Source organism: Crocuta crocuta, unplaced genomic scaffold (assembly GCF_008692635.1).
Source record: "Crocuta crocuta isolate KB4526 unplaced genomic scaffold, BGI_CrCroc_1.0 scaffold687, whole genome shotgun sequence".
Classification (NCBI taxonomy): Eukaryota; Metazoa; Chordata; class Mammalia; order Carnivora; family Hyaenidae; genus Crocuta; species Crocuta crocuta.
Window position 1 is genome coordinate 1,174,507 of NW_027530182.1, and position 72,089 is coordinate 1,246,595.

At 42.0% G+C, this 72,089-nt stretch overlaps 1 pseudogene; it reads right to left on the minus strand.

Moving 5' to 3' along the window:
- Positions 1 to 10,215: 10,215 nt before the first annotated feature.
- Positions 10,216 to 27,788, minus strand: LOC144232275 (ras-related C3 botulinum toxin substrate 1 pseudogene; annotated as a pseudogene).
- Between the last annotated feature and the right edge of the window lie 44,301 nt (positions 27,789 to 72,089).

Consider the following 72,089-nt stretch of genomic DNA (forward strand, 5'->3'; position numbering starts at 1 on the left):
AGCACAGAGCCCAATGCAGGGCTCAAACCCATGAACCGTGAGATCATGACCTGAGCCAAAGTCGGACAGTTAACTGACTGAGCCACCAAGGTGCCCCCCAATATCCCCTTTTAAGACAGATTCTACGTGCATTTACTCAGTTCTTCTCAGTGGTAACATTTTGCAAAACTAGAGTATAAAACCACATCCAGGATATTGGCATTGGTAGAATTCACTAACCTTGTTCATTTGGTCTTGGTTTTGTTTGTACTCACGTATGTTGGCTTATTTTGTTATCTACAGTATTGTTGTAGGTTTGTGGGTCCACCACCACAGTCCGTTGAGCAGTTAGCCCCAACACCACAGAGATACCTCATATTGTCCCTTGATAACTACACACATCTCCCTGTGATGGCCCATTACCCCCAACCCTCATCCCTAATGCCAGACAACCAATAATCTGTCATCCATTTCTAAAATATCATCATTTCAAAAATGTTATATGAGTGGGATTATATGGTATGCCATTTTGGAGGGTTGGTTTTTTACATTAAGCGTCATTTCCTCATGATTCATCCAACTTCTTGCATGTACCAGTCGATTGTTCTATTGTTGCTAAGTAGTATTCCAGGGAATATATGCTCTAGCATTCATCTGTTGAAGAACATCCAGTTTGGGCTATTGCGAAGAAAGCTGTGATGACCATTCATGTACAGGTCTTTGTGTGAACATGAGTTACCATAAAGGCCCAAGAGTGCAACTGTTGGGTCATAGGGATATTGGATATTTTGTTTTATAAGAAAACAGCAGCTGTGCCATTTTCCATTACCATAAAATGTATGAGTGATCTAGTCTTTTCACACCCTCACCAGCATTTGAGACGTCTCCATTTTTTGTCAGTCACTAAAGAGAAAACCACAGGTCCAAAATGTTGTCACTTAGGTTAAGGCCCCACCTAAGTCAATAAACCAAGACTTAATATCTACCCTAACAACAGCTGCAACCTCCCAGGAATGTAAACTTTAACCAGTCAACATGGGAACTTCCTGGTCAGCGCTATTTACTGTTAGACCTCTTAGAAGGGTGACCTTGCTAAAACAATAGATTCTTTTCTCCACTCCGTCTCTTCCCTTAAAAATCTTTTCCTTTCTGTAGCCCTTTGGATCTCCCTTTTATCTGCTAGAGGAGATGTTGCCTGGTTCATATATCGATTAATATAGCTAATTAGATCCTTAAATTTTATTCGGTTGAATTTTTGCTATTTAATCATAAATCACGGTAGTTTTTACTTGCATTCTCCTAATGCTTGTGATGTTGAACATCTTTGCATGGGTCTGTTTGTCCTCTGTATATCCTATTTGGTGAAATGTCTGTTCATGCCTTTGCCCATTTCCTGACTGGGTTGTTTGTATCTTTACTCTTGGGTTCTGGGAGTATCTTAAATACCATCTTTTGTTGGATATGAGTTTTGCAAATAGCTTTTCCTATTCTATAGCCTGTGTTTTCAGCCTCTTCACATGGACATTCACAGAACAGAATTTTTCATTTTGATGAGTTCATATTGATCAGTTTTTCCTTTCATGAATCATCTAAGAAAGTTTTGTCTAGTCCTAGATCCTGAACTTTTTTCCTAATTTTTGTTCAGAGTTTTACAGTTTCACATTTAAGTTCGTGACTCATTTTAAACTAATTTTTGTATTAGATCAAATTTTGTTTCAGTAAAGTTTCATTTTTTGACCATGGATGTCCCATAGTTCCAAACCCGCTTGTTGAAAAGTCTATCCTTCCTCCATTGAATTGCTTCTGTACCTTTTCACATACCAGTTGAATATATTTGTGTGGGTCTATTTCTGGGTTCTCTGCCTTCTTCCCTCTGTACCAGTCAATATCACGTTGTCTTAGTTACTGCAGATATATAGTAAGCCTGAAGAAGAGTGATTCCTCCTCAATAATCCTTTTTGTCAAGAATGTTTTAGCTATTTGGAGGTCTATTCCTTTCGACAAATTTTGGAATAACCTCATCTCTATCTCCAAAAAGTTTGACAGGATTTTGATAGGAATTGCATTAAACTTATAGATAATTTGAGGAGAATCAACACCTTTACCATTTTGACACTTCCAACCCAGACACAGTACATCTTTGTTTTTCTAGGTGTTCTTTGACTTTTTTTATTAAAAAATATTTATTAATATTTTTGTCATTTTCAGCATAACAGATCTTGTACACATTTTGATAAGTGTATTCCTAAGTAATTTGTTTTCTTCAAAGCAGTTGTAAATGGTTTTGTATTTTTAATTTTGGTTTCTGCATTTTCATCGTTAACATGAGAAATACTTCCGAGAGTCCTATGACCTTACTGAACTCCCTGTGATCTTCCCCATTACTTCCCCCTTGTCATCCACACTCATCAACAAACACAAAAATACACAGACTTTTCAGCTTCAATGGAGCAATTGCATTATTTATGCCAATCTCAGAAATTAAAAAAAGTGATTTCTGCTTCTCAACAAGATAGCGTAACAAGGCTCAGATTTATCTATCTTCCTGAAGTAACTACAAAACAATGTATGTAGTAATTGTGTGTGGAAGCAATATTTCTCGAACATTGTATATCAGGCAGCACAGGATAGCAGTGCCTGAGAGATAGGAAACAAACCCAAAAAGCCTTATTGCTACCCGTGTTTCTGCAGCTTAGGGTGGCAGACATTAGATGAACCCCAACAATCCCCCTGAATGGAGGAGACGAATGAAACCCCGGGCAGACCGAGAGAGCAGGAGCTCACAGGGCAGAGACCTGGAGAGGGGAGAGTGGTAGACAGAGAGAAATCTGGAAACGTGCAGGAGATTCCCCCTTAAGTCCTCAGCTAATTAACCATCAGCACATCAGCGATTAGAAGGAATGATCCTGGAAGATCACGCAGAGCCAAAAATGGTTAGTAATCCACCAGAAGGAGTGAGAAATAGCATAATTTATAGGACACCAAGTAGAACACTCAGAGGGAATCACCTCAGTAGTGAGCCAAAATCAGCCCTTGACCAAATGCCGCTCTGGTCCTCCTTAACCAAACTTAAAAGCAAGACCTAGAAGTAAACCAATGTTTCCAAGTAACTTAACTGTGTCCCAGAACAAAGCTCAACAGTATTTATAAAAATACTAAAATATACAGCACTCAACAAGATTAAAGATACAAAATCTGACATTCGACTGAAGATTATCAGGCATGATTATCAGTAGGAAAAAAATGACTGTATGAGGAGGATAAAAATCAATAGAAACAGATTCAGAACTGTCATATATGGAAGAATGAATAGACAAGAACATTAAAACAATAATTATGATATTCTATATATCCAAGAAAGTAAAGATCAATCATATTAAACAGACACATTAGCTGGGTAGCTCAGTCGGTTAGGCGTACAACTTTGACTCAGGTTCATGGGTTCAAGCCCCACATCAGGCTCTGTGCAGACAGCTTAGAGCCTGGAGCCTGCTTTGGATTCTGTGTCTCCCTCCCTCTCTGCCCCTTCCCCCGCTCACTCTCTGTTTCTCTCTCTCTTTCTTAAAAAAAAATAAACATTAAAAAATTTTTAAACAAAAAGAAAGAAAGAAACAAACAAACAAACACATTAAAGGGGAACCTGGGTGGCTCAGTTGGTTAAGCATCAGACTTTGGCTCAGGTCATGATCTCACCGCCCATTAGTTTGAGCCTCACTTCAGGTTCTCTACTGTCAGTGCAGAGGCCACTTTGGACCCTCTGTCCCCTTCTTTCTCGGTCCCTTCCTTGCCTGCACACACTCTCTCTCTAAAAAATAAACATTAAAAAAAAACACAGTAAAGACATAACAAAAGACCCAATAGGAACTTCTAAAGGTGAAAAATGTAATGATTGAGATGAAAACTACTCTAAATAGTAGTAACAGTAGATTAGATACTGCAGAATATATTTGTGAACTTGAAGATACAGCAACAGAAATAATCCAGAATAAACACAAAAATAAAAAGACAAAAAGTAAATAAATAGATCATTAGTGAGCTGTGGGACAACTTCAAGTACCCTAAAATATGTATAATGGGAGTCACTAAAGGAGAGGAAATGGAGGGGAGAATAGAAAAAATACTTGGAAAAAATGACCAAAATGTTTCCAAATTTAGCGAAAATTATAAACCCACAGATCCAAGAAGTTTACCCATCCCCCATTGCAAAAATAAGAAACCTTTCATGGTTTGAGTAAATAACACAGATATCCTCTACTTCCAGAAACTTAATGGATTAATTATATACCACTAATTATCAAGTCATCCCAAAATTCAGTGGCATAAAACAATCATCATAATTTATTTTCTCTCACACTTCTATGAGTCAGGAACTCAGCAGGTGCTCACGAGGCCACTGTGGTCCAGTCTCCCATGAGGTTATTATCAGATGAGAGCCGGGCAGAATTATCTGAAGGCTTGACAGGGTTCACTCATATGGCTAGTAAGTCCATGCTGGCTATTGTTCGGGAGCCTCAGCTCCTCCGTTCCTCAGCTCCTGCCCTCTCCTCAAGGCTCTTTGAGTGTCCTTGTCACATGGTGGCTGGCTTTCAGTTGAGCAAGTGGTCCAAGAGATTCAGGCAGATGACACAACACCTGTTACTACCCAGCCTCAGAAGTCACATCCATACTTTTGCATTTAGTCTGTTAGTCACATAGGGCCAGCGCTGATTCAGCGTGAGAGGGGCAACGTAAGATGTGAACCAGAAAGCAGGGATCATTGGGAGCCATTTTGGAGCTGGCTTCTGGATTCAGTGCTTAAAAAAATTAAAATTACCAGAAAAGAAATGATGAAGAAAGAATCATATAATGCAAGCATTCACTAAAACTTCCCTTTAAATAATAAATCCTTGACACTTTAAGGACATGATTCAACATGTAAAAAATTGACTAAGGTGGAAAACATCTGTTGCATAAAGCAAAGCTCACCTGTAACTAACCATGGTGAAATATATCCTCTCCATGAATAACCTCAAGTCCTAGGATACATTTACCTTTGGGTTGCCATTTTCTGAATGGTTTCACCATGCATCTTCATCCAGGATGCTATGGAAACAGAATGTCACAAATTATGGATTATATTTCAGGGTACTTGCTCGTTTCTTTACATGTAGTCAGACTGGTGTTTAATTATAGGAAGGAACTCTATCACAGGCAGCTGCTATGGTCTGAATGTTTATGTCTCCTCAAAATCCGTATGAGGAAATCCTAACACCTGGTATTAGGGAGAGGTTGCCTTCGAGAGGAGGAGCACTCAGGAACAATCTTAGTGCATTTACAAAAGAGACCCCACGGAGCTCACTCACATACCATATGAGTATATAACAGAAATCAACAACCCAAAGATAGCCCTCACCCAACCATGCTGGCTTCCTGATCTCAGACTTCCAGCCTCCAGAACTATAAGGAATGAATTTCTGCTGTTCATAGCCACCAGTCTGGGGCATTTTGTTGTAGCAGCCCCAACCAACCAACACAGAAGCCTTCGACTATCTTCAATTTCAATACACTCATACTGCAAAAGCATATGCCTGGAGTTAGGCTTGCTACTTCAGATGGCCAATGATAATTTCAAGTTCTCACATGATGATGTCATCTACAAGCCACTGTCACTGTGGAATGTAAGTCTTAGGCAAGGTGTAGGGGAAAGTTGTTTGCTTCAGCCGTGGTATCACCATTCAGGTCAGCAGAGACATCCTTCCTCTGGGTCTTAACACGGTCACACTGGTGTCCCTACCTTAGCTAAAGGGACAACGGACCCACAGTGCCTGACATCTGGAGGCCTGGAGCTTTCTCTTCGCCTCACCCCCCCACCCCACCATCTTGGGGAGTCCATCTAGCATTCTTTGACTGAGCCCAGCACCCCCTTTTACCTTCCTGCTTCCCTTAACCTCACCCCAGAGCAAGGTGCCTTTGAAGCCTCTCTCTCGTGCCCAGTCACCTGTTTGCAAGGAAAAAAGGCCCTGCATAAACCTGATATATTCTAGGTCTCTAAGAATGGAATGCTCTTTATCACATCTGAGTCTCTTACTTGACTTTCAGGTACTCAACCTACAAATACATTTCCAAGAGTATGCTATATACAAAAGTAGAGACTGCCTGTACTAGAAATAACAAAAACTGACCAAGGGTAACATAATAGGGGACACACTGTGTTTTTTCTCCTCAAGCAGAACTCTCCCTAAAGATATGAGAAACAAATTGACCGGGCTTTAGGGAAAAAAAAAATCCCTGAATATTATTTACAACATTTAGTGCCCCTTTATTTAAAAAAATTTTTTTAAATGTTTTATTTATTTCTGAGAGAGAGAGAGCGTGAGGAGGGGAGGGTCAGAGAGAGAGGGAGACACAGAACTTAAACAGGCTCCAGTCTCTGAGCTGTCAGCACAGAACCCGAAAAGGGGCTTGAACCCAGGAACCCTGAGATCATGACCTGAGCTGAAGTCAGATGCTTAACCGACTGAGCCACCCAGTGTCCCTTTAATTTACATCTCTGATTAAGGCTTGGAACAACCATGGACACTAGAAGACACTAGAAGAGTCTTTTCAGTTAAGTGTTTTGATTACCCCTCTGATCTACACACTCACAAAATACCAGCACAACCGCAAACTCTTAGCCAGGGAACTTGGAAAGCTATACACCCATACTTATGACTCACACATACTTACACACTCATTCATTTTGCGGTTCCTAGCTTTTTACACAGCTTTGTCGAGTGGAATTTGGAATAGTTAGGGAAAGGCATCGCTCTGAGGAATCTCTTGAAAAGAAGGAAAAGCACAGCCATCACCCTGGAGAACAAGGCATTTGTCTGCAAACTTGGATTTAGTCTCCCCTCTAAATTTTTTTTATAGTTTATTTATTTTTGAGACAGAGAGAGACAGAGCATGAGCAGGGGAGGGGCAGAGAGAGAAGGAGACACAGACTCTGAAACAGGCTCCAGTCTCTGAGCTAGCTGTCAGCACAGAACCCGATACAGGGCTCGAACCCACAAACCATGAGATCATGACCTGAGCTGAAGTTGGATGCTTAACTGACTGAACCACCCAGGCACCCCTAGTCATCCCCTCTAAACAGAGTTCGTGGCTCATTATAAAAGGCAAGGCAGTATGTTTTGTCTGCATCAAATGAAATCGAGCCTGCTTTGAGATCCCTAGGGAAAGAAGTGATTGGTTTTCCATACATGGTCAGGGCCAGGTGTGGTGGCCAGCATGGTGGCAGGTCAGTGGCAGGCAAAAGAAAGTGAAGCCCAGTCCCTTGACCTCAAGGGTCTTGAACACTAATGGGAATCCAAGAGGCAAGAGGGGGAGGGGAAAAGCCTGGAGGACCCTCCCCTAAAAGTGTGCTTGGGCGTGGCTATAGACTATACAGGTAATCTGAAAAGTAGCTGGAGTTGGAGCAATACAAAGTATTATTAAAGCACACCATTTTAATTTTTTTAAACGTTTTCTTCATTTTTTGAGAGAGAGAGTGTGAGAAGAGGAGGGGCAGAGAGAGAGAGAGCGAGATGGAGGATCTGAAGTGGACTCTGTGTTGACAACTGAACTCACAAACCATGACATCATGACCTGAGCTGAAGTTGGATGCTCAACCAATTGAGCCACTCAGACACCCCTAAAAGATGCCATTTTGAAAGTAAGGACAATTAGGCCAAGGTGGAAGTTTGTCACAAGTCGCAACAGGTTCCCTGATGGAGCGGTGAAATTCTTCCCAGTAGCTGGCTTGATGTAACTTACAATTTGCTCAATTGTTTTTTTGCCACAGGGCAGGCACCTAGGTCTGGCATCCAGTAGAGAGCTGTGAGCTCCCGAGATTCTGGGCAGACTTGGGTGTGGGGGGAGGTAGGGCATAGGGTTTGTCAACAATATACATTTACAGAAGGAATGTATGACTGACAGCTTTCATCACACCCTCTAGAGGCACACACTATGTCAGAGGGCAACAGTGTCCTGAATACTTTACTCTCTTTTCCCAAAAGAAAACAAAGATGGGGCTGCCTCCTGGGGTCTCCTCTTCCCCAGCTCCTGCCTGTTATGCCCTTAAAATTGCTCTGGAAGTACAAGATGTTCTCATGAATATATGAGAGGTGGCCATGGTCAGGAAGTCAGCAACTGAAGCTTCAACACTTCCCTTTCTATCATCAAAGGTACAATTCTCTATCCAGCCTTCAAGGGCCTCCGTAATCTCACCTTGCTTCCTGACACTCCTACCTCTCAGGTGCATCTCCTCAAAGGCACCAAGTCCAACCTGGGAGCTCCCACCCAAATTGTCCCTTCTCCTGGAAATCTTTCCCCTTGTTATTCCACACTCCCTTCAGCTGCCTTTAATCAATAACATAGATACTTGTGTTCTAGAGAACACGTCAATCAGCCATCCAGTGTTTCTCCAAACCCATTTTATTTTATTTTTTTATGTTTTTTTATTTTTGAGAGGGAGAGAGACAGCATGAGCAGGGGAGGGTCAGAGAGAGAGGGAGTCACAGAATCAGAAGACAGGCTCCAGGCTCTGAGCTAGCTGTCAGCACAGAGCCCGACACAGGGCTTGAACCCATGAACCGTGAGATCATGACCTGAGCCGAAGTTGGAGCCACCCAGGCTCCCCTCTTCAAACCCATTTTAAGAACTGATGTTTGGGGAGAGCTATGGTTGATCCATTCATCCATGCATCCATTTAGCTGTGGTTCATAGGGCTTCACCTGGGCCAGGCACTGCGTGACACGTGGCCTCCCTTAATGCAGCTCCCCCTCACTGTAACCCTTCAAGGTGCCCCAATCCTTATGTTTTCCCTTTTACTGTTACATGTTATAAATGGACTCAAGTGCTTTGTAGAAAAAGGAGAATAAAAAATAATTTAAAGTTAAACAGAAGTCCTGTTTTCTTCGTGATGTTAAAAATAATTATTGGACCATGAGGGAATCTCTTAGATCACCTAGTTCATGGCTCTCAGCGCCCATGTTCTGATTTATCAGTTCTTTCTTTATTAAGCTCCACAGGTGATTCAGATACCCGGCCACAGCTGTGGTGCAGTAACCCATTCCAATTATGCATTTTCTGAGCAACTGGAAAGAAAGAGATGGCGCTAACATTTACTGAATTCCTACCATGCAGTTACTTGCTTACCTACCTTATGTAATAACAGGTAAGCTGAAAGCAAGGGTGTCAGAGAATTTACTCAAAGTGACATAGCTAGGTCATGGCAGACCTAACATTAGAAACGGTGTGCCCTTTTTTTCTGGACAGAGAGAGAGCAAGTGGGGGAGGGGCGAAGGGAGAGGGAGAGAGAGAACCCCAAGCAAGCTCCATACCCAGCGTGGAGCCCAACCCCCCGCTCAATCCCATGTCTGTGGGATCATGACCTGAGCTGAAATCAAGAGTTGGATGCTTAACCGACTGAGCCACCCACACAACCCTAGAAAATGGGTGTCTTAAGTCTTAGCCCCAAATTCTTCCCTCTACCTAACTAAAAATAAATAATTTAATTAGCATAAGCCTTTAATATAGATAATTTCATTTTTGCAAAAAAAGAAACCATTAAATAGGTACTATTGTTATTATCATTTTATACAAATGTAGAAATTGAAATAAGCATACAGATATAATTAACCTAAAGTCAGTTTGCTAACACATGGTGAAGACAGGACTTGAATTAAGATTTTTTTTTTTTCATTTCAGGGCTAAATTCTAAAAGAATGTGAAAGTTTGAGCTCTTACATCTTATTTTTCATTTTTTTATTTTTCTTAAGTTTATTTATTTTGAGAGAGAGAGCAAGAGCAAGCGGGGGAGAGGCAGAGAGAGAAAGGGAGAGAGAAAATCCCAGTCTCCATGCTGTCAGCTCAGAGCCCAATGCGGGGCTTGATGTGAGATCATAACCTGAGCCAAGATCAAGATTAGCGTGCTTAAGCTACTGAACTACCCAAGCACCCCTGAACTCTTACATTTTAAACAAGCAAAACCTTAAAATTATCCACTGGTTCAGACGATTTTACAGAAAACCGAATCCGTAACAAAATCTTGGCATGGAGTGTGAAGATACCACTGGTTTGGAGCAAATTGTACAAAGGTATCAAGGGGCATAGGACAAAAAAAAAGGAGAGGCTGGGACATTTACAAGAGCCGGCATTTTCTCTTCCTCTTCTTGACAGGAGGTGGGAGAGAGCCACTGACGAAGAAGAAGAGCTTTATCAAACACATCTAGAGGCTCAGTGTGTGAGAGCCAAGTGCTCCGTGTACTTGACAGCACAGATGTCTTCAGACTTGGCCAAACCTCAAAGATAGGTATCGGCCATCAGCCTCTGTGCCTTCAGTTCCTCAACTTTATCTTCACCACCCCGGAGATCATGGCTAGTTCCAACTGTGATGATGAGAGCAGTGAGACATGGTGGCATGTTCAGGATACCTCTGTACACAGACGTTTTATGAAGATGCAGGACTCACCAGAGAAAAGCAAACTAAGAATACATCTGCTTGAGTATAGGATGGGGGGATAATCTGTCATCTTCTTGCCCAGCTGTATCCACAAGCCCAGATTCGCCAGTTTTTCATCTACCACAACATTGGCAGAAAAGTTGCCAAAGTGAGTGAGGCTGTATTCTCCAGAAAATGCATTAGTTGTGTCACTGATCGGTAGGCAAGTTTTAGCTATTGCTCCGATCACCACACGCTTAACGGCCTGCACATAGGCTACAGCACGGGGGCTCAGGGTGCAGGGTGCTGTCCAAGCTGCCTTGCCCTCCACGGGCTGAAAGCCAAAGTCCAGCAGTGACCACCGCCCAAACAAAAAGACTTGTTATTCCTACTTCCTGTGCCCCGCACTCAGTGGCTTCCTTCACTGACTACAGTGTGCAGAACTCATGCTCTTTCCTTTACCTGCCTTTGATACTCCGTTATGTGCTGTGTCTACTCTAACTTCACCCTGTAGATTCATAGCATTTCTTTTTTTAATATTGTTTATTGTCAAGTTGCTTTCCATGTAACACCCAGTGCTCATCCCAACAAGTGCCCTCCTCCATGCCCATCACCCATGTTTCCCTCTCCCCCCCCCCCCCCCGTCAGTTTATTCTCAGTATTTAAGACTCTCTATGGTTTGCTTCCCTCCCTCTCCTTAACTATTTTTTCCCCTTCCCCTCCTCTGTGGACCTCTGTTAAGTTTCTCCTGTTCCACATATGAGTGAAAACATATGGTGTCTGTCCTTCTCTGCCTCACTTATTTCACTTAGCATAACACCCTCGAGTTCCGTCCACATTGCTACAAATGGGCAGATTTCATTCGTTCTCATTGCCATGTAGTATTCCATTGCATAGATAAATNAGAGAGAAAAGAGAAAGAAGAAGAAAAAAACAACAAAAAAGGGAGGAGGGCAGCTCTCAAACAGGGATGGGCGTGGCGTGATCCAATGCCTCAGGCGGGAGCTCTGCCTGGCGGTTGTGGGGAGGAGAGTGACGGTGCTCCAGGCCCTTCTTGAACCAAGAGCTGCACCTCGCTCTTTTGAGGGTGTAAACTCCCCGTACCGGGGGCGCAGCCGAAGTTGGTTGCACTCTTCAACCCAGGCCAGTTCCAATCTCCAAATCCCAGTCCGCGCGCCCCGCTGAAGTTGCCTTATACACAGCGTCCCAGGCAACCCCCTCGGGCGATTCCAGGCCCCCTGCGGAGCTCTGGGGGCGGAGTCAGAATCGCTGCTTCCGTCTCTGGGTCGGGCTGGCGCGCATGGGCGGGGGCTTGCCCGCCGGGTGCTCTGAGCTGGAGTCCGCTGGAGTGAGGAAAACCAGGTCCCTCCATGGCTCATCACCCGAAACACAAACTCACAGGCAAATTTCCCAGTTTTTAGCTCTTTGCCTTCCCTCTNAAGCAGTTTGTGTGCTCAGTCCACCCCCCGGGACAAGTTGGCGTGAGGGGACCTGGTGTGCACGTATTTGGTGTGCACGGTCTTTCTATGCCCCGGGTGGAGGTTTTTCCCCCGAGCGGAGGTTTTTCTGTTTCGGACTCTCTCCTTTTCCCCTCTCACTCCCCGTGGAGGGTAGAGGGGGATCGTCTCCCACCCTGGAGTCTCCGATCCCGGCCCGATTTTATCTTCCCCGGTTCGCACTCACGTTAGAAGGCTCTCTCAGTGGATTCGGCGTCCTTTGTCTCCCAATCTCTCGGGTTTTGTAAGGTTTCCGATGGCTTCAGATCTTTTCCGTGTGATGTATGGGCGCGAGTGCAAGTACGGAGCTTCCTACTTCTCCGCCATCTTGTCGGAATCCTCAATGTCTTCGCTTTTAAAATGGGAATCATAATATCTATTCCTCTGACTTTTTGTGAGACAAAGCATCATTTGTAGATCCATTCATTTACTCGGTGCTAATTACTAAAAGTTAGTTCAAAGTCTCTCTTCTAATGGGATCAGTACCCTCCTCTTCATCTCTGCTGCAGCCTAAATTCCAAAGTGCAAAACTCTCAAGACCGTACTTGTGGACAATGCAGCCAGGGCAGGCTTATGTATGCGACCTTGAACCTCAGTTACCTTGTCGGCGGTCACACTAATATAATGCCCTCTAAAAAGCCCGCGATAACCATGTTCACAGCCATTAAACTTCAGGGATGCGATGCAAGCTCAAATCACATCTTCTTGATCCATTCATCAGTTGATGGGCATTTAGGCTCTTTCCATGATTTGGCTTTTGTTGAAAGTGCTCCTAGCATTATTCTTTAATCCCCACTTGGGATACAAGGCAGAGAGAAAAGCACATGAGTTCTGAAAGGAGACAGTCTTGGGGTTTAATCTCTCTTGCCACTTGCTCATTTGGGCAACTCAAGCAATAACAATAATTGCTCACATATATTGAGTGCTTAGTATGTTCCAGTGACGCTGAGAGCTTAAAATGTACTCATTCACTTAACCTTCAAGAAAGGAGGTAAATACAATTGATATTCCCCTTTGGTGGATGAAGGAATTGTGAGGATCTCTTTCCATATATGTAAAGTGATGACAGCCTCGTCCAATTGGTCAGGTTGTCATGAGGCTTCCGAGAGATGTTCTGTAGGAAGTGTCTAGCATCATGCCTGGAACATAGGAATGCTTTTCACCATTTGTCCTCTCCCCTTCCCCTCTCTCCCTGGAGCACAAAGACCACATCTCTAGTGCTTCTGCTCTCCCCGAGTCTGAGGCAGTGGTGAGCAAGTAGCAGGAACGTGTAAGTATTATCAAAGGTCAATTTGACAGATTGAAACTCTTCTCAAATTTGACCTTCGTGGGGCTCCTGGGTGGCTAAGTCGGTTAGGCATCTGACTTCGGCTCAGGTCATGATCTCATGGTTTGTGGGTTCAAGCCCCGCATCGGGCTCTGTGCTGACAGGTAGCTCAGAGCCTGGAGCTGCTTCAGATTTTGTGTCTCCCCCTCTCTCTGACCCTCCCCTTCTCATGCTGTCTCTCTCTCTCTCTCAGAAATAAAGAAAACATTAAAAAAAAATTTTTTTTTAATTTGGCCTTCACTTTAAGGTATGTGTGGGTGGCTCAGACAGTTGAGCATCCAACTCTTGATTTCAGCTCAGGTCATGATCTCACGGCTCGTGGGATCAAGCCCGGCATTGAGCTCCAGGCTGAATGTGAAGCCTGCTTGGGATTCTCTCTCTCTCTCTCTCTCTCTCTCTGCTCCTCACCTGCTTGTGAACGCTCTCTCTTTCTCTCTCTCTTTCAAAATAAATAAATGGTTTTTTTAAAATTTGACTTTAACTCCTCTTTCATCAAAGATACCAAGCATACAGTGGCACCTGGGTGGCTCAGTCAATTGAGCATCTAACTCTTGATTTCAGCTCATGTCATGATTCCAGGGTCATAAGACAGAGCCCGCATCAGGCTCCATGCTGAAGGGTGGAGCCTGCTTAAGATTTTCTCTCTCTCCTGCTTATACTCTCTCTCTAAAATACATTTGAAAAGAAAGACACCAAACATATAGATGCTAACCTTTGTCATTTTCTCTGAATGCCACTACTCAGGCAAAAGTAGCCAGTGAAGTAGATAACCTTTGCTGGAAATAAGAACCAGTTGGTATATTCTACCTTTGTGTTCTGGATGCAATTACTAAAAATGGTAACTAAGAGCTGGATGGTGACAAGGTGTGAACAGGCTATAACTCAGTGCTTTGTTACCCTGGCCACAAAAAGAATCACTCGGGAACGTTTTTGAAAATATTGATGCCTGAAAAAGTACACATGTATTTATTCATGCCTGAATCCACTCCAGAGATCCTGATTTATTTGGTCTAATGCGGGGCCCAGGCATTTAACATGCTCAAACTCTACAGATGACTAATGTATAGCCAGGGTTACAAATAACTGATTTACCTATATACATGAATGGGAAATCCATTTTAGCCTGTCAAAGTATTATATGGTGTGGGAAATCTGTCTCCCTGCATATGATATCATTTAGACGGAACCAAATACAGCATCGTGAAATAACCATAGAAGGAAGTTGGGGAAAACATAATATGGAATAGACCTGCAAATGCATGGTTGTCACAGGAAATAAAGCGTAGTCTTGCACTAAGTATACACACACTTCAAAAGCTATTGTAAGACAGTATCTACTCAATACACCTTGATCAAGAACGTACTATGTGCCAGGAAGTGGGTTCACTATTAGCAGTATGAAGGTGGGTAATATGTGGTTCTTGGCCTCATGAACTCAGTCTGTCAAAGAAGAGAGAATGTAGAAAGTGTTTTTGTGGAATATGTACCCCATGTGACTGGGACAAAGAGGACAAAGCATCTTATGCCAAAGAGAGTCAGGAGAGACAAGGAGAGTTGTCAGCTGTGTTCGTTCATAAAGGATTGAGTAGGAGGAATTCACCAGGCCTTCTTCGATGGAAATGGCATTCCATTGAGGGACTGGCATGTGCAAAGGCAGTGACCTAGGAACTGCTGCAGTAAGATGTGTGTATAAGCGGTACTATCAGTCTGAGTTCTCCTACAGCAAGCATGAAAGACTGATGAAAGATCTGGGTCTTTCCATGGCATTTTGGAGTTTGGATGACAGCCAGCACCATCTAAGAGAACTTTGTGATGGCAGATATTAAGGGGATGGTCAAGCATGAGAGTGGATGAGAATTCCAAGGGCAGACTCAAATCCAAAGGGAAGGTCTTGGACCTGTATCAAAGGGTTGAGAAATCATTGTTTTAACTTAAATAAGTATTTCAATTCTGCCTCTTTTTTTTTAATGATTCTCAATTCTGACAACCTTTATGTGTTCATAGACCAATGTGCAGAGAGTGCAGAGAGCTTCCTGTAAATACCACACCCAAGGACGTAGAGAGATCATTTACGCTGCTGTACCTACTGGTAATATGGTTTACTCTTACTTAAAAGGAAAGCTGAACCTCTCCACCATTAAAAATCTCATTTCTGGGGTGCCTCGGTGGCTTAGTTATTAAGCATCCCACTCTTGACTTCAGTTCAGGACATGATCTCACAGTGTGTGGGATTGAGCCCCACATCGGACTCTGCACTGTCAGCCAGGAGCCTGCTTGAGATTCTCTCCATCTCTCTGCCCGCCCCCACTCTAAATAAATAAATAAATAAATAAATAAATAAATAAATAAATAAATAAATACATTAAAAAAAATCTTATGTATGATCCACCCTTCTCAGCCTGCTCTTTACCCCTTGGACTATCTTGGTTTCAAACCTCCCAGCCACCAACCCCCATCCTCGTTTGCAGTTTTCATCATTGTGTTGAGCCTCGGCCTCAGCGCTCAGTCCTGTTTTGCTAGCTGCAAACTCTTGACAGAATCTCTCTCCACCTCACTGTGTCACCACAGGAAAACAGGGGGAGGTCCCCTCCCAAGGTGCCACCCTCACATGGTGACCCCAGCGGGCTGGCTCCAATTCCTGAAGTAGGTCAGGGAGAAGGGGGAAGGAAGAAAGGGCACCGAGTCTGGTGCCCCGGTTTCTGTCTTGGATGATTAGGTGGGTGGAGGTGGCAAGAGATGATGACTCCCCAGTGGGGAAACACAGGAGCACAGATCTGGGGAGGAAGTTCATGAGTCAAGTCTGAGGTTTGTTCATTTTGAAGAGTTTTATGTTTCCTTCCTGAAATCTGTCCAAAAATCAGATATAAGAATCTGATACATAGCCACCCAGTCTTCCTCTAGGAACTCTTCCTCCATGTCCCTTCTTCCCTATTGACTGTTCCTCTCAATTACTTCTGATTTACACTTGTCATCACACTTGCCAAACCTGTGTGAGCTGCTGAGTGTGGAGTTTGCCTCTGTCTTTGAACCCCACCATCAGCCAGGGCATGAAACCTATAGCGTGTATTACTAAATGAAGTGTGATAGATATAAATGAAAATTCACTGAACTGGTTACCATTAAGAGATCAGAAGTGCAGAGATTATGTTTGAACGAGGAGAAAAAGGGACACTTTTTCTATAGAAGGAAGAAAGGAAAGGTAATCTATAGAGTTGTCCCCAAAATGCTGACATTGTTTCACAGCCTTTAACAAATAAAGTTAAGGTTCATGATTCACTTTTATTAAGAAAAGTCCTAAATTGGCTGGTCACACATTTGTGAAACTGAGTCAGAATCAAATTCCTTCTGACCTGCTTTAAATGTATAAGCATGATGAATACAGTGCTTACTCCATTATTAGTACTCAGCAGGCATTTAATCTTGCATTTAGGAAGCTCCCAATTAACAATCGCTGAGTGAATGAAGAAAAAAAACTTTAGCTTGCCCTGGGGATATTGGCACTAAAGGCAGACAGTTAAAAGATAAACATATTCCAGTTAAATAAGTTTACTTTAACCAACTCCACATGCTTTCTTCTCTCGTGAAATTCCTAAAAGCTGAGTGAGAACCAGTGTTTTATAACTTACTAAAAGTGATAAGGAGTACATTTACATTTTAACGAGATTTAAGTTTAAAATTAAAATTTTAACAAGATAAAACTCACTAGTTAGTAGATCACTTCTTATTTACATAAACAGATAAAGAACATGCTGCAATAGGGCCTTCTATTCTGGGAAATATCTGTAATAACATTTTGAATCTCTTTTTGCTTGGACAAATTAGGGGTATAATGTATTATTATTTACAGAGGGATTTTTAAACGAACCTTTCCATATTTTTGCTTTATTTTGTTCTTACGTTACTCTTTATTGGCTTCCAGCTCTCCCTGTCATGGGTCGCATATAGCCAGATAGGGCAGGGACTTAATTTACAAGATAATGAATCCATATTCAACAGAAAAGTCAACCCACCTGTTCTGAGATGCCCTGAGAACATATTGCTGTGATGGAAACAGGTAAACCCAGATATATACAAACACCACTGTTCTCAGCTCAGTGATTAAGAGTCTCTTTACAGCTCCTTCACTGGGCATGGGGCTCTTTTCATGCCTGCAAATCACTGTCAAGTGGATTAAACGTTGCTCTTCTCTCATTAGGTTTTTAAAATTGAAAGGACTCCTTTTCTTATGACAAAGCAATGTTTTCCATTATAGAGAAATCTGGAAATGCTGATAAGTAGAACAAGAAGAGAAAAATGCCCCTGATGCCATTGGACTTCTTGCTTATTGGTCGACCACTGAGACAGGGATAGAGATAGACTGCTGACCGACACAGACAAGAAATGTTTGTCCAAAAACACTGGGGATAAAGACCCAGCAGTGAGTGTGCCCGGAGTCTAGTCCTGGTCTACATGTCATGGAAGCTATGAGTCCCAAGACCAGTTTCACTGCAAACTAGTGGCTAAGAGACATCCAAATGAGTGGCTGTATCTTCTAGAACTTTGCAATGTGTGGCATACAGTAGACACCCAATAAATGTTCAATGAAGAGTAGCCAAATTGTTTTAGGAGACCGTGCACCAATTCTCATAATGTTATCACAGGTCCACATACACTTTTAGTAATAATTCTTCTTCGCCGTAATTCTCTTCAGATTTTGCTTTTATTTCATAACCTCAGGATTATTCATTTTGGATAAAGCCAAAAGTCACTCATAGCTGTTAGAATTTCCTGGGAGGGTCCAAAAAGTTTCAGAGATGCCACACACCAAAAACGTGGGTCGATTAGACAAGATGGTCTGGTCTAATTAATCTCTTGTGCTTCCAGGATGAATTCCTTTTTTAAAAAAATTTTTAATGTTTATTTTTGAGAGAGAAAGAGAGACAGAGAGACAGAGAGACAGAGCATTAATAAGGGAGGGGGAGAGAGAGAGGGAGACACAGTATCCAAAGCAGGCTCTTGGCTCTGAGCCCTCGGCACAGAACCCAATGCAGGGCTCGAACCCACGAGCCATGAGATTATGACCTGAGCCAAAGTCGGACACTTAAAAGACTGAGCTACCCAGGCACCCCTAGGATGAATTCTTGATTGTCACAGAAGCTCTTCAACATGGATTCTGCCCAGGATTTTGACAACTTGGAGGTTTGGAACAATTCTGTCACAGACTTTACTACTTTTTTTTTTCCAGGTCACGGCAGAAAACCCAAGCCTACTTACTGCCTACTGTTTAAAAAAGCAATTTCTAAAAAATCGCTTTTTTTTCCAATTTCCTTTCAAATAAGAGAAGTATATTCTTGGCTGCTCTGTTTATCACTCAACTGAGTGGGAAAATCGTCACAGAAATATTTTCCCTAGGTTTTTTTCCCAAAAAGAAAAGTTTCTTTAAATTTAGCTCTTAAGGTTCATTTTACCATATAATTATGTAGTGTTCACTCCTGCGGGAGAAGAAGAAATAACTTTTCCTTCTATTGGAGTTAGTAAATCAGGCCCTGCAAATTAGACTGAAAAAAAAAATAGATTGACAGGAGAAAAAGATTGATTATGTATGCATATGGGTAGGGGTCTTACAGAAATGGAATGAAAACCCCAAAGAGGTAGTCAACACTGGACACTTATATACCATTTTAACAAAGGGCAATAAATTTTTGAAGAGGAGAGAAGGCCAAAAAAAAAAATTAGCTTCTATGGGCAGTAAATTGTGGAAAGGTAAATATATGGGAAAATTAATGGAAGATAAGTGTTATTTTCTTAAGATTTGTTTGTGCAGCCCATCTTGGTGCCCACTTTCCAACTCCTTATGGCTGTAAAACTTCCCCAGGAGAGGGGATTTGTGGCAGTCCTTATTTCTCAGAAGTTTCTGCTCTGAGACACAGGAAGCTCTGAGAAGACTTTTCTTTCTGCATCTATTGACTCTCAGCTGCCTTTGGCTCAAAATGAATATGCAAAGGTGGCATATTTGAGAGTGACTACTCTGATCCCTTTCACTCTCATAATTAATCATCTTTTTGAACACATGGAGCCTTAGAGAGCAGCTTTCTACAATGTCATAGACCTCTTTCTATCACCCTTTTTAAAAGCTCCCTATTTTCTTTCAGTTATTTCTGTTGGCTACAAACCTCTGCTTTTCAAGGTCTTTTTTTAAGTGTCAAGTGTCTTGAGGTTAATGTCACACAGAACTGTATATTCCTTCATTCAAGTATCAGTTCCTCACGGAACTCAATTACTCCTATCAATGATGAGTGTCCATTCACCGCAGAAGCTAGAGCAAAGCGGAGCAACCAGGGCGTGTCACACTCCCACCGTGACCACACCCCCCTGCTCTTTATAAACCTTGTAGGAAGCTTATTTCTTCAGCAGTATGACTTGAACTGGGAAACGCCATGCTATGCCAACAATTCTCAATAGCCTTTTTTTCCTCCCCAAATACCTTCATTTAGTTTCATTTCTACTACATCGTATTATGGCACAAAGATAACTATGAAGGACAAAAGGAGTCTAGCCTGGGTTGACTTTGCATGTAGCAAATCAGTTTGTAAGTACATTTCAGTGGCAGCAACAGCTCCTGATCATGAACATTTGTCCATGGACATTGCTCAAAATAAGAAGTAGCTTTACAGCTGCTCTTTAAGATGGCAGTATGAAAGGTGTCCTCAGAGAGTGGCAAAGAGGACAAGTCTCATAAACCAAAAGGCTTATACAAAAATCTCCTAAATTAAAAAGAAACCCGGGGCACCTGGGTGGTTCAGTCGGTTAAGATTCCTACTTCGGCTCAGGTCATGATCTCATAGTTCATCAAATGGAGCCCCACATTGGGTTCTCTGCTGTCACCTCAGAGCCTGCCTTGGATCTTCTGTCCCACCCCCACCCCGCCCACCCCTCTCCTGCTCACACTNAATAAACATTAAAAAGAAAAGTCATGATCGTGGTTACCTTTATAGGAGTAGGAAGGCTACATAATGAGATTTGGATGCATTATTAACTTTTATTTCTTAAGCTCCATATGGAGAAAGAAGAGGAAGGGGGAAGGATTTTAGGGGTACAGGGAACAAAAAGGCCAATATTGATTCAATGTCAGAGACTCTGATTCAATTGGTCTGGGTTGGAACTAGCTTTAGTTATTTTTTTTTCCATTAAATGTTTATTTTTGAGAGAGAGCGAGAGACAGAGTGAGAGCAAGGAAGGAACAGAGAGAGAGGGAGATACATAATCCAAAGCAGGCTCCAGGTTCTGAGCTGTCAGCACAGAGCCCAATACAGGGCTTGAACTCACTAACCTGGGAGTTCATGACCTGAGCCGAAGTCAGAGGCTTAACCGACTGAGCCACCCAGGCACCCTTAACTTTGGCTATTTTGGGTAACTATCCAAGAGCAGCTAGAGTTGAAATGGCTTACTTACTGAACAGAATAGCTGTTAACTTTAATTATGAAGGGAAAAAAATGGCCAATGGCACCACCATTTAAGTAATTTTGAGGACACCTGGATGGCTCAGTCAGTTAAGCGTCCTACTTCAGCTCAGATCATGATCTCTCAGTTTGTGAGTTCGAGCCCCGTGTCAGGCTCTGTGCTGACAGCTCAGAGCTTGAAGCCTCCTTCAAATTCTGTATCTCCCCCTCTCTCTGCCCCTCCCATGCTCATGCTCTGTCTCTCTATGTCTCTCAACAATAAATAAAAACAAAAAAAAATTAAAAGTCATTTTAACCATCTGTCATTCTTGCAAAAGCAAAAACAATCCATGTATGCATTTCTTTTTCCAAGTGTTTTAATTTTTTTTAAATAGTTTATTTATTTTGAGGCAGAGAGAAACAGAGCATGAGTGGGGGAGGGGCAGGGAGGGAGGGAGACACAGAATCCGAAACAGGCTCCCGGCTCTGGGCTGTCAGCACAGAGCCTGATGCGGGGCTCGAACCCACGACCCGTGAGATCTGACCTGAGCCGAAGTCGGACGCTCAACCGACTGAGCCACCCAGGCACCCCCCAAGTGTTTTAAATAAAGGGGCCTTAGTGGTCTGCATCAGGGGGCAAAATCAGTCTAAATTGGATACGTTATAGATTCACCAATGTGATTTAATACAACCAAAGTGAACAGAGCCCATTTGACAAAAAAGACTTCAACTCATGGCACATTAATCAGTGGGAACAACAGTTGTTCCAGCAGTTCTCATGCTTGGGAGGCTCCGGATTGGTAAAGGAGGAGGAACGATCATTTCCAGGGGTGGTGGACTAGAAGGAAGACATTCTACAGAGTTTTTAAAAATGTACTTACCTTGGGGCGCCTGAGTAGCTCAGTTGGCTAAGCATCCAACTTCGGCTCAGGTCATGATCTCATCTCTTGAGTTTGAGCCCCGCATCGGGCTCTGTGCTGACAGCTCAGAGCCTGGAGCCTGCTTCAGATTCTGTGTCTCCCTCTTTCTCTGCCCCTCCTCCAATCTTTCCCTGTCTCTCAGAAATAAATAAACATTTTTAAAAAATGTACTTACCTTTTATGAGGTTTCCAAACATACAGAAACCTCATATGTTTGTTCCTGTATACAGGAATGAGTATACAGACTGTTTCCTGGTTTTTGTGATTACAAGCAACCCGTTAATGCACATTTATGCACATGTCTCCTTGAGCACAGTTTCTTTCTATGATACGTACATAGAAATCGTTTTTTTGTGTGTGTATTGAAGGATATGAACACTTTCGACTTCACTAGACGTTGCCAAATTACTCTCCAAAATGGCATACAACTTTACACGTGCACAAGCACTGTATGAGAGTACTTAATGCTTCAATGCAAGTTACCAACCTTTAAAATTTTTTGTCTAATTTTGCATCTTTGAAAGTGTTGCCCATGAGGGGCACCTGGGTGGCTTAATTGGTTAAGCATCTGACTCTTGGTTTCAGCTCAGGTCATGATCAGATCGAGCCCCATGTCAGCTCAGAGCCTGCTTCAGATTCTGCCTCTCTGTCTCTCTGTCTCTCTCTCTCTGTCTCTCTATCTCTCTCTCTCAAAATAATAAACTTAAGGGACGCCTGGGTGGCTCAGTTGGTTGAACGTCTGACTTCAGCTCAGATCACGATCTCACAATTTGTGAGTTCCAGCCTCGCATCAAGCTCTGTGCTGACAGCTCAGAGCCTGAAGCCTGCTTCGGATCCTGTCTCCCTCTCTCTCTGCCTCTCGTAATCCCCCACTCACACTCTGTCTCTCTCTGTCTCTCAAAAATAACTGAACATTTAAAAAAATAAAAATAAATAAATACATAAATAAATTTAAAAATGCTATCTACGAAACACTATCAGATTTTTGGTTTTTTTGTTTTGTTTTGTTTAGCACTTCCTATTTACAAGTGGAGCTGGTCCTCTCTGCATACATTGATTTGCTTCTCTTGCTTTCTCTTTCAGAGATCACCTATTTATGTGCCCGGTTTTATAAAGTATATCTTTTCCTTTCTAAATTGATCTGTAGAAGTTCAATACGTATTCTGGATACTACCTATCACTTTCTCAAGTGTGTGAGTTTTCATGTCTTTGTCCTATTTGTGACTTATCTTTTCATTCATGTCTGAGGTCATTTTTGTCTGGGAATTTTCATTTTAATATTCATAATGGTCAAAACTGATGGTTACCAGAAGGGAGGTGGGTGGGAAGATGGTGAAATAGGTGATGGGATTAAGGAGGGCACTTGTGATGAGCACTGGGTGTGGTATGGAAGTGTTGAATCACTGTATTATACACCTGGAATGAATATTATACTGTATGTTAACTAATAGAATCTAAATAGAAACTTTAAACAATATTCAAAATGTTCAGTCTTTTCTTATATGTTTTATGCTTATTGTGTCTCATCTAAGAAATCCTTTCCTACCTTGAGGGACATAAATATATCCTCCTATATTAACTTCTAAATTTCCTGAAGTTTTTCACTTAACAATGAAATCTTAAATCCATCTACAATTTACCTGCTTGTGGTGTGAAGTGAGGATCTAATTTTCTCCCAAGCACATAAGGAATTATTCCAGCCCCTTTTACGGGACAGCTCAATGATTTATGACACTAACTCTGTTGCATGCAAACGGATCTATTTCTAGCCTTGCATTCCATTCTATTGGTCAAATTGTCCAGGTTGGTGCCAATATCATACTTTCTTAATATTATAGCTTCAAAATAAGATTTCATACCGGGGCACATGGGTGGCACAGTCGGTTAAGCATCCGACTCTTGATCTCGGCTCAGGTCATCATCTTACTGTTCATGAGCTCAAGTCCCATAGTGGTCCGTGCGCTGATGACACAGAGACTGCTTGGGATTCTTTGTCTCCTTCTCGCTGTCCCTCCCCCACTTATGCTCACTCGCTCTCTCTCTCTCAAAATAAGTAAGTAAACTAAAAATATACATTGATTCATACATACATACATAAAATTTCAAACCTCATTGGAACAAGTTCTCTCTTCTTCTTTAAAGAACATTAAAACATTGTTTCGATAAGGGAAGCAATTGCTATAATCAGTTTACAGCCTGGAGTTTTATAGTACATTAGGTGTTACAAATTGTTTCTACAGAATGCCAAAAGATTGGATATTTATTGTCATTGAAAGAACTGAAGGAAGAAGTCTTTACAGATGGTTTGCTAAGCTATCCTTTCCTTCATTAAATCCAGTGACAGGAAATTTACTTGTTCTATTTCTCTGAACTATAGACATTTCTAAATTTCTATTTTTGCATAGATGATACAGTCACATGGTTGAAAAGCTAGAAAGTAAGAAAATAAGGTGTATAGTCTCCCTCGCATAACCCCATCTGCCCAGCACCCTCCCCTCCATAAGTCATCACTTTTCTTAATTTCTTCGGTATCTTTCCAGAAATTCTTTCTGCCTGTTCAACAAATATAAATATGGATCTTATTTTTCACTTCTTTTTTTTTTTACTCAGAAAAATGTCCTCCACCTTTTCTTTCATGTATAATATACTGTAAGGCCCTTTGTACATCAATGCATAGACAATGTACTAATTACTTTCACATGTCATTTTATTTTACGTATGTGTGTGTGTATGTATGTATGTATGTGTTTAGCTTCCCTGCAACTGATAGACCTTTGGTTATTTTCAGAAAAACATTTCTTTTGGGGGGGTATTTATTTAGAGAGAGAGAGAATGGAGGAGGGAGCAGAGAGAGAGGGAGAGAGAGAATCTCAAGCAGGCTCCGCACTGTCATCACAGAACCCTATGTGGGGCTCAAACCCAGGACCACGAGATCATGACCTGAGCCGAAGTCAGATGCTTAACCGACTGAGCCAGCCAGAAGCCCCAACCTTTGGTTGTTTTCAACCCTTTGCTTTAGAAAGATTGCTGCAGTAATGATCCTTGTACAGACATCTTTTTCCTGTGGGTAAGAATATCTGTAGCATACGTTTCTAGAAGTAAAAATGCTGGGTCAAAGGCTGTAGGTATGAGTCATCTTGGTAGATGTTACTAAATCCTACCAGAGGCATTGAACCGGTTTATACTCCCATGAGAAATATATCAGAATGCCATTTCCACACAGCTGCACCCACAGAATATGTTATCAGACTTTGGGGGTTCTGCCAGGCTTCCAGATGTTCACATTCTTTTCTCCTTCTGTTGGATTACTAGTCTTTGTTTTCTCAGCTTCTAGAAGCTCTTTTTACTAAGAAGACTAATCCCTTGTCTATAATAGGGGTTGCAAATGTTATGCCCCAGTTGTCTGTCTTTTCATTTTATGCAGTTGGTTTGCTTTTGCTTTAATTTTCACGCAAACTTTGCTTTTATGTAATCAATTTATCCAACTTTTCTTTTATGGCTTCCGGATTTCAAGTCAGAGGTCGAAGGCCCTTTCTCACACCAACATTTTAAAGAATTCCCTTCTGTTTTCTTCTAGAACATTTTATGGTTTTATTTCTCACATTTAAATATTGTAGCCATTAACTATTATATCCAGGTATTTATCCTGAGATAAGGTGTGAGGTATGGTGCTAACTCCATATTTTTCAGATGCCGGTATTATGAGGCTTTATAATGCTTAATATCCCATATTGCTATCTTTTATCATTGCTTTTATTTTCAGGTTTTTCTTTTTTTTAATGTTTTATTTATTTTTGAGAGAGAGATAGAGACAGCATGAGCAGGGGAGGGTCAGAGAGAGAGGAAGACACAGAATCTGAAGCGGGCTCCAGGCTCTGAGCTAGCTGTCAGCACAGAGCCAGATGTGGGGCTAGAACCCACGAACCACGAGATCATGACCTGAGCTGAAGTCGGGCGCTTAACTGACCGAGCCACCCAGGCGCCCCTCAGGGTTTCCTTAATTTTTTTTTTTTGAGAGAGCAAGAGTGCATGCACAAGCGGGGGAGGGGCAGAGGGAAAGAGAGAGGGAAAGAGAGAATCTTAAGTAGATTGCACACTCAGCATAGAGCTCCATCTCACAATTGTGAGATCATGACCTGAGCTAAAATCGAGAGTCTGATGCTCAACCAACTAGGCCACAGAGGTGCCCCTTACTATTTTTTAATATACAATTTAGGATCAAATCTTCAAAACTAGGGGCACCTGGGTGGCTCGGTCAGTTAAGCATCCAACTTCAGCTCAGGTCACGATCTCACAGTCAGTGAATTTGAGCCCCTCATCAGGCTCTGTGCTGACAGCTCAGAGCCTGGAGCTTGCTTCGATTCTGTGTCTCCCTCTGTCTCTGCTCCTCCCCCACTCATGTTCTGTCTCTCTCTGTCTCTTAAAAATGAATAATTGTTAAAAAATTGTTTTTTTAATTTTCAAAACTAAAACATTTTCAACAAAATAAACTTATTGAGTTGCTCTCCCCCCTTTCTCTCAAAATAAATAAATAAACGTTAAAGAAAAACCAAACCAAAACAAAAAAACAGGGCATCTGGGTGGCTCAGTTGGTTAAGCATCCAACTTTGGCTCAGGTCATGATCTCATGGTTCGTGAGTTTTCCACCCTGAGCCACACGGAGCTCTGCTTTGGATCCTCTGTCCCCCCTCTCTCTGCCCCTCTGCAGCTCGTGCTCTTTCTCTCTCTCTCATAAATAAACAAACATTAAAAAAATAAATTAACTTATTGAAATGTTTGTTGGAACTGAATTAAATTTATAAACTACTTTAGGGACAATTATATTTGTGGTCCAAGTCTTCTTTTACATCTTTAATAATTTTTTCAAGTTTTCTGCCTATGGGTCTTGGACGTTTTGTTTTCTTTATTTTTGAGAGAGAGAGACAGAGACAGAGTAAGAGTGGGGGAGGGCAGAGAGAGAGAGGGAGACAGAATCCATGAAACAGTCTCCAGGCTCTGAGCTTCAGCACAGAGCCCAATGCAGGTCTCGAAACCATGAACCAAGAGATCATGAGCTGAGCAGAAGTCGGACACTTAATCGACTGAGCCACCCAGGCTCCCCAGAGTCTTGGGCATTTTTTATTTAGTTTATTCCTAGGTATTTTAATTTTGTTTTTGTTGCTATTATAAATGGGCTTTTTCTTCCTTTTGTCTGGCCGTGATGTGTATATATATGTAAAGCTACTAAGCTTGTACCTAACTTATTTATTTTATTGAGTAGTTTCTTGTTCAATTATCTTGGGTTTCTCAAGTTTACAATCATAACATCTACAAACAGTGATAGTTTTACTTTCTTCTTTCCAATTTTTATACTTCTAATTTCTTTCTGTTGTCTAAGTGCCTCAGCTAAATTCTTTGGCACCCTGTTACATACTAGTGGTGGTAACTGACATCTTTATCTTATTCCTGACTTTATTGGAAATGTTTCTAAGTTCTGCCATTAAGCATGAGGTTGACGGGGCACCCGGGTGGCTCAGTCAGTTAAGAGTCCAACTTCGGCTCAGGTCATGATCTCACGGTTTGTGGGTTCGAGCCCCGTGTCGGGCTCTGTGCTGACAGATAGCTCAGAGCCTGGAGCCTGTCTTTGGATTCTGTGTCTCCCTCTCTCTCTGACCCTCCCCTGCTCATGCTGTCTCTATCTCTCTCTCTCAAAAATAAATAAAACATTAAAAAAAAAAGAAAAAAAAGCATGAGGTTGGGTTTTAAACTGAGATCAATCTATTTTGCCATGTTAAGGAAATATCTATCTATGTTTATTTTATTCAGTATTTTTATCAAGCAGACTTTTTTAATTTGGTCAAATGTATTTATTTTCAGCATCTCTGGAGATAATTATACAATTTCCTCCTCAAATTAGTATGATGAAATCTATTAAAATATTACCAATATTGAAATCTCTCAAATAAACTCCTGCCCGTATTTCATTTCCTCCTGCTTTCTGGCCACAGCCTCCTTTTTCTCACCATCTCCTTCATAAGTTCTTCTATTTCTGCTTTTAGAGAAGCAATTTGTTTTATTTTTAAAAAATTCATAGCAAAATGTTTGGTGATTATTTTCATCATAATTTTTTGTTGTCTCTCCTCTGGTTAGTTTTGCTGCTGTTTCTCACCTTTCATAATTGCAGTGTCTTGGTTTTGGTGTCATGGCAGCTCCCTTTTTGTTACTCATTACGGAATGAGTTGTATTTCCCTGGCCCAGCTATTCGTAGTAATTGCTTTCAGAGAGTCTGTTTTGCTAGCATTTTCTGAGATGAGGTACTACTAAGCCATTGTATTATTTTCCATGTATCTTTGTTGCATGCCATGAAAACTTGCACCGTCTCCATTTTCCCCCCCCCACTGCTACACATTTCATATTTATAAAGGCTGGGGGCGTCTGGGTGGCTCCGTCAGTTGAGCGTCCGACTTCGGCTCAAGTCATGATCTCACGGTTCGTCAGTTCGGGTCCCACCTCAGTCTCTGTGTTGACAGCTCGGAGCCTGGAGCCTGCTTCCGATTCTGTGTCTCCCTCTCTCTCTTTGCCCCTACCCCGCTCGTGCTCTGTCTCTGTCTCTCAAAAATAAATAAACGTTAAAAAAAAAAAAAAAAGGCTGAACTACCTGGATTAGCTATGTTACCATGAATGAAGCTGTTTTCTTTTTTCTTTTTTTGCATTATGAAGATACCCATATAATTATCATCAGGTTTTTAATGATGGGTGGGGGAACAGTAGACAAATCTTGTTTTCTTTTTCAAAGTGGAAATAATTTTTTCCTCTAATTATAAAGCTAAATATTTTAATTTTTAAAGTGCAGACAATATGGAAACTTGGCTCTGTAATTCTACAATAAATAATTTATTCCTGTTCACATTTTGTTCTTCTAGGCTTTCAAGCTTTTTTCTAAATATACTCACAAAGTATACATGCTCTCATGCATTTTTTTAAAATGAAATCCTAGCATGTATTCTGTTTTGTAGTCTTTTCTCACAGTCCTTTTTCTGTGTTAATAAATATAGACCTATAGCTTCTCAGTGGATCTAACATCATTTATATTACCAACCTTCTGTTGATTTAGGTGATCTCCTGTTTTTCACTACTGTAAAAATATTTCCATGAATGTTTTGCTCTTGTCTGGTTGTTTTCTCTTGTTCTTCTTGAAGTGTATTTGACATACAATATCCTATTAGTTTCAGGTGTTCAGCATAGACACTCGATCTTCTTATATGTTGTAAAATGAGCCCCACAACAAGGCTACTCACCGTGCATCACCAAAGTGATTACACTAGTACTGACTAGCAACAGTATTAACTATATTTCCTATGCCGCACCCCCATGACTCTACCCCGTGACTTATTTATGTTGTAACTGGAAGTTTGTACTTCTTAATCCCCTCCATTTATTTCACCCCTAACTCTCTTCCCTCTGGTAATCAACAGTTTGTTTCCTGCATCTCTGAATCTGTTTGGGGCTTTTTGTTTGTTTATTCATTTGTTTTATATTTTAGATTTCACATATAAGTGAAATTACACAGCATTTGTCTTTGTCTGACTTACTTCACTTAGCATAATATGCTCTAGGTCCATCTATGTTGTGGCAAATGACAAGATTTCATTGTTTTTATGGCTGAGTAATAGCCCATTATATTTCACACATCTTCTTTATTCATTCATTCATTCATTCATTCATTCATTCATCCATCTGTTAATGGCACTTAGACTGCTCCCATATCTTGGCTACTGTAAATAATGCTGCAGTGAACATAAGGGTGAATATATCTCTTCGAATTGATCTTTGTTTTTGTTTTCTTTGGATAAATACCCAGAAATGGAGTTGCTGAATCATATGGTAGTTCTATTTTTATTTTTTTCAGGAACCTTCGTACTTTTTCCATGGCAACTGTACATTCCCACCAACAGCACGTGAGGGTTCCCTTTTCCCCCATCCTTGCCAACACTCATTATTTTTTGTCTTTTTGAAAATAGCCAATCTAGTTCTTTTCTTTTTAATTTTTTAATGTTTGTTTATTTTTGAAAGAGAGAGACAGAGCATGAGCAGGGGAGGGGCAGAGAGAGAGAGACAGAGACAGAGACAGAAATGGAAACTGGAGGCTCCAGGCTCTGAGGTGTCAACTCAGAGCCTTATGTGGGGCTCGAACCTATGAACCGTGAGATCATGGCCTGAGGAGAAGTCTGGCGCTTAACCTACTAAGCCACCCAGACTCCCCAATCTAGTTATTTTCTTAAAGTATATTAATAGTTAAGTAGAAAATCACTAGGTATCACAAGGGTATAGCTATTTTAAAAACAAACATAACTTCAATTAAGCTTTACTATAACCTAACATTCATGTATTTTTTCTACTATATTAAATAGTTATAAAATGTTCCTATTCTAAAATAATTTATAAACAAATCTCAAATAAATGAGAATCTCTATTTCACAGAAAGTTTTTGTCGACCCCCCAAAATTTTTGTTTTACATTACAGTTCATCTACCACTTCTGCCTTCCCAGAAAAAGCAATGATGCATTAGAATTAATTTCTTTACCATGTCTTTCAACAGAACAAGAGATTATGAGAGTGATCATATAAAGATTGGTTTTTCTTCAGTTTATTTATTAATTTTGAGAGAGAAAGAGAGAGAGAGAAAGCATGAATGGGGGAGGGGCAGAGAAAGAGGGGGAGAGAGAATCCCAAGCAGACTCCATGCTATCAGTGCAGAGCCCAATGTGGGGCTCCGTCTCACAACCATGAGATCTTGACCTAAACCAGTATCAAGAATCCAACACTTAACCGACTAAACCACCCAGATGCCCCAGACTGGTTGTTTTTAAAGTCAGATTCATCAAGGTGTAATTTGTGTATAGAAAAGTACTCTTATGAACGTACAGATTTATGAGTTTTGACAAATGCATATAGTCATCTAACCACAGTCAAGGTACACACCATTTCTATTAGCCCAACAAATGTGCTCATGCTTCTTTATTGTCGGTCCCAACCCTAACTCAGGCTTTAGCACCCCCTGACCTACTTTCTATTCATACAGCTTTGCCTTTCCCAAAATTTCAATTAAATAGATTCATATAGACTTTTGAAACTGGCTTCTCTCACTCAGTTTTAGCCAGCTTTGAAACTGGCTTCTTTTGCTCTAATGAGAAAAAGAGATAAGGGTTGATGTTGCAGTCCAAGATCTTCAGGCCATGCTGGTAGGCAGGAGACACAGGGAGGGTTTCTGTGTTTCAGTCTTAGGGGAGAACTACTTCTTCCGGAAACTCAGCCTTTGTTCTTAAGACCTTCAACTGATCAGACAAGGCCCACCACATTAAGGAGGATAATATGCTCTGCTCAAAATCTAATGATTAAAGGGGCACCTGTGTAGCTCAGATGGTTGAGCATCCAACTTCAGCTCAGGCTATAATCTCACAGTTTGTGAGTTCGAGCCCTGCATTGGGCTGGCTGCTGTCAGCACAAGGCCTGCTTTAGATCCTCTGTCCTCCTCTCTCTCTGCCCCTCCCCCCTCAAAAATAAATAAACATTAAAAATACATAATGATTATTAATCACATCTAAAAATATATATTTGCAATAATATCTAGACTGGTGTTTGACCAAACACCTGGGCACCTTAACCTAGCCAAGGTCATGTGAGATTAATTATTGCATATGGTAAGTGTATGTTTAGCTACCAAACTGCTTTCCAAAGTGGCTGTACCCTTTTGTATTCCCACCAACAATGTATGAGTGTTCATGTGAGTGATTTTTAAAGACCTTCATTTATTCAATATTTATTATATACATACTATTTGCCACAAGCCCTGGGATGTAAAGAAAATAAATCAATACTACCTTCAGGAATTTGTAAACACCCAAAAGACTATATTTTTTTTAAATGTTTATTTATTTTTGAAAGAGAGTGAGTGAGAGAGAGAGAGACAGCATGAACAGGGAGGGGCAGAGAGAGAGAGGGAGACAGAATTGGAAGCAGGCCCCAGGCTCTGAGCTGTCAGCGCAGAGCTTGAACCCACAACGGCGAGATCATGACCTGAGCCAAAGTCAGACACTTAACCGACTAAGCCCCCAGGTGTCCCTAGAAAGTGCATCTATTCTAACACAAGTTTAAAAGGGTGACTATGCTATTCAATGTTACAGAGCAAATAAACCTACTTTACTAGGCAATTTATCAGATCTTTCAAAATGTGGCTGGCATTTAAAAATTGAACCATAATTCCTTCCTTGGTCCCTGCCATCTTGGTGGCTGTTCTTGGTTGGCACCATCCGGCACTTAAGGCAGGAAGGTAGTGGGTGCAGAGAAGAGGAAAAAGCCACTGGAATCGATCAATTCTAGGTTCCAACTCACAATGAAAAGGGGAAAGTTCGTGCTGGGGCACAGGAGACTCTGAAAATGATCAGACATGGCAAAGCAAAACTGGTCATTCTCCCCACCAACTGGCCAGCCTTGAGGAAATCTGAAGTAGAGTATGGCACCCTGTTGGCCAAAACTTGTGTCCATCACTGTAGCAGCAATAATATCAAATTAGACACAGCATGGGGAAACACTACAGAGCAGGCACACCAGCTCTCACTGATCCAGGGGATTCCGGTATCATTAGAAGTATCCCGGGGCGCCTGTGTGGCTTAGTCGGTTAAGCGTTCGACTTTCGCTTAGGTCATGATCTCGCAGTTCGTGGGTTCGAGCCCCGCGTCGGGCTCTGTGCTGACTGCCAGCTCAGAGCCTGGAGCCTGTTTCAGAGTCTGTGACTCCCTCTCTCTCTGACCCTCCCCTGCTCACGCTGTCTCTCTCTCTCTCTCTTTCCTAGAAATAAATAAAACATTTTGTAAAAAATTAAAAAAAAAAAAAAAAGAAACATCCCAGAACTGGGGTACCTGGGTGGCTCAGTCGGGTAAGCTTCCGACTCTTGATTTTACCTCAGGTCATGATCTCGATGCTTGTGAGATCAAGCCCCACGTGGGGCTCTGTGCTGACAGCAGTGCTTGCTTGGGAGTCTCTCTCTCTGCCCCTCCCCCACTTGTGCTCACTCTCTCTCTCAAAATAAATAAACTTAAAAAAAGAAGAAGAAGAAGCAGGTGTGCCTGGGGGGCTGAGTCAGTTAAGCATCTGACTTCAGCTCAGGTCATGATCTCATGGTTTGTGGGTATAAGCCCCGAGTTGGGCTCTGAGCTGACAGTATGGAGCCTGCCTGAGAGTCTCTCTCTCTCTCTCCCCCTCTCTCTGCCTGTCAACCCCTCATGTGCCCGTGAACGTTCTCTCTATCTCTCAAAAATAAATAAATAAACTTTATAAATAAGTTTAAATAAATAAATAAAACCTATTTTAAAAAAAAGAAAGGAGGAGGAGGAGGAGGAGAAGAAGAAGAAGAAGAAGAAGAAGAAGAAGAAGAAGAAGAAGAAGAAGAAGGAAAAACAGCACACCAGAACAGACTGGTGAAAAGTAAATCATGCAAAATATTTCTTTAATAAAACTGACCAGAGCTTCTTAAAAAAAAAAAAATTAACCAGATTATACCTGCCCTCAGCAGAGACCAATATCTTAAGTAGAAGGATAAAACCAGAAAACGTAGTGTTGGTAGAAGAGCAACCGCTTCCCACCATGACCACCATCGACCATCATTTTTACTTTCCTGTAGATGTCAGCTGTTACTGACGAAGGGTGGGGGAGTGTCAGTCAGCTATGACTCATCAGGGAACAGAGGGAGGAACAACTGTCAATGAAATGCCTGGTCAGCCATCTCATTACCACGGTGATGCCGTCCCTCCTTCCCTGCAGGGAGCTCTGCCTGCTTCATCTGCCTCCAAAATCAAGTAACGATCACCAATAAACACCTCAGTGACTAACTCATGCAAGGGGACTAGAGCCACAGGGATCATGGGCAGTGGCCTCAATGAGAAATAAGCAGAATTACCCCAATGTTTATGCTGTTCATTTTTAGCAGCATGGTGCCCTTTAGCAGCATGGGAAATCGATGACTCAGAAATCAGGAAGCTCGGAGATGAGCAGGGGTTAGTACCAAACGGGTCCTTCTTCTCCAAAGCCTCCTTGCTTGTCTCTCTCCCTCTCTCTTTCTGGAGTCCACCTCTCTCTCTCTTCTCTCACTTTTGTTCTCTGTCCACCTGCTGGGGCCCCTGGCACCCCCTCCTCACCCACCCCGTCACTGGGGGAGGACACTACAGTGTCTGTAGAGGAGACCCGCTGTGTCTTCATGGTTTATCATTTCTTCTTGTCTTCATCCCATTCCCTGCTCCCACACGTCTGTTCATTTTTCTTTCTCTTGCTTTCTCTTTGCTGCCCTTCTCCCCCGCCTAAGCCTCAGTACCCTCACAAAGGCAGACATGCACCTTTCACCCCGAGGGAGACACTCAGGGCTGTGGCGGATGGCCAGCCACCCAACTCCATGCCTAATAACACAGGCCGCAAGATGAAATCCTGGTGAACAGATCTCCATAGTGAAGAGATGTACCTTCTTCGCAGACGTAAGCCGTGTGGTACAGAGCGTTCCTCGTCTGTGGCTGCTAAGAAGACACGTTAACTTCAGTACTCTTTTCTGGCTAGCTCCTTCCCACACCCAATCCCCCTTTTTCTTTACCAACCACACCCAGGTTTAGTATGTGCAATGATGTGTCAAGGTACAGATAACTATGTTTCCTACCTCTTCACCAAGGAAGGCCAGTGAGATGTGATGGTTGTGGGTTGAGGCTTCAGGAAAAGCCCATTACAGCGGGCTGGTCAACTAAGACATGACCTATGCTTTTGCCTTTTTTCCTTTACTGTGGGTTGAATGTGCCTCCCCTATATGTTGAAGTCCTAATTCCTAAAATTGCCTGTATTTGGGCATAGGGCCTTCAAGTGGTAATTAAGTTAAAATGAGGGTTATCAGGGTGGCCCCTAATCCAGCATGGCTGGTGTTTTTAGAAGAAGAGGAGAGGAAGACACAACGTGGGATGGAGAGAGAAGACCATGTGAGGACACTGGAAGAAGCTAATCAACTATAACCCAAGGAAAGAAGCCTCAGAAGAAACTAACCCTGCCTGTACCCTGCTGACTTCTGGCTCCCGGAACTGTGATAAAATAAATTTTGGGATTAAAAAAAATTTTTTTTAATGTTTATTTTTGAGAGAGAGACAGAGAGGGAGACACAGAATCTGAAGCAGGCCCCAGGCTCTGAGCTGTCAGCACAGAGACTGACGCGGGGCTCGAACCCATGAACCATGAGATCATGACCTGAGCCGAAGTCGGGCACTTAACCGACTGAGCTACCCAGGGGCCCCTAAATTTCTGTTGTTTAAGCCACCAAGTCTGTGGTACTTTGTTAAGGTAGCCCTAGCAAAGTAACCCACCTTTCCCTCCCACCTCCAATGGATGTGATGGGATCAGCCACAAAAGCCAATCCTGAAACCTTGCGCTCCTATAAGGACGTGCGGAGGAGAGTGCAGCCAGGAAAATGATGGCACCATGCAGCTCTCCAACCTGTGTTGTTTAAGGCTCTATTGTTGCAGGTCCCTGTATCAGTGGCCAAATGCCGTTCCTAAGACTATGCCTGGTTAGCAGCTGCGTGCTTTTTCCTCAGACAGAATCTCTACGCTTCCTCGCAAAATCCTCCAACCACCTCTTCTGTGATTTTCTGGGACTCCTCAAAAGGAATCCTCACATGCAGGAACCTACTGACTCTGGCTTCTTCCTCTTATCTGTCTTCCCCTGTGGACAGCGCCTCATGTTGGGTCACCCAGAGGGCCCGCCCCCATTTGCTGCTGACAATGAAGATGGCATCTTTGGGAGCTCTCCAAAGCCAACCCCAATGTGCTATCTCCCAGATCTAATCCTGGGTGACCTCCGCCCCCACCCTGTGCCATCCTCCACCATCAGGTCCAGAAGCACCAGAGCCTCGTGACCCTGGGGTCCCTAACAGATCAGCTCCTCCAGACTCCAGCTTAACCCACTGCAGGGAGTCAGGCACCTCTTATGTCCCTCCCTTCAATCACTGCAAAATGCCTCTCTTCAATTACAAAGAAAAGTCATCTTTTCGTTGATTTTTCTCTTTCCCAAAATGTTTGCACCAGGAGAAGCATTTATGGAAGTCGGTTACACTTAAATCAAAAGTATCCAAAAATCCAAAAACTCCTGTGAAATTCCTAATTCTGGGACCCGGATTATAGGATTCAGGAGAATACCCGATTGTAATAAGAGCAGATGACATTGACGTTGTGCTGCTGGTTAATGTAGTAACTCAAGTGGAAAGATTATATCTGTGAGACCTGAAAGGATTTTGGAGCAATCTCAAAGTCCACATTGTCCTCTGTTACTAAGAAATGATTAGATCTGAGTGAGGGCAGAAAGCATTAAAAAATTTCCCAACCTGCTTACCTTTCTCCCCTGAGTTGTGGGCAATCACTTCACAATCTAATTATTTTGCAGCAGGATTGTTTACATCTGAAAACACCCTGTTTTCCAGGCTAAAGAGAAACATACACTGAGGTTCACAGTGGATCTCTCATGGAGGAAGGATTATGAATCATTATTTCTTCTTTATACTTTGCTGTAACTTCCAAAGTTTCCATAATGAAACTGTGCATGTGCTATAAAAAGAAAAAGATGCTGTTTTGTTTCTTAATTATTTTTTAATGTTTATTTATTTTTGAGAGAGAGAGACCGAATGTGAGTGGGGGAGGGGGGACAGAGACAGAGGGAGACACAGAGTCTGAAGAAGACTCCAGGCTCTGAGCGGTCGGCACAGAGCCTGATGGGGGGCTTGAACTCAAAAACTGTGAGATCATGACCTGAGCTGAAGTTGGACTCATAACCAACTGAGCCACCCAAGTACCCCAAAAGGTGCTGTTTTTTATAATTAATTTATTTTTAAAATTTATTTATTGTTTAATTTACATACAAGTTAGTTAGCATATAGTGCAACAATGATTTCAGAAGTAGATTCCTTAATGCCCCTTACCCATTTTACCCATCCCCCCTCCCACAACCCCTCCAGCAACCCTCCGTTTGTTCTCTATATGTAGCAGTCTCTTATATTTTGTTCCCTCCCTGTTTTTATATTCTTTTTGCTTCCCTTCCCTTATGTTCCTCTGTTTGGTATCTTAACTTCCTCGTATCAGTGAAGAAATATGATATATGTCTTTCTCTGACTGACTAATTTCGCTTAGCATAATACCCTCCAGTTCCATCCGCATAGTTGCAAAGGGCAAGATTTCATTCTTTTGGATTTCAGAGTAATACTCCATTGTATGTATATACCACATCTTCTTTATCCATTTATCCATCGATGGACACTTGGGCTCTTTCCATACTTTGGCTACTGTTGACAGCACTACTATAAACATTGGGGTGCATATGCCCCTTCGAAATAGCACACCTGTATCCCCTGGGTAAACACCTAGTAATACAATTGCTGGGTCATAGGGAAGTTCTATTTTTAATTTTTTGAGGAAACTGTATGTTGGTTTCCAGAGTAGCTACACCAGTTTGCATTCCCACCAGCCGTGCAAAAGAGCTCCTCTTTCTCCGCATCCTCGCCAACATCTATTGTTGCCTGAGTTGTTAATGTTAGCTGTTCTGATGGGTGTGAGGTGGTATCTCATTGTGGTTTTGATTTGTATTTCCCTGGTGATGAGTGATGAGCATTTTTTTCATGTGTTGTTTAGCTATCTGGATGTCTTCTTTGGAAAAGTGTCTATTCATGTCTTTTACCCATTCCTTCACTGGATTATTTGTTTTTTGGGGTGCTAAGTTTGATAAGTTCTTTATAGATTTTGGATGCTAACCCTTTATCTGATATGTCATTTGCAAATATCTTCTCCCATTTCATTGGTTGCCTTTTAGTTTTGCTGATTGTTTCCTTCGCCGTGCAGAAGATTTTATCTTGATGAGGTCCCGATGGTTCATTTTTGCCTTTGCTGCCCTTGTCTCTGGAGACATGTTGAGCAAGAAGTTGCTGCAGCCAAGGTCAAAGAGGTTTTTGCCTGCTTTCTCCTCAAGGATTTTGATGGCTTGCTGTCTTACGTTTAGGTCTTTCATCCATTTTGAGTTTATTTTTGTGTGTGGTGTAAGAAAGTGGCCCAGGTTCATTTTTCTGCATGTCGCTGTCCAGTTTTCCCAGCACCACTTGCTGAAGAGACTGTCTTTATCCCATTGGATATTCTTTCCTGCTTTGTCAAAGATTAGTTGGCCATACATTTGTGGGTCCATTTCAGGGTTCTCTACTCTGTTCCATTAATCAGAATGTCTGTTTTTGTGCCAGTACCATACTCCCTTGATGATTACAGTTTTATAATATAGCCTGAAGTCCAGGAGTGCGATGCCTCCAGCTTTGATTTTCTTTTTCAAGATGGCTTTGGCTATTTGGGGTCTTTTCTGGTTCCATACAAATTTTAGGATTATTTGTTCTAGCTCTGTGAAGAATGCTGCTGTTATTTTGATAGGGATTGCAAAAGATGCTGTTTTTTAAAAAGAGAGGAGGTGTGCCTGGGTGGTTCTCACTCTCTCTCTCTGCCCCTCCCCTGCTTGTGCACATGTTCTCTCTCTTTTTCTCAAAATAAATAAACTTTAAATAAACAAACAAACAACAAAAGAGGAAAATCTGGTTTCCTTTCAGATTTATAAAAACCCAATTCAAACTATTAGACATTTCTATTGTTTCCTTTCTGGATGGAAAAATGGGTATGCCAGCAGCTTGCATTTATCAGCACCACTAACATGATTATTCAATTCTAAACTCCTCAGCACCAAAGAGTTGCTTTCCCCCATTTGGTGCCCTTGTTAAATTGAATGTTTTAGACATTGTAAATATAATCTAAATAATCTAAGTCAGACAAAACGTTTTAAAAACAAAACGTTTAGGGGCACCTGGGTGGCTCTGTTGGTTAAACGTGCGTCTCTTGGTTTAGGCTCAGGTCATGATCTTGTGGCTTTGTGGGTTTGAGCCCTGCATGGGGCTCTGTGCTGACAATGCAAAGCCTACTTTGGATTCTCTCTCTCCCTCTGTCTCTGCCCCTTCCCCACTTGCACTGTCTCTGTAACTAAAAACAAACAAACAAACAAAAAAGTCTAGTGGCACCTCAGTGGTTTGGTCAGCTGAGCGTCCAACTTTTGATTGTGGCTCAGGTCATGATCCCAAGCAAGCCCCATATGGGGCTCCATGCTGAGCATGTAGCCTGCTTGAGGTTCTCTCTCTCTCCCTCTGCCCCCTCCTCCACTCTCACATACTCTCTCTCTTTCTAAAATAATAAATAAAAGTCTAAGACCAGAAGAAACAGCTGGCAGCTACAGTAAGAAGGTCAGTCACTCTGGGAAGTAGCTCTTATGCAGTATCCTGGAGAAACTGAACATACATCAATATGAAACAGAACGTACTTTTGTAAGACCAGCCCGGCAGGCATTTTTTCGTTTTTGTTTTACAGATTTTTTAAAAAGTAATCTCTACATCTAATGTGGAGCTCAAACCTATAACCCCACCAAGGTCAAGAATCACACAGTCCACCAACTGAGCCAGCCAGGTACCCCAAAGATTTTATTTTTAAGTCATCTCTACACCAAACATGGGGCTCGAACTTACAACCCCAAGATCAAGAGTCTCAAATTCCACTAAGTGAGCCAGCCAGGTGGCCCTACAAGAGAATTTTTTAATTCAAGAGAAGAAATGTGCTGAAAGCTAGCTATCACCACACGATCGGCATTCTTAACTACCGGCAGGAAGTCCCTCTTTATTTGGGATCCTTTTAAAGAAATGTCTAGCTCTCCTCCCTTCCACTTTCTCCTCTCTACAGCGGGACAGTAACACCAAGAGAGGTTTTAGAAGAATGGAATGAAATATACAATCCATGCATTCAATTAGCAATAATTGCATTTCAAAGTGAATATTTGAGGAGCTGATTAAATAGGGCATCTCCCCACCCTTTCGCTTCTCATCTTTTCCTTCTACTGTCAGACCTGAGAACTTCAATCCCTTTAATTTCTCCATCAATATGTGCAGATAGGGGTATGAGGGTAGGAAAATCGGTCAATTTTGCCTCTACTTTGGCAATAGCAGATTGAGGAGGACTAGTGAACAAGTGAGGACTTTTATCCATGAGCTCCCAGCTTCATTTCTCCCCGCTCTCCCAGTTTTTTCAAGCCTCTGAGATTCTTATTACTCCGTGTACAGAACCCCAGGATATTGGCTGGGGAAAAAACAAAAACAAACAAACAAAAAACCCAAGGTCTTGGTAAAGAGGCAGTTCCACAGCTGGGAGCCTGGCATCTACGGGGTGTGGAGGGGTGGGATGGGGGGAAGCTGAGTTAAAAGCCTCGGGGCTACATTGGGCTCCTTCAGGTCAGTAGCCTCTGCCTCTAGTCCAAGCCTAAACCTGATGGTAGAGATGATGGCCAGCAGTTACTGAGTGATTACCTAAAGTACCTACATCCCCTTTACTTCTAACTTCCTATCTAAGTGATTTGGCTGAATCGTTGGAAAGAAATTGCCATTTCTGTAAACCAAAAGTGGCTGAAACGCGGTAATTTCATACGGCTCAGCCTGATATTTGTCATTATTAGTACATCTATTTTATAGATGGGGAAACTTTTCCCCAAAAAAGCCCTGAATCTTGCCACTCTCGCCTCCTGAACCACTTGAAGGAAACGGTCCAGCCCGGGAATCATTTTATGAAGGGAGGCTCTGTACGGGAGTACCCGTTCCCACCACTTTACCCCCAAACCCCTTTCCCCTGGTCCTGCCCCCCCGCCCCCCTGCACACTGCTGGTCTCACAGCTGAGTCAAACCCTGGAAAGAACACCCTTGAATTAGCCATTTTCTGACTGAACAAAGAACTACTTCAAGGCATTCTTGTTTGCCTCTTTAGGTGTTTTTGCTGACGCCACAACAATTAATGGTTAAAAAAAATTATTTTACTAATTTTAAAACTTTAAAAAAAAAGTTGACTAATGCCATACTGCCCCCACTTAGAATAAAAGTTATTGGATGGATATACTGCATGTGTTCATATATCTAGATTTGTCTGATTCAAAAATTTATTCTCGGGGCGCCTGGGTGGCTTAGTCGGTTAAGCGTCCGACTTTCGCTTAGGTCATGATCTCGCAGTTCGTGGGTTCGAGCCCCGCGTCGGGCTCTGTGCTGACTGCCAGCTCAGAGCCTGGAGCCTGTTTCAGTCTGTGACTCCCTCTCTCTCTGACCCTCCCTTGCTCACGCTGTCTTTCTCTCTCCTAGAAATTAAAAAAATATATATTCTCTCTCTCTCTCTCTCTCTCTCTCTCTTTCTCTGGGGTTCTCATGGTGATGAGAATGAACAAAATGTGATGAACAAAATGTGATTGTTCTGCTACTTGTCAAGATGATAGTAAGTTTGGAAATCCATTGTTCTCACCTCTGAACTTCTTTATTTATTAGACATCTACTCATTGCTGCAACATCTGTTGAGCACTCTGATGGTTAACTTTGTTTCAACTTGGCAAGGCTATGGCGCCCAATGGTCAGAGGTTTATCTAGATGTTGCTGTGAAGATGCTTGTGATAGGAGTAACATTTATAGTCAGTTGGCTTTATGGAAAGCAGATTACTGTGACAAAGCCTCATTTTGAGAGGCTTAAGAGCAAAGACTGAAGGGTGCCTGGCTCAGTCGCTTGAGCTACCCACTTTGGCTCAGGTCATGATCTCGTGGTTTGTGGGTTCGAGCCCCGAGTCTGCCTCTGTGCCGATAGCTCAGAGCCTGGAGCCTGCTTCAGATTCTGTGTTTCCAGCTCTCTTTGCCCCTCCCCTGCTGGCGCTCTCTCTCTCTCTCTCTGAAAAATAAATTTAAAATCAAAAGAAATTTTCTTAAAGAGCAAAGACTGAAATTCACCAAAGAAGCCATTCTGCCTCAAGACTGCAGCCTAGCAATCCTGCCTGAGTTTCCAGCCTGCTGGCCAGCCCTGCGGATTTCAGACTCAGGACTGCATTGTCACTGAGTGATACTGTCACTGCAATGTCACTGTTGCCTGAATTTCCAGCCTACAAATTCCAGAACTGCCAGTCTTCACAATCACCAGAGTGATGATTTCTTAAACTAAATCTATCATCTATCAGTTTAGCTATCTATTTAGCTATCTTATTGGTCTGTTTCTCTGGAGAACCCTGACTAATACAATCTCTACTGTGCCCCAGACATGGTGGTAATGAGGAGCCAGACAAACCTATCACTGAGACAGCCTCCCTTCACTGCAGAAGAAACATGCTAAGAGAAGAATTATGATATAAGGTAAGGGTTATTAGAATGAGAATAAATTGCTGTGGAAATCAAAAGGGGGATGACTCATTTTGCCTTGGGGTGATTGAAGAAGTTGCGCTATAGAGGTGATCTGATCTGGAGCTCAAAGGGTGAGAAGGCATTCCAAGGGCACAGAGGGGGAGAAGAGGTATACTTCAGGGAAAGGCACTATAGGAACCACTCACCAATCCCAGGGACCTGTGACATCAATATTGTGCCCAAACATTGCAGGCACACGCAGGTGCACATTATGAAGTATTGTGAGACCAAGATGGAGAAGATTAGGACCAAGGTGTGGAGGTTGTATTAAAACTCAGATATCAAGTGTTAAACACTTCTTAGCCAAGGTTGGTGGTGAAGTTTATTTTTTCAATTATTTTTTAAAGTCTTTTTTTAAAGTTTTTTAAAAATTTATTTTGAGAGACAGAGAGAGACAGAGAGAGACAGAGAAGAGGCAGAGAGAATCCCAAACAGTGCACATTGTCAGCGCAAAGCCTGATGCAGGGCTCAAACTCATGAACCATGAGGTCATAGAGTCAGATGCTTAACTGACTGAGCTACCCAGGCTCCCCGGTGGTGAAATTTAGAATGAAGTGCTAACTGAGACTTTGAGGTAAAAAGCAAAATAAATACCATTTCAGCACAAGACAAAACTCTTCATTTTGAAGATAAAAGAGAATAAGCCAAGAGAATGCAGCTTTTCATTCAACAAACACTTAGTGAGTGCTTACTCTTAGCCAGAAATGTTCTGCATGGAAATGTTCCATGTATATGATATAGGTCTTAGGCTATATAGTCTGGGGGGCGGGGGAGAAGGGAGAAAGGAATTACATGTTCCTCAGCCCACCTAGAATTGAATCAAATGGAGGTCATGTTCACAATGTCAACCATCTCCTTGCAAAGTCTCCCAATTACTTCAGGAACCCTATGGCATCAATCATTTCCTCCATTCTGCCTTGGCTCACATCAAACCCACCTGCTGTTGAAGCCTCTGCTGTCAGAGAGTCGGCCTCAGGTCACGTCCACTGCTTTCCCATCATCCCCCTGAGGGAAAACTCCTCCAAACTCTACTCTCCAAATGGTGGCCTCACAAATGCATACTTAGGTTAAAAAAAATAGATAGATATGGATATACTTAGGTTAAAATATTAATATATATGTAAAATATATAATCAAACTATTTGTATTAGCTTTTTAAGGTGGCAGTTTCTTATGGTATTTAATACCCCACACATCAAGTCATTAAGAATTAGAATGATGATTAGTAAGTACTGGCAAAAATGTGAGGAATGAGTACACTGTTAGTGTGATGGGGTTTAGGACATGCTACCCCAAAATATGGCACCTTGGCACATTGAATGTCTTAAACAGAAGGAATTTGAGACAACAGCAAATGCAGAGAGGTGTCACCCACATACCCTTCTCCCCTGAAACAGGTCAATGAAATTCCCATGTGAAAGCTACCTTCTCTGTACCAGGAGAAGGAAGATGTTCTTATCACCACAGACAGGAAATTTGGGGCTGAGAAATATGTACACACCAACCTTGTTAAATTAACCCTTATCTTCCAGTTATTTCTTCATGTCTTACTCCTTCTAGCCCCACTCCTTTGTATTTTTTTTTTAATGTTTAATTATTTTGAGAGAGAAAGACAGAGAGAGCACAGAGGAGGGGCAGAGAGAGGGAAAGAGAGAATCCCAAGCAGGCTCCACTGCTGTCAGCAGAGCCCAATGCGGGACTTGAACTCATGATCCGTGAGATCATGCCCTGAGCTGAAATCGAGATAGGATACTTAACCTACTGGGCCACCCAGTCACCTTCTAACCCCTCTCTCTTGTCCATTCCTCACAAATTAATTGTTTATGTGTCTAAAAGGTAGAAAAACTTCCTGCTATAGTCACTGCTTTGGGTCTTTGTTCTCCTGTGAAGACTCCCATGTACATGTAAAACTCCAAGCAAATATGTGTGCTTTCCTCCTGTTAATCTGTTTTTGTCAATTTATTTTTAAGAACCAGCCAGAAGTCCTAAGAGGGTGAAGGAAAACTTTTTCCTCCCCGACACTGGCAACTCTTGTGACCATTCTGGGAGTGGCATCCCAACAACACAGATTTTTAACACTTTTTTCAAAATATCTATTTATTTTCGAGAGAGAGAGAGTGAGAATGAGTGGGGGAGGGGTAGAAAGAGAGGAAGACATAGTATCAGAAGCAGGCTCCAGGCTCCACACTATCAGCACAGAGCCTGATGGGGGGCTCAAACTCACAAACTGCAAGATCATGACCTGACCTGAAGTCAGATGCTCAACCAACTTAACCACCCAGGAACCATCAATAACACAGATTTTTAAAACTTAGTATTGATATTTTAAAAAATTAGAAAAGAGGGGCACCTAGGTGACTAGGTTGGTTGAGCATCCGACTTCAGCTAAGGTCATGACCTCACAGTTCGTGAGTTGGAGCCCAAGCTTCCTGCTGTCAGCACAGAGCCTGCTTCGGATCCTCTGTCCCCCTCTCTCTCTGCTCCTCCCCTGCTCACATGCTCTCTCTCTTCCTCTCAAAAACGAACAAGCATTTATTTAAAAAAAAAAAAGTTAGAAAGGAGAAAGGTTTCTGACAAAAGACCATTTATGTGAATTTAAAAACATGCACACAGGGGCGCCTGGATGGCTTAGTCCACTAAACATCCAACTTTTGGCTCAGGTCATGACCTCGTGGTCTGAGGTCAAGCCCCACAGAATCTGAGGCAGGCTCCAGGCTCCAAGCTGTCAGCACAGAGCCAGACACGGGGCTCGAACTCACAAACTGTGAGATCATGACCTGAGCCGAAGGCAGAGGCCTGACCAACTCAGCCACCCAGGTGCCCCCAACTCTTGTTGATTTAAACATAAAATGGGGGAAAAAAAATGTAAGGCTCTTGCTTGGGTAGCTCACGAATCACCTGGAGGACCCAGAATCTATGCAATAAGAATCACAACCACGAATTACACCACAGAATTGGTCGGGGGAGGCGACAGCAGTTGCAGTCTCTGAGGACTAGGCTGCTTGGATCGCCTGAACAAGGAGAAACTGAAAGCTGCGGCCATGTTTCTCCAGTATCAGAGGGAAGTATGCTCACCCAGTTTCTTTGTACCGAAGCATGGATTCAGCTCCAGATTCATTGTCGGGGGCAGACGCACCAGAACGACCAAGTCTGGGTCAAGGGCAGTGCCCTATCTGCAGAGGAGGCTGGCAATGACTCTGTTTTTAGCTCCCCAAGTGCGATGAAGTATCTGCCTCCCCGGAGACTCGTGGAGATGAGAGAGATCATTCAGTGGAAGAATAGAGGCCTATCGTGGGCAGTCAAAAGGATGGTAACAGCTTACTAATGACGGCGTAGCCAACAGTGGTAATTTCTGCACTAAGTTCAAATCAGAGTCCATTGAGTTTTTCAACTAGAAAGCCACTGGTAACATTTTCCAGAATAGTTTCACTGGAACACGGGGGGCAGAGATAGATGGCAGTAAAGATGAAGACATGATCAGTGTAGACTCCTGAGGAGTTAAACTGTGAATGGAAGGGCTTTGGCTTTCTGTTTTACGATAAAAGAGAATTGAGCACATTTTAGGCTAAGAAGAAGCTAGCAGAAAAGGGTTACCATGGTGCAAAAGAAAACAGATGATTTTAAAAAGGCACAACCTAATCAGAGCCCAGGTGAAAAGATTAACCTCAAAATGCTGTAGGTAGTGACACTGCTTTTCTGAGAGAGAAGGGGAAAAAAAGTGTGGCTGCATATAGAACGTTTATGTTGGGAAGTGCAGGTGATGTCTATTGGACGGCTTTTATTTTATCTGTGAAGCAGATAAGCCAGAATAACCGAAGGAAGCAGAGCTTGAGGTGCTAGCCCTAAAAATAAAACTGCCAGTTATTTTACCAGCAAAACAAGTTTATTTGGAATAGCAGATCGTTGCAATCTGGGACAAGCAAGCTATGGCAAAACCGTAGACAAGTCCAGAGGACAAAGGTAATGAATGAACGGGTCTTTCACAGAGGAAAGGGAGGAGCAGGGAGGGCTGTTTTAGACAAAACGTCCATTGAAATAAACTGGGAGTTCCAAGTATAGGGGCTTTTCCTTGGCTGAGTTGTGAGTCTGCCATTGGGTGGGCTGTTGCGGGAGTGGGAGGAAAACTTTCTTCCTCCTGCCGGGATAGTAAAGTAGTAGGTAAGGTAGAATCAATCAACTCCCAAGCTCGCCCTCTTCCCAGTGGGTCTGCAATTAACCAAGGGCGGCCGGGCGTCAGAGCTCCCCCTGCTGGCTCCTAGCTCTGTTTTTAAAAAGGTTTCCTTTTCTTAGGGGTCAATTAGAGGCCTCGCGGAGAAGGGTGACTTTCTCTAACTGCCCAACAGAAGAGGAGTTGACCATCACCAGGTAAAAAAACTAACAAACAAAACATACCTATATTACGAGATGGGTACAGTTATATTTGAAGATTTTACATTTAAAGTGGTTCCGATCCTCTTACTGATTGTTTTTTCTTCTGCTGCCCCTGTGCAGAAGCAGAGAGCTGAATGCCGGTTTGGCTCCTGGGGAGCGCAGGGCAGGTACAGACAATAGCAGACCCCAGCCTGGAGGTGACAGGTGAGAGTCATTGGAGATTATCCATCAGGCCACAGATTAGATAAGAAAGGAAATGTGGCCAGGACGGGGAGATAGAGAGATTACGATATTTCAGCGTTCCTCTGACGTTGAGGGTTAAAGGTTGTAGAAGCAAAAGAGCAAGGGTGCCTAGGTGGCTCAGTCAGTTAAGCGTGCAACTCCTGATTTTTCGGCTCAGGTCATGATCTCCGTGTTCCTGAGTTAGAGCCCAGCATCAGGCTCCGCGCTGACAGTGTGGAGCCTGCTTGGGATTCTCTCTCGTTCCCTCTTTCTCTGCCCCTCCCATGCTCTCTCTCTTTCTCTCTCTCTCTCAAAATAAATAAGTATACTTAAAAAAAAAAAAGAAGTAAAAGCAAGAGCTAGAAGAATGAGTTTGTAGTCTGAGTGTGGGCTTCTAGAGTTTTAGGTTTTAGAGAAGGAGTTAGGTCCAAGACGTGACCATTAAAAAAAAAAAATTAACCTTTTGATAGGTGCAGGGGACAAAAGTCATTTAGAGAAACAGCACAGAAGCCTGGGTTTCTGAAATACCTACCCACCCAGGCCATGCTTCCTTTCTTATCTAACCTGTGGCCTGAGGAACTGTCACTTTAATGACTCACCCACCAGGCAGCTCCAGGCTCTCCTCCTTCTATTCTGTACCTGCCCTGCACTCCCAAGGAGCCAACTAGCACTCAGGGGCACGCGGCCTGTTCAGACAGTATGTGGATCTTGATCTCGAGATTGTGAGTTCCAGCCCCACAATGGGCATAGAGTTTACTTAATTTAAAACAAACAAAAAAAGAAGGCTGAAATGAAAGGGAAGGTGTTACACTCAGCAAGAACTAGTCTTAGGGATCATCACACATTCCCGCCTGTTAGCCATAGGTGGTAGGCATGACCCACATTCAGGATTCTCTAAGGTGATGGAGATAAAGGAAAAACCTACCCTCTCAGAGGATAATCATATACGTTTATAATCATAAACGAAGAAAGGATTATATCAGAGGTAGGCAAAGAGAGATTCCCAGGCCTAAAGAAAGAGGATCTATCAGGTTGTAGTTGGGTTAGGAATTGAAGCATGAACACGAGTCAGAGACACAGACACTGATTTGGTGACTCTAGCGCAGAGCCAGGGCAGTGGGTACCCCGGCCCATGGACCAAGATAACTTGACACAGCCAGATTCCTGCTATTTATTGTACCTACGTGACATCAACCATTCAAGCCATCCAACTGATTCCCGTTGTGCTAATTCCATGCTCACCAAGTAATCCTACTGGAATCTGGCTTTCCACGTCAATTTTGCAAGTAGGACAAAAATGTATTGGGGCACCTGGGTGGCTCAGTCGGTTAAGCGTCTGACTTTGGCTCAGGTCATGATCAGGTTTGTGAGTTTGAGCCCTGTGTCGAGCTCTGTGCCGACAGCCCAGAGCCTGGAGCCTGCTTCGGATGGTGTGTCTCCCCTGTCTCTGCTCCTCCCCTTCTTATGCTCTGTCTCTCTATCTGTCTCCCAAAAATAAATAAACATTAAAAATGTATTGGTTAGGGACACAACTATTTGGTCATGATAATTATAGACCTACTGGTTAATTAACACAGGCATTTTAGGTTTATATATATGGTTTTGGTCAAAGAGAGTCAGGCTCCCAGACCCAAACACCTCTGGACGCCCTGACAATTGAATTTCAGAGCCTAAAAAGCCAAGTATCATCCCCTGGAAAGTGGCATAGAGTACTGGCACCATGCGAAGTTGGACTGGGGTGACAACCGTCCTTCCCTAGGTAATGCTTCTCTGGTCCATGTCCCTCCCATACATCCATCACGGATTTCTGCATGCCACCTAAATAGGAAAAACACTCTTCTCTTTCTCACCAGAGAGTACAGACCAAAGCTAAACTGATGAAGTTGTGGCAATTTGATCTGTGATGCCATGTATATTTAGAAGTACCGTACATCTGCAAGTCAGTGTGGCACTTATACGGGATACGGGGCAAAGAAATGGGAAGGAAAAGACCTCTCTGGTCATAAAATGGTAAGGAAATGAACAGGTTCATTGTCATCCCAGTAGGGCAAGGTTAATGATTTGGGAACAAGGCCAGAGCTCGGTAGGCATGCCTGCAGCTGAAATCTCAGTTGGGCTCCAGCCCCATGACCTACGCTGGGCAAACGAGCCTTCCTAGAGCTGGGACTATTACTCATACCACTGAAACTCAGTGAGCATTATATCTAATAGCCTGCCCCTGGTGTATGAGAATAAAATCAATCTATCTTCTGCTCTCCTTTGAAATATATTGTTTGGGGCTATTCTTCCTCTCCCCTCCCCACTTAAAGCAGGCTCTGTGGCTTTCCTAATTATTCTCAGATAATGCAAGGTCCCCTGGCCCATTTTGAAGATATCAATTTCATGTCATAGTTCAGGCTTTGAACTTAATGTTAAGCTGGAGCCTCTCCTCCCATGGCTCCAGCTCTGGCTTATGGCCAGATAGCAGCAGCTTCTCCTTTTCTCCCGCTTTGGGCTTTGACTATTCCACCCCTATCTTACTTCCTTTGNACAGGCTCCAGGCTCTGAGCTGGCAGTCAGCACAGAGCCCGACGCGGGGCTCGAACCCACGAACCGCGAGATCATGACCTAAGCGAAAGTCGGACGCTTAACTGACTAAGCCACCCAGGCGCCTGTTACTACCTGTGTTTCTAACGCTTCCAGGAAAATTATTAGGGAGCAAGGAAATTATCACTTGCACTGTTATGCTTAACTAGCGCTCTTTGGAACTGCCAGATGGTGAAAACGTTATCTTTCTCTAGCGGGTGCTTTCACGTATTCTGTGAGACCTCTGTTCCGTCAAGGTCCTACAGAAAAAAACATTTGCCCTAGACGGTTCAAGCAGACTCCAAGAAAGGAGCTGCCCGTAGAGGCTAATGGAATACAGAAGAGATGACGTCACAGTGGAAAGCTGTTTCCGCTGGAGGCGTGAGAGGCCAAGGAAAGACTAGCACTAGAACCCAGAGAGAGCTGAGCTTATAAAAAAGGAGCCGCTTGGACACAGTGTAGTCCTGAAAGGGTGCAAATGCTGCCAATGGCACAATACCAGTGCGGGGAGGCAGCGGGGAAGAAATGCCTAGAACATCTCCCTGTGGCTCTCTGATTTCCCGCTAATGTGTCACACTGGCCAAACCCAACTGGTAGCTAGCCAGCAATAGAGGTCAAATAATGGAGTTCTCAAGGGAATGGGCTCGTGGGAAGGAGGAGGGATCTAGGTGAACAAGCAGAAAACCAGTACACCCCCATCACAGGGGATGTCTCACCTCCACGCCCCCTGAAGAAATCCAGTGCATCGCTGTTACCACAAGTTGCTTCCCCTTTCCTAACCCGCTAGGAATTAATCCTGCAACACTACCACACTTCTGTGTAGAGAACCACAGAAAATATTCATACATCTTGTTACATATAACATTTACTGTTCACTGAGCTACTTAGAACCAGGCGCTGTGCTAAGATGCCCTGCATGGGTTCCCTTTAAACCTCATAATAGCTCATGGAAGCCGATAGTATTTAACCAAAGAGGATGATTGAGAGGCTGACCCAGAGTGGTCAAGTGACTCACTCAAGCCTCAAAGCTGTCTTTCTCTACCAACTGTTCCCTAGAAACAGCAAAAAGAACACTTCTTTATTATCATTTGTTTCTGTTCTTTATGCCTCTGCCTCATCCTTGGAGTTGGCATCAATATATTTACTTGGACATTACAAACAGCAGACCTTGGCTCTGAGAGCGGAGATTTCCCCTGGGGATTGCTTTGCGTCAAGCTGGTTAAAGAAACCAAATCCCGTGTGCCCTCCTTAATTAGCTGGCTCATGCGTTAGCTCATTGGATGTTTTATTTGGAGTCCTTTAAGGAACAACTGCCCTTCTTCTCCCCCGAGTAAGGGTTCTTTCATGTGTTGCAACATAATTATTAAAGGGCATCTCCCAAGGGGTGTGAACAACATATGGTATAGTTATTTCATTCTGGAAAACTCTGAAATGGAAAATTCAGCTCTCCAAAGAGCGTGGTGTTCATCACAAACCGTCTTTCTACCTGATCAGGTCATTAGGGGAGCTGAATCTGGGCCTATGCGGTCAGCTAGGGGAGCACCGTAGGGCCAGCCCAGACTGAACACGGCCTGTGTTCCGCTTAGAACAACACTCCCCTGGGGCTGTTCCCAGTGTGGAATGAATCTGCACCGGCAACCCCCTGCCAATGTCTTAATTTCACCAACACATGCTCTGCAGGAGCAAAGCTGCCCTCCCTGGACTGGCAGGTATGACTAAGTAACAGGCCTATTGTAGGGGTTAAACCAGCTCTTTGGCTCCTAGGACCTTCTATCTAAACAGTCCCGTTAATAAGCCTTACAAGGAAGGGTCACTCTGAGCATTATTAAACACAAAGTAAGGCTTTTCTTCTTTCTTTCTCTCTCTCTCTCCCTCCCTCCCTCCCTCCCTCCATTCCTTCCTTCCTTCCTTTTTCCTTTTCTTTCTTTCTTTTCTTTCTCTTTTCTTCCTTCCTTCCTTCCTTCCTTCCTTCCTTCCTTCCTTTTTATTGTTTTTAGAAAATCCATAGTGCTTTATTTGATTTAATAAGTAAATAGGGGCACCGGGCTGGCTCAGCATGAGACTCTTGATCTCAAGGTTGCGAGTTCAAGCCCCATGTTGGACATGGAGCCTTCTTAAAAATATAATAATAATAAAGAGGAAATAGAATTACTTTTTTCTGTAAAAGCAGTACTTTTTTTCCTCCAAATTAGTTTTACTTAGATGTAATCTGCATGCAATAGAATTCACCCATTTTAAGTGTATAGTTGGTAAGTCTTGACAAATGTAGACAGTCCTATAATTAAGACCCCAAGCAAGATAGAGAACATTCTGTCTCTGCCCAGTGCCCTTTTGCAGTCACTCCCTGCCCCCACCCCAAGCCCAGGCAACCACTGACCTGTTTTCTTCAATAGAGGCTTATTAGATATTCTTTTTACACTGGCTAATGCTGTTAAGATTCATCAATGTCTTTGCCTGTTCTGTTCCAATCTTATTGCTGAGTAGTATTCCATTACACGGAATGGACCTGGGTTTGTGATTTTTTTTTTTTAATATCACAATTTGTTTACCCATTCATCAGGTGGTGCACATTGGATTATTTCCAGTTTGGGGCTGTTGTGAATGAAGCTACTGGGAACATCTGAGTATAAATCTTTGAGTGGACAAATATTTTCATATCTCTTGGGTAAATATCTAGTATTGAGATTGTTGGGACATATGGTAAGTGTATTTTAACTTTATTTTTTATTATTTTAATTTTTATTTACTTTTTAATGCTTATTTTTAATTTTGAGATAGAGGGGCACAGAGAATCGGAAGCAGGAATGGCACTGTTAGGATGGAGCCTGACATGGGGCTCAGATTCATGAACCGTGAGATCATGATAGAAGCCCAAGTCAGACGCTCAACCAAGCAAACCACCCAGGTCCCCCTAATTTTATTTTTTAAAAAGTCCAACTGTTTTTCATAGTAGCAACTGCTTCATATCCTTGCCAAAATTAGTATTGTCATTCATTGAATTTTATCGTTCAAGTGGTCTGTAGTGTCGTAGTGTTGTGTTTTAATTTGTGTTTCTGTGGTGAATAATTATGTTGAGCATCTTCCCATGTGCTTATTTGCCAGTTTTTTCATGGCGAAATGCCTGTTCTAATCTTTCTCCCATTTTTAATTACACTGCTTAATTTACTATTGAATTGTAAAATATATATTTTAAATACAAGTTTTTTATAAGATGAATTTTGCAAATATTTTCCCAATTTGTGACTTGTTAACTTTCTTAACAGTGTCTTTGGAAGAGCAAAAGCTTTTCATTTTGATGAAATCTAGTTTATTCGTTTTTCTTTTTATGGTTAATACTTTTGGGTCCTACCTAAGAAAACATTGCCTAACCAAACACTGAAAAGATTTTCTCCCTTGTTTTCACCTAGCAATTTTATAATTTTAAACTTTTTATGTTTACATCTGTGATGCATTTCAGGTTGCTTTTTATAAATGACGTGAGGTAAAGGTCAAGTTCTTTTTTTATATGTATATATTTTCAAGTTCATCCAGTACCCTTTAAGACTATCCTTTCCTGCACTGAACCTTGGCACTTTAGTTGAAGATCAATGACCATATATGTGTGGGTCTATTTCTGTACTTGATAATCTATTCAACTGCTATGATTATACAAATATTACACTGTCTTGATCATTGCAGGTATATTATAGGGCCATAAAATCAGGAAGCACCGGTCCTCCAACTTTGTTCTTCTTTTTCAAGATTATTTTGGTTATTGTAAATCCTTTACATTTGCGCATAAATTTGAGAATCGGCTGATTATTTTCTATAAAAAAGCGGCTGGAATTTTGATCAGGATTTCATTCAATCTACAGATAATTTGAGGGATAGTGGGACTTAACATTTTAAGAATATTGAATTTGCCAGTCCCTGAATAGGTATATATCTCCTAAGTAGATCTTCTATTTTTTTTTTAAGTTTATTTATTTTGAAAGAGAGAGAGCTTATGCACATGAATCGGGGAGGGGTAAACAGAGAGCAAGAGAGAGAGAACCCCAAGCAGGTTCCACACCATCACCGCAGAGCCCGATGGAGGGCTTGAACTCATGAACCATGAGATCATGACCAAAGCCAAAATCAAGAGTCGAGCACTCAACTGACTGAGACACCCAGGTGCTCCCTAAGTAGGTCTTCTTTAATTGTTTTATAGTTTCCAGTGGACAGGTCTTATTCTATTAAATTCATTCATAAGTATTTCATATCTCTGATGATACTTTAAATCATTGATTTCATTTTAACTTCCAATTTTCTTTGCTAAAATGTAGAAATATAATTTACTTTTTATTATTCATCTTGTGTCCTAAAAACTTGCCAATTCACTTCTTGGTCCTAGTAGCTTTTTCACAGATTCCTTAGAAATCCCTATGTAGCAAATCACTCTTGTTTGTGGCATTTTTACTACTTACTTTCCAATCTTTATACCTGCATTCGTTTTTCTTGCTTTATTAAACTACGGAGGACATCCAGTACAAGACTGAATAAAAGTGGTAGGGGTGGACACCTGTCTTAGTCAAATTGAGCTGCAATACCAAAACACCATAAACTGAACTGCTCATCAACACCAGAAATTTATTTTTCACTGTTCTGGAGGCTGAAAGTGTGAGATCATGGTTTCAGCATGGTGGAGTCCTGGTGAGAACTTCCTTTTGGGTGCAGATAGCTGACTTCTTGTATCCTCAGGTGGTAGGAAAAAAGAGGAAGGAAGATTTCATGACTCTTTTTCTTTTTTAGTGTTTTACTTATTTCTGAGAGAGTGTGAGAGAGAGACAGCATGAGCAGGGGAGGGTCAGAGAGAGAGGGAGACACAGAGTCTGAAACAGGCTCCAAGCTCTGAGCTAGCTGTCCGCACAGAGCCTGACGCGGGGCTCGAACCCACGAACCATAAAGATCTCATGACTCTTACAAGGACCCATCCATAAGCACTCCACTCACAGGGCCTCATCTAGTCCTAATTACTTCCCAAAGATGTCACCTCCTAATACCATCGTGTTGGAGAGTAGAGTTTCAGTATAAACACTCACTCCGTAACAGCATCTTGCCTTGTTCACAACCTTAAGGGGAAAGCATTCAGTCTTTCATCATTAAGTTAAAGTTAGCTAAAAATTTTTTGTTGATGTTCTTTATCAGATTAAGGGAATTCCCTTCTTTTTGTAGCTTGCTGCAACTTGTCATGAATGGATGTAGAATTCTGTGAAATGCTTTCTCTGTATCTATTGAGATGCTGTAACTTTTTTCCCTGCCCTCTGTCAATGCAATGAATTACACTGATTGATTTTTGAATGTTCAACCAAGCAACTTTCCATTTCTACATAAACTTCGCATGGTAATGGTGTATTATCCTTTTATATATGTTTCTTGATTCAATTTCTCAATGTTCAGTTGAGGTTTTTGTGTCTCTTAATAAAAAGGTTTTTGTGTCTTGGTCTACAGTTTGTGCTTATAATAATCTTGTCAGGCTTTGTTCCCAGGGTTTTGTTGACTTCAGAAAACCATCAGGAAGCATACCTTTCTCTTTTCTTCTGAAAGAGTTTAAGATTAGTGTTATTTCTTCTTCAAATTTTTGACAGAATTCACAAGTGAAGGTTTTTAAAATTACCGATTTAATTTCTTTAGCTGTGTTATATGGCTATAATATTCTATTTCTCCTTGTTATCAGTTTTAAGTTAGGTTTTTCCAAGAAATTGTATGTTTTATCTAGATTGTCAAATTTATTGGCATATAGCTCATCATAATTACCTTATTATTATTCTTTCTGTATGATTCATAGTCCTATCCCCTTTTTTATCTTGATATTTATAATGTCCTCTTCTTTTACTTTAATCAGCACTTCTCAATTTTATTAATCTTTTCAGAAAATCAATTTTGTTTTAATGATCAGTTCTATGTATATGCAAAATGACCTCCTAAGGCCCAAAGAGTCTTTTTTAAAATTTAATTTTATTATATCTCAAGGAGAAAGAGAGAGCGAGCAGCACATGAGTAGGGATGAAGGGCAGAGAAGGAGAATCTTAAGCAGGCTTCACACCCAGCCCAGAGCCAGACATGGGGCTTGATCCCATGACACTGGGATCATGACCTGAGCCAAAATTAAGAGTCAGATCCTCAACAGACTGAACCATCCAGGTGCCCCAGTCCAAGGAATCTTAAGACTGAAGACATAGGCCAACGAGGCCAGCAGGATAAGAAATGGTTTATTAAGGGGAACTATGGACAGAAGGACAGCAGCATGTCTTGGGCAGCCCCAAGACAAATCGGTCTTCACAACCCCACATCCTGTAAGACCTGCTATCTCCAGAGCAGATCAAAGATGTTATGCCTCAGGATGTAATGAAGGGTGTGGTTAAACTGAAAGAAAGAGTGGGGGTGGGGCAGGCGCTGTGCTCTGCAAGTGAGCATGAGTACAGAAAAGCTGAATCATTGTATTGTACATCTGAAACCAATGTAACACTGCTGTGGTGTCTAAATGTGGTGTCTCTCTCTCCCATTGGATGGGAGCCCCCAAATGTGGGGTGATGATTGGGTGGAAGCCTAGGTACACAGGGTGAAAGAATTCACCTGAGGCAGAACAAAGGAGATAGAAGTTTGTTTAATACACCACCAGGGAGCAGTGGGCAGAACAGCTAAGGAGAGGCCGTCGGCAACCAGGCAGTAGGTGGGAGGCTATTGTTTTTTTGGGTTTTGTTTTTTTTTTTAGCCTTTATCATTTTTGAGAGACAAAGAGAGACAGGGCATGAGCGGCGGAGGGGCAGAGAGAGACGGAGACACAGAATCCAAAGCTGGCTCCAGGCTCTGAGCTGGCAGCACAGAGCCTGACGCAGGGCTCGAACTCATGAACTGTGAGATCATGACCTGAGCCGAAGTCAGACGCTTAACTGATGGAGACACCCAGGTGCCCCTGGGGGCCTGTTTTTAAAGTGGGAAAGTTGATGGGATGCCTGGGTAGTTCTGTCACTTAGGTATCAGATTCTTGATCTTGGCTCAGGTCATAATCTCATGGTTTATGGGATGGAGCCCAGCATAGGGCTCTGTACTGACAGTGTGGAGCCTGATTGGGATTCTCTCTCTCCCTTTCTCTGCCCCTTCCCCATCATATTTGTGTGTGTGTGTGTGTGTGTGTGTGTGTGTGTGCACGCGCAGGCACGCACATGCACTTGCACTCTCACTCTCAAAATAAACTTTAGAAATAATTAAAATAAAGTAGGAAGGTGAAGAGGTATGGGGACATATGGAAATTTCCCTTTTTTTGGTAATTGTGCCTGGTTGTAGGTAGCCTATTGGTCAGTTAGGGCGTATGGATATTTTGAGGTGGGTCACCTAAGGGCCTGTCTGTATTTATCCAAAGGGTCACTGTAGGCCCTTTTGTTTTGACCAAGTTTCCATTAATCAAGCCTGTTGTCTAAAATGGCTCTCTACAATTGGTGTCAACTATACTCAAATTTTAAAAAATTAATAAATGTAAAAAAGAAAAAAAGAGGGGAAAAACCTGCCGGTTTTTTTCTGCTCAGTCAGTAGAATGTGTGACTCTTGATCTTACGGTTGTGAGTTTGAGTCCCACATTGGGTGTAGAGATTATCCCAAAATGAAATATTTTTTTTTTATTTCTATGTATTTATTTAGGGAAAGGGAGAGAGATAGAACCCAAGAAGGCTCCGTGCTGAGCCTCAACACGGATCCCACAACCCTGGGATCATGACCTGAGCAGAAAACCAAGAGTCAGACACTTAACTGACTGAGGCACCCAGGCACCCCATGAAAACAAAATCTTAGAAGGAGAAGGAGAAGAAGAGGAAGAACAAGAGGGAGATGAAGAGGAGGAAGGGGTAAGGGAAGAAGAGGAAGAAGAAGGAAGGAAGGAGGAGGAAGAGGAGGAAGAACGTGGTGACTGTGGTGACTTCCTGTCACAGAGTGGCATGGTCACCCTGGTAGATTTTTGTCCGAGATAGAATTAGTGTGGTTCACACATTTAATAATTTAATCTATTACTTTTATGATTTGCCTTGCTTATTTCTGTCTTGTTCTTTTTCTGTCTACACTGTTTCTTTAATTTGCTTCTTTTTTCTAGCTTTTTAAGATGGAAGCTCAGATCATTGATTTTAAAATGATTTCTTTTCTAACATAATGATTTTAGGCTCTATATTACCCCCTTAAACACAGCTTTGGCTATATCCCACAAATTTCCATAGGTTCTTTCAGAGTTTCAACATTTCTCTTGGGGTTTCTTCTTTGACCCATGGGTTATTTGCAGATATGTTACTTAATACCCAAAATATTGGAGCTTTTTTAAAAAAGATATCTTATTTTTATTCATTTCTAGCTTGATTGTCCTGTGGTCAGAGACCACACCCCATGTGATTTAAATCTTTTGAAATTTAAGATGTATCTTATGGCTCAACATAAAGTCTATCTTGGTGAACATTCCATGTGCACTTGAAAAGGATGTGCACTTTGTACTTGTTGGGTTATTGTTCTCTAAAAGTCAATTAGGTCACTGACTAATAGGCTAACTGACTAACTGACAAGTTAGTTGATAGCATTGTTCAAATCTAAATCCATGTTTTTTTAAAGTTTAAATTCCAGTTAGTTAACATACAGTGTGATATTAGTTTCAGGTGTTCAATATACTGATTTGACACTTCTATACAATAGGCGGTGGTCACCACAAGTGTCCTCCTTAATCCCCATCACCTATTTAACCCCCACCCCGCCCCTCTAGTAGCAATCAGTTTGTTCTCTATAGTTAAGAGTCTGTTTCTTGGTTTGCCTCTTTCTCTCTTTTCCCCCCTTCGCTCATTTGTTTTATTACTAGATTCCACATATAAGTGAAATCATATGATAATTGTCTTTTCCTTACTAACTCCATCCACGTCATTGCAAATGGCAAGATTTCAATCTGTTTTATGGCTGAGTAATATTCCGTTGCATATCTATCACAGCTTCTTTATCCACTCATCAGTCAAGGAACACTTGGGGTCTTTCCATGATATGGCAAACATAGATCATTCTCCTATAAATATAGGGATGCATGTATCCCTTTGAATTAGTTCTTCTGTATTCTTCGGGTATATACCTAATAGTGCAATTGCTGGGTTGTAGGGAAGTTCTATTTTTAACTTTAAAAAACATTTAAAAAAACTTTTTTAATGTTTTATTTATTTCTGAGAGAGAGAGACAGCATGAGCAGAGGAGGGTCAGAGAGAGACGGAGATACAGAATCTGAAGCAGGCTCCAGGCTCTGAGCTAGCTGCCAGCATAAAGCCTGACACGGGCCTCAAACCCATGAACCGTGAGATCATGACCTGAGCCAAAGTCAGACGCTTAACCAACTGAGCCACCCAGGCGCCCCTAAAAAACATTTTTTAATGTTTATTTTTGAGAGAGAGAGAGAGAGAGAAAGAGAGAGAGACAGTGGGGGAGGGGCAGAGAGAAAGGGAGACACAGAATATGAAGTAGGCTCCAGGCTCCGAGCTGTCGGCACACAGCATGATGTGGGGCTCAAACCCACAAACCGTGAGATCATGACTTGAGCCAAAGTTGGATGCTTAATTTAACTGAGCCACCCAGGCACCCCTCTATTTTTAACTTTTTGAGGAACTTCCATATTGTTTTCCAGAGTGGCTGCATCTATTTACATTCCCACCAACAGTAAAAGAGGGTTCCCCTTTCTCCACATCCTCTCCAACACCTGTTGTTTTTTTGTGTTGGTGATTTTATCCATTCTGATAGGTGTGAGGTGGTATTTTATTGTAGCTTTGATTTGTATTTCCCTGATGCTGCGTGATGTTGGCCATCTGTATGACTTCTTTGGAAAAATGTCTGTTCATGTCTTCTGGCCATTTTTAAAATCGGATATTTGTTTGGGGGGTATTGAGTTTTATAGGTTCTTTACACAATTTGGATACTAACACTTTATTGGATATGGCATTTGCAAATATCTTCTTCCATTCCATAGGTTGCCTTTTAGTTTTCTTAGTTGTTTTCTTTGCTGTGCAGGAGGTTTTAATTTTGATGTAGTCTCAATAGTTATTTTTGCTTCTGTTTGCTTGTCTCAGAAGGCATATCTAGAAAAAAGTTGCTATCGCCCATGTCAAAGAAGTTACTGTCTGTATTTTCTTCTAGGTTTTTATGGTTTCAGGTCTCACATTTAGGTTTTTTTTTGGTTTTTCACATTTAGGTCTTTAGTCTGATTTGAATTTATTTTTGAATGGTGTAAGAAAGTGGTCAGGAGTGACTGGGAGGCTCAGTCAGTTAAGCATCTGACTCTTGGTTTCAGCTCAGGCATGATCTCATGGTTCATGAGTTCAAGCCCTAAATCAGACTCCGTGCTAACAGCACGGAGCCTGCTTGGGATTCTCTCTCCCTTTGTCTCTCCCCTGCTTGCACTCTCTCAAAATAAATAAATAAATAAATAAACTTAATAAAAGAAAGAATGAAAAGAAAAAATGAAAGAAAGTGGTCCAGTTTTATTTTTTGGCATGTTGTTCAGTTTTCCCACTACCATTTGTTAAAGAGACTTTTTTTTTCCCATTGGATTTTCTTTCCTGCTTTGTCAAAGATTAATAGACCACATAGTTGTGGGGTTATTTCTGGGTTTTCTATTCTGTTCTATTGATCTATGTGCCTATTTCTGTGCCAGTACCAAACCGTTTTGATGACTACAGTTTTGTAATATAACTTGAAGTCCAGAATTGTGATGCCTCCGGGTTTGCTTTTCTTTTTCAAGATTGCTTTGGCTATGTGGGGTCTTTTGAGGTTCCATACAAGTTGTAGGATTATTCTAGCTCTGTGAAAAATGCTAGATTTTGATAGGGATTGCATTAAATGTATGGAATAGACATTTCAACAATATTTGTTGTTACAATCCATGAGCATGGAATGTTTTTCCATTTATTTGTGTCTTCTTTAATTTCTTCCATCAATATTTTATAGTTTTCAGAGTACATGTCTCTCACCTCTTTGATTAAATTTATTCCTAGGTATTTTACTATTTTTGGTGCAATGGTAAGTGGGATTGTTTTCTTAATTTCTCTTTCTGTTGCTTCATTAATGATGTATAGAAATGCAACAACTTCTGAAAGTTGATTTTGTATCCCACGACTTTACTGAGTTAGTGTATAAATTCTAGCACTTTTACGGGGGAGTCTTTCAGGTTTTCTATATAGAATATCATGTCATCTGCAAATAGTGAAAGTTTGATTTCTTCCTTGCCAATTTAGATGCCATTTATTTCTTTTTGTGGTCCAATAGCTGTGGCTAGAACTTCCAGTACTATGTTGAAGATAAGCGGTGAGAATGGACATTCCTACTTGTTCCTGACTATAGGAGAAAAGCTCTCAGTTTCCCCCTATTTAGAATGATATTAGCTCTGGGTTTCTATAGATGGCCTTTATTATGTTGAGGTATCTTCCCTCTCAATTTACTTTGTTGACGGTTTTTATCATGAACGGATATTGACTTTATGAAATGCTTTTTGTTCTTCTATGAATGATCATCTGGTTCTTATCCTTTCTTTTATTAACATGATGTATCACATTGATTGATTTGCAAATACTGAACCACCCTTGCAATCCAGGAATAAATCCCACTTGATCGTGGTGAATGATTTTTTAAATGTATTGTTGGATTGGATTTGGTTTGCTAGTATTTTGTTGAAGATTTTTGCATATATGTTCATCAGAGGTATTAGCCTATAGTTCTCTTTTTTTGTGGTGTCTACCTGGTTTGGGTATCAGGGTAATGTTGGCCTCAAAATGAATTTGGAAGTGTTCCTTTCTCTCCTATTTTTTGGAATAATTTGATAATAAGTATTAATTCTTCTTTTAGTTTTGATAGAATTCTCCTGTGAAGCCATGTGGTCCTGGACTTTTGTTTCTTGGGAATTTTTTGATTACTGAATCAATTTCTTTGCTGGCTATCAGTCTGCTCAAAATTTCTGTTTCTTCATGTTTCAGTGTTGGTCATCAATATGTTTCCAAGAATGTAATTATTTCTTCTAGATTGTCCAACATGTTGGTATCTAGTTTTCCATAATATTTTCTTTTAATTGGGGCGCCCGGGTGGCTTAGTCGGTTAAGCGTCTGACTTTCGCTCAGGTCATGATCTCGCAGTTCATGGGTTCGAGCCCCGCGTCGGGCTCTGTGCTGACTGCCAGCCCAGAGCCTGGAGCCTGTTTCGGAGTCTGTGTCTCCCTCTCTCTCTCTGACCCTCCCCTGCTCACGCTGTCTCTCTCTCTCTCCTAGAAATAAATAAAAAAAAGCATTAAAAAAAATATTTTCTTATAATTGTATTTCTGTGATGTTGCTTGTTATTTCTCCTCTCTTATTTGTGATTTTATTTATTCGGGTGCTTTCTCTTTTCTTTTTGAGAAGTCTGGCAAAGGTACATCAATTTTATTCCTTTTTTTCAGAGAACCAAGTCCTGGTTTCATTGATATGTACTATTGTTTTTTTTAGTTTTTATAATCATTTATTTCTGCTTTAATCCTTATGTTTTCTTCCTTCTGCTCGCTTTAGGCTTTGTTGTTGTTCCTTTTTTAAATTCCTTTAAGTGTAAGGTTAGATGAGTTTTTTCTTTTAGATTTTTCTTGCTTCTTGAGTCGACATATATTGCTATATACTTCCCTCTCAGAACCACCTTTGCTGCTTCCCATAAGTTTTGGACTATTGTGTTTTCATTTGTTTACATGTATCTTTTTATTTCTTCTTTGGTTTTCTGATTGACCTATTGGTTAGTAGTATATTATTTAATCTCCATTATTCATGGTCTTTCCACATTTTTTCTTGTGGTGACTTTCAGTTTCATAGCATTGTAGTCAGTAAAGGTGCGTAGTATGACTTGAGTCTTCTTAAATTTGTTGAGGCCTGTTTTGTGGCCTAATACATGATCTATTCTGAAGAGTGTCTCCTGTGCACTTGAAAAGAAAGTGCTGTTTTAGGACAAAATGTTCTGAACATATATGTTAAGTCCAGCTGGTCCAGGGGCACCTGGGGGGCTCAGTTGGTTAAGCCTCTGACTCTTGGTTTCAGCTGAGGTCATGATATCACAATTTGTGAATTTGAGCCCCATGTTGGGCTCTCCACTAACAGTTGTGGACCTTCTTGGGATTCTCTGTTTCCTTCTTTCTCTGCCCCACCTTTGCTCACTCTTTCTCTCTCTCTCTCTCTCTCTCAAAATAAATAACATTAAAAAAAAAATAGAGGTGCCTGGTTGGCTCAGTCAGTTAAGCGTCCAGTTTTGGCTCAGGTCATGATCTTACAGTTCATGGGTTTGAGCCCCGCATGGGCTCTGTGCTGACAGCTCAGAGCCCGGAGCCTGCTTCTGATTCTGTGTCTCCCTCTCTCTCTGACCCCCCCCACAACCCCCTGTTGGCACTCTTTCACTCTCTCAAAAATAAATGAACATTAAAAACATTTTTTAATAAAAATAAATATGAGTATTCTAAAAAAGCCCATCTGGTCCAGTGTGTCATTCAAAACTATTGTTTTCTTGTTGATTTTCTATTTGGATGATCTGTACATTTATGTGAGTGGGGTGTTAAAATCACCTATTATTATTGTGTTATTATCAATTAATTTTTTTTATGTTTGTTATTGTTTTATATATTTGAGTCCTCCATTCTGGGTACATAAATATTTACAATTGTTCTTGCATTGCCGCCTTTATTATGATATAGTGCTCTTCTTCATCTTGTTACAGTCTTTGGCTTAAAATCTAGTTTGTCTTGGGGCACCTGGGTGGCTCAGTTGATTAAGTGTCCAACTTCAGCTCAGGTCATGAACTCATGGTCTGCGAGTTCAAGCCCCATGTCAGGTTTGTGCTGACAGCTCAGAGCCTGGAACCTGCTTCAGATTCTGTGTCCTCCCCCCACCGCCGGCTCTGCCCCTACCCTGCTCACGCTCTGTCTCTCACAAATTAAAAAAAAAAAACATTTTATTTTTATTTATTTATTTTTTTAAAATGTTTTATTTATTTCTAGGAGAGAGAGAGAGACAGCCTGAGCAGGGGAGGGTCAGAGAGAGAGGGAGTCACAGACTGAAACAGGCTCCAGGCTCTGAGCTGGCAGTCAGCACAGAGACTGATGCGGGGCTCGAACCCACGAACTGCGAGATCATGACCTAAGCGAAAGTCGGACGCTTAACCGACTAAGCCACCCAGGCGCCCCCCAAAAAAAACTTTAAGATTTTTTAAAGTAAATAAAGTAAAATCTCGTTGGTCTGATATAAGTATCACTACTCTGGCTTTCTTTTGACATTTGTTCACATGATAAATATTTCTCTACCGTCTCACATCAATATGCAGATGTCTTTAGGTCTATAATGTGTCTCTTGCAGGCAGCATATAGATGGGTATTGTTTTTTATTCATTTCTGAAACCCTCTGTCTTTTTTTTTTTTAATGATTTCATTTTTGAGGCACCTGGGTAGCTCAGTTGGTTAAGCATCCAACTCTTGATTTCAACTCAGGTCATGATCTCATGGCTCATGAGATCAAGCCTCGCATTGGGCTCCATGCTGACAACACCGAGCCTGCTTGGGATTCTTTCTCTGTGCCTCTCTCAAAATAAAGAAATAAATAAAATTTAAAAAAATAAGATTTTTATTTTTAGGTCATTTCTACATGTCACATGGGGCTTGAACTCACAGCTCAGATATCAAGAGTTGCTGCCAGCCAGGCACTTCTGACATCTTGTGTGTTTTGATTGGAGAGTTTAGTCCATTTACATTCAAAGTAATTATTGATAGATATGTATTTATTGCCATTTTATTACTTGTTTTTACATTTTATTATCTTCTTTCTGAAGATTTTTTTCTGATCCTTTCTTGTCTTGACTTTTCAGAACATTGGAAGGTGCCCACAGCTGGTACTACTGTATTTTTTGTTACTTCAAAGCACCTATGGACAGTCCTTTGCTTTTCCATTCAAGAGGAAGCTTAGGAATGCTTTGCTTCATTCTAGGTCAGGCCACCTGCAATATAGACCCTTTCTCCTGCTGCCTTATTGCCAGTTACACTAAATACAGAAGATGGCAAGAGTTTATTAATAGTGTACTGTAGTCAACATCCGTGCGAACATATACAAAGGCCCCTATGTAGAAAAGATTCATTGAGCCAATAGATAGCAGTGATTCCATTAGTGATAGGGAAAGTCATCCTACACAATAACCCTGCTCTCTCTTGTCTCCCTCACACCAGCCATAAAGGTTTTCAACGGTAAGTGCAGGTTAATTTATTTACTTTTCTTTATATTTTGCATTTTTTAAATTATTTTATATTCTATTACAGTACTTGAATCATTTTTATAATATTTTTGGGTTGTGGAACAAATCATCTGAAGTTTCATTGTTTCTTATGGGGAAATTTGCTTTGATATACAAGTGCTTTGGATTACAAGAATGTTTCCAGAATAAATTATGCTCACAAACCAAGGTTTTACTGTATTCATTTTTACTACTTTTGTGTTTCCTGCCTTTATACTGTCATTTTTGGTCTCTTCTTTCCACTCAAAAGAGTCCCTTTTAATATTTCTTGCAAGACTGGTTTAGTGGTCACGAATTCCTTTAGTTTTTGTTTGTCTGGAAAACTCTTTATCTCTCCTTCTATTCTGGATAATAGGCTTACTGGATAGAGTATTTTGGGCTGCAGATTTTTCCCATTCAGCACTATGAATTTATCATGCCATTCTCTTCTGGCTTGCCAAGTTTCTGATGTAAAATCTTGTGGTAGTCTTATGGGCTTTCCCTTAAAAGTTAGTGACCTTTTTTTGCCCTGCTGCTTTAAATTTTTTTTAACTTTATTCAGTTTTAAGAGACAGAGAGAGGTAGAGCAGGAGCAGGGTAGGGGCAGAGAGAGAGGGAGACACAGAATCCAAAGCAGGCTCCAGGCTCTGAGCTGTCAGCACAGAGCCCAATGTGGGACTCAAACCCACAGACTGCAAGATCATGATCTGAGCCAAAGTCAGAAGCTCAACCAAATGAGCCACCCAGGTGCCCCTGTCTTGCTGCTTTTAAGATTTCTTCCTTGGGGCACTTGGATGGTTCAGTTGGTTAAGTGTCTGACTTCAGTTCAGGTCATGGTCTCATGGGTCGTGAGTTCAAGCCCCACGTCAGGCTCTGTGCTGACAGCTCAGAGCCTGGAAACTGCTTCAGATTCTGTGTCTTTCTCTCTCTACTCCTCCCCACTCATGCTCTGTGTCTCTCTGTCCCTCAAAAATAAATAAATTAAAATAAATAAACATTTAAAAAATTTTAAGATTTTTTTCCTTTATCATTACATTTTGCAAATTTAATTACAATATGTCTCGGTTTGGGCCTGCTTTTGTTGATTCTGATAGGAGTTCTCTGTGCCTTTTGGATCTGGATGTCTGAATCCTTCCCCAGATTAGTGAAGTTTTCAGTTTTATTTCTTCAAATAAATTTTCTGCATCCCTTTTCTCTCTCTTCTTCTCCTAGGACTCCCGTAATACAAATGTTATTATAGTTGATTGAGTCAAAGAGTTCCCGAAGTCTGTTCTGGTTTTGCACAATTCTTTTCTCTTTTGTTCAGCTTGATTACTTTCCATTAGTTTGTCTTCTAGGTCATTAATTGATTCCTCTCCTTCCAGGCTGCTGTTCATGTGGCATCAAGTGTATTTCTAACTTATTTATTGCACGTTGTGTCTCTGATCCTTTTTTAACTTTTATCTCTGTGGTAAAGGGTCTCACTACCTTCCATTATTTTCACAGGTCCAGCAAGTATCCTTATAACTGCTTCTTTAAACTCTCCATCAGGCATGTCACTTATATCTGTTTCACTTAGATCTCTGGCCACAGCTTTGTCTTGTTCTTTTATTTGGGACAAATTCCTCTGTCTTCTCGTTTTGTCTAAGTCTCTGCCTGCTTCTCTGTTAGAAAAGCCAGTTATGTCTCCTGCTTCTGAAAATAATGGAAGAAACAGTTATGTAGGGTCCAGGATCTGGCTCTTCAGGGAGTATCTCTAGTATGTGCAGTGTCTGCTCTGCTGTTGTGTGTTCTGGCTGCTTTCTCCTTTTAATTTTTTAATGTTTATTTATTTTTGAGAAAGAGAGAGACAGAGCATGAGTGGGGGAGGGGCAGAGAGAGAAGGAGACACAGAATCTGAAGCAGCCTGACACAGGGCTCAGAGCCATGAACCGCAAGATCATGACCTGAACCGAAGTCAGACTTTCCCAGTGAAGCTCACTGACTTTTAAAGCTCTAAACTTTAAGCCTCTCTGGTTGTAAGACCTCACAAAATTCAGCCCCTCTCATTTTCTAAGCTGATGACTGTAGGGAAATGTTCTCCTTGTGCATTTCCCCGTGTGCCCCTCTCTCTCTCACTCTTCTCTGAGACCACAGCTCCCTCCCTTCCACAGCAGCCAGGATCTCTTTCTCTCCTAAACACATCTCTTGAAGGCCCTACCTTCTGGGATGTGGCCTCTTTTCTCCCATTAGTGGTGGAATTTGGCCTGTCTTCACGGCAATTCCTTGGGCGTTTAGGATGCTTTGATAGTTACATAGTTTGTATTTGTGGGGCAGGGTAAGCCTAAGGTCCTTCTACTGCACCACCATCTTCCTGTCTCTCTATACCCATGATTTTGTGTGTGTGTGTTTGTCTTTCTGTTCTATAGAACAAACTACAGAGAGGAGAGTTCAACTCTCCAGGTAGAACTGTAGACTCATCTACTTCTTTCTTTCAGGTTTTGCTTTGCTAGGTTTCATGGAGCCTCGTAAGTGTGCACGCGTCCCTACTTCAGCCAACAAGCCAAGGGAGCTACCACATGAACATTTCTGGCTCCTCTCTTCTCTCCTGCCCCCCCAGGACAGTGTGTCGTCTTCAGTTCCTTGTCCCACAAACTCCAACCTTCTCAGCTGCTCCAGAAGCCCCTTGGCCTTGACTTGGGCTCTGTGCTCTGCAGTGTAGAGAATGCCCACAGGCATAAAATGTTTTCGGAGGAAAACGTGGAGGACACCGCACTTAATTTTCCTCCTTTTGAGGATTATAGCCCATGCCATCTGCTGTCCAGTGCCTGAAAAGAGCTGTCTCATAACTTCTTTTCAGCTTCAGGATCATTTATGGTAGAAGTGAAAGAATAGAACCAGGTACTCCTTCAGACTGTAAGTTATGTAAGAACACATAAATGCTCTATGTTATTACCAACAGAAGTTAATGCTATGCATACATTTGGGTTTTTTTACTTATTAAAATCTTTTAACAGCAAAACTTAAACATATTCAGGAGAAAGAAGATAGGAAGAGTAGAAAGGAGAGCTTGCTGCTAGTTCCAAGTTGTTGCCCCAACGATTAGATTCTTGTTCCACATGAGTAGCCGGATAGGATAGTGATTTAGTAAGAAATGGGTTGTAGAATTAGGCAAATCTGAATTCAAAGCCTACACTCACCACTAGCAACCTGGGGAACTTTTTGCAAGAGATGAATCTTCTCTAGACTTTAGTTTAAACGTCAGTAGTTATTAATAGGGGTGCTTGGGTGGCTCAGTCAGTTAAGCATCCAACTTCAGCTCAGGTCACGATCTCATGATTCATGGGTTTGAATCCCACATTGGGTTCTGTACTGACAACTCAGAGCCTGGAGTCCGCTTCAGATTCTACATTTCCCTCTCTCTCTCTGTCCCTCCCCTACTAGTGCTCTGTCTCTCAAAAATAAACATTAAAAAATTTTTAAAATAATTAATAATAATATTATTAATAATATTACAGTAGTGTCAACGAGTCCTCTTGTTTAACTACAGGCCTCAACAGTTACTTCTTATCGTAATTTCTTGAGACATCGAGGAAGATGCTTTGCAATAATTAGAAAATTCCAGCCACCAGGCCAGACAAGCCCTGATAGTAACAGAATGCCTAAACGACCGCACCCCTTTCCCTGCCCATGATCATATGCTGAACACATGCAGACCGCCACGTATGATCCCATGCTCTTTGCCAGTTTTCTTGCCTGAACATCTTCCTATAAAACCCTAGGTGTCTATCTAGCCAGCAGAGAGGTCAGTTGTTAAGGCTTGAGCCTGCTACCTCCCCTGGCTGCCACTATCCAAAATCGGCGTCTCCCTTTCTCTTTTCCAAACCCTTGTCTCTTCAGTTACAAGCTTCTTTTGCAATGAGTTTATCCAAGTTCATTTGGCAACAGTGCTGGCAGCCCTCGCCGGGAACTGGGCTTTTGATTTGTCCAACCCCCTCAGGACTCCCTTGGATGGGGCAGGCGGCCACAGCAGTGTGCCAGGAATCACACGTTCGTTTCCCGAGGTCGTGGCTATGATAGATTATTTGGTAACAAAAGTACATAGTTGCTAGGGTTGTTTAGAACACTGAACATACCAAATAGAATGCCTGGGACTTAGAAGCACTTGATAAGTGATTGTTTCCGCTTTCAGTGAATTAATGTAGTTTATGTGGAACTCCGTCTTAGTCCATATTTTTTACCCCCACCTACCTACCAAACAAACAAAATGCCCTACTCATACAGGGTAACGTGTGTTGGAAAGCTGCGGAGAGGTCTGATTTTGTTCCATGACCTCCCCCTGTTGATAGGAATGCTAGAATGCTAGCAGCTAGACATGCCTGGGCACTCATTCACCACTGCTGGTCCCCTCTGTGCTGAGCCCCTGCCGATATTTCCCAGCAGAGCCAATGCTATGACTAGACTGGTCCTTCTGGTTCCTACTGTGATTGCAAGATGCATCTAAGAAAAAAACCATCAGGGGACTTTGAGAAACAAGATTGATTCCAAGTCCAGGAGGGCACGGGGCATGGCTGAGGGTCACACAGAGAGGTCACAGCAGTGAGAGACGGGGAGAGGGGAGCAAGCTAGGACCTGAGGCTCTGCCTTTATTAGGGTGGAAGGTGGGCTGCCTAGGGTCTTGCAGGCTCACCTTGGTGAAATTAAAACATACGAGCAGAAATTGGGGTGCAGGAAGGGAGAAGTGGGGTCCCTCAAGTGGGCGATCATTAGGTTACCCAGGGCTTTCTAGTAGGAAACTTCAGGAAACAGTTTATCTGGCTGTTTTACTCATAGCTGTGACAGAGCTGGTCGTTATGTTTTATTCCAGGCGGATGTCTTCGGAATGGGTCCCTTAGCTATCAAAAGCTTAATGTCAGGCACTTAGAATACAGATCTCACCACAGAAAACTGACACTGTAAAACTGAGTATTAGACACACTTGGCTCTTTAAAGTTTCCTTCAATCAACTTCAGGGGCCTTGAGCTCCAGCCTATCACACTGTTACTGAGCCCTTACTCCGACTCTCTTTTATCAATCCCTCCACCTCCTAATTTCTGTTCCTTTCCAGTGCACAGACATTTTTTTTTTGAGAGAGAGAGAGAGAGAGAGAGCGCGCGCGAGAGAGCGCTCACACACAAAAAAGCAGGGGGAGGGGCACAGAGAGCTGGAGAAAGAGAATCCCAAGCAGGCTCTGTGATCAATGCGGAGTCCAACTCCAGGCTCGATCTCACAATCAGGAGATCATGATCTGAGCCAAAAGCAAAAGTCAGACACTTAACTGACTGAGCCACCCAGGCACCAGTGCAGAGAAGTTTAAACCACACTTTTTATCCATAAAAGTTTTTCCCAATATAAAAACTACTTTTCTCCTAACAGGATTTTTGTCTCTGTTGTTTATGTAGTAACTTTTTGCCACAGCCCATTATGTTTGGTTTACATTTTGAAGTTGTACATAAGAATTTCATTTGAAAACTGATATTCCCTGCCAAGAATGGGGAAGAAAGTTTTAAAATAACTTTTATGGGCCAATCCAAAAAAGTAAAGTAGAAAGTGTACCTTATGCCTGAGATAATGTTGTGTGAACCAGACTAACACCATCTTAGAAAAATGGGCCATGATGACTGCTCTATGACTTGATACCTTCTGGAGACAAACCCCACTCTCCACATTCTTTCTCTTGTTTAACCACACCCTTAAGTACACCCTTGGGGCGTAGCATCCTGGATCTGCTCTGGAGATAGCAGGTGTTGTTTGTTTTTAAATTTTTTTTTTAAGTTTTTTTATTTATCTGTAGGAGAGAGAGACAGCGTGAGCAGGGGAGGGTCAGAGAGAGAGGGAGTCACAGACTGAAACAGGCTCCAGGCTCTGAGCTGACAGTCAGCACAGAGCCCGACGCGGGGCTTGAACCCACGAACTGCGAGATCATGACCTAAGCGAAAGTCGGACGCTTAACTGACTAAGCCACCCAGGCGCCCCATGTTTTTAAATTTTTTAAAGTTTATTCATTTATTTTGAGAGAGAGAGAGAAAGAGAGAGAGTATGCCTTGGGTAAGGGCAGACAGAGAAGGAGAGAGAGTTCCAATCAGGCTCTGTGCAGAGCGCACCTAGAGGCTGAACTCATGAACTGCGAGATCATGACCTGAGCTGAAATCAAGAATTGGATTCTCACCAGACGGAGCCACCCAGGTGCCCCTGGAGATAACAGTTCTTACAGGAGGTGGGGTTTGGGAAATGTATGCATCTTGTAGGTGCCGGAGACGTGCTTCTGTCTGTAAGTCCCCTTACTAAATCACTTTTTGTTGGTCTTTTTCTTCAGTCTTACGACTCCTTTGGCCTTTGGAGGTTATTCTGCATATATACCTTCCTTTTATGGAACAACTGTAGAGGTAAGTTCAAAGTTTCCTGAGAAGAAAACCGTGATCCACACTGCTCTGGTACTCAGTTCTGCTATGCTGGATCATACATTATGTGAAAAAAATAGCAAAGGAATAACAAAGAATGTCAAGAATACACCATAATGTCTGCAGAGGCTAACAAAATGTGACACCAGTATGGCACATATCCACAGAGCTAATTAACATTCTCTAAAGCAGAAGTGATCTTTAATGGCCTCAGAGGCTGTGAAATCAGGGGCATGGCATTGTTAGAACAATGAAAGAGACTCCATTCAATCTCTTCACTTTACAAGTGAGTAAACTAAGCCACCACCTAAATAATAACATAGCTGAGCTCAAAGTTGAGCTCTCCTGACTCCCAGAGCATTCCATTGTCCATGACATCATGGCTGCCATATAGTCACGATCAGTACAGGCCTCCAGGTGCATATGATAAGACCTAAGAGAATCTAGAAGTTGCTGTGAAGAGGGGAAAAATGAGTGTTTGGTCTGAGAACACTTTGTTCAAGTTACTACACCTTCTTCTATGGTCTGAATGTTTGTGTGCCTAGATGCTTGGGCAAATCCATATCTTAGAAGCTGTCCCCCAGAGTGATGGTATTAGGAGGGGGAAGCTGGGAAGTGATGAGGTCCTGAGAGCAAAGCCCTTAGAAATGGGATTAGAGCCCTTAGGACAGAGCCCTGGAGAGAAAGGTTGTTTTTCTTGTTTTGTTTTGTTTTTTTTACCATTCTGCCACGGGAAGTTACAAGTGAAAAGTGTGGGCCGTCGCTAGACACCAAATCCGCTGGTGCCATGATCTTGGACTTCACAGCCTCCAGAGCCGTGAGAAGTAAATGCTTATGGTTTATAAGCCACCTGGTCTGTGGTCTTTTGTTACCGCAGCCCGAACAGCCTGAGACAGCTTATCTTCCTTGGCCAAGTTAATTGCTCTCTAAAAAGAGGCCTCGTTCAAGTGGCTACTTTGAGGATATTTTTAAATGTAATAACGCACACGCGATCTCCAGCACCATGTCTGCAACGCCGTTGCACAAAATGAACGCTAGTAACCTCCCTTTTCTCAGTCACGCTAGCAGGCACGCTGGATTCAAGGCCAAATAACGTCAACTAAAAAAAATAAATAAGAAGCCCCAATAGTGGAGAGACAATGGAATACGTAAGCATTTTTGTTGGTGCCCTTTGTTGGGATGAAGGAAGGCTGCAGCACGGAGGAACGGTATGCGCCAGGCCCCGCCTGGTTTCCAGCCCGCACATCCTTCATACTGGTTCCCTACTCACGACCCGAGGGCAGGCGCAGAACCAATCTTGGTCCGGGGCCAGATGCGCTCAGATGGCTCCAACCCGGTGTCCGGCTGCCAGTCTAATTCTGACCTATTGC